General features: G+C 41.2%; 3 protein-coding genes across 3 annotated transcripts; all 3 read right to left on the reverse strand.

The window, feature by feature from the left end:
• Window positions 1-474: 474 nt before the first annotated feature.
• On the reverse strand, window positions 475-10,274 carry LOC125022360 (mucin-2-like). The gene is made up of 10 exons (XM_047608982.1): window positions 10,114-10,274; window positions 2,973-5,963; window positions 2,767-2,889; window positions 2,554-2,663; window positions 2,075-2,413; window positions 1,412-1,540; window positions 1,270-1,312; window positions 1,089-1,126; window positions 621-708; window positions 475-496 (listed from the first exon to the last, which is right to left on the reverse strand). Exons 1-5 carry the CDS (start codon window positions 10,166-10,168, stop codon window positions 2,348-2,350), a joined length of 3,345 nt encoding a protein of 1,114 aa, XP_047464938.1. The 5' UTR covers window positions 10,169-10,274; the 3' UTR covers window positions 475-496; window positions 621-708; window positions 1,089-1,126; window positions 1,270-1,312; window positions 1,412-1,540; window positions 2,075-2,347.
• A 14,337-nt stretch (window positions 10,275-24,611) lies between these two features.
• Window positions 24,612-37,185, reverse strand: LOC125022793 (mucin-2-like). The gene is made up of 13 exons (XM_047609719.1): window positions 37,024-37,185; window positions 31,941-33,202; window positions 29,784-30,105; window positions 29,559-29,681; window positions 29,066-29,175; window positions 28,888-28,946; window positions 28,620-28,780; window positions 28,178-28,306; window positions 28,036-28,078; window positions 27,843-27,880; window positions 27,360-27,447; window positions 26,952-27,207; window positions 24,612-25,308 (listed from the first exon to the last, which is right to left on the reverse strand). Exons 1-13 carry the CDS (start codon window positions 37,076-37,078, stop codon window positions 25,243-25,245), a joined length of 2,712 nt encoding a protein of 903 aa, XP_047465675.1. The 5' UTR covers window positions 37,079-37,185; the 3' UTR covers window positions 24,612-25,242.
• A 25,183-nt stretch (window positions 37,186-62,368) lies between these two features.
• Window positions 62,369-69,075, reverse strand: LOC125022794 (mucin-13-like). Its single transcript, XM_047609720.1, has 12 exons — window positions 69,006-69,075; window positions 67,350-68,168; window positions 67,147-67,269; window positions 66,833-66,942; window positions 66,668-66,726; window positions 66,400-66,560; window positions 65,254-65,379; window positions 65,082-65,124; window positions 64,945-64,982; window positions 64,495-64,582; window positions 64,095-64,374; window positions 62,369-63,275 (listed from the first exon to the last, which is right to left on the reverse strand). Exons 1-11 carry the CDS (start codon window positions 69,073-69,075, stop codon window positions 64,095-64,097), a joined length of 1,917 nt encoding a protein of 638 aa, XP_047465676.1. The 3' UTR covers window positions 62,369-63,275.
• Between the last annotated feature and the right edge of the window lie 2,517 nt (window positions 69,076-71,592).

Genomic DNA, 71,592 nt, shown 5'->3' on the forward strand with positions numbered 1-71,592 from the left:
CATGTGAGTCTCTGACAGGTAACACCCACAGATGTTCTTATATAAACTCCAACTCTCTACCAGCCCTTCAGAACTGAAGACTACAATGAAACATCTTCAAGAAACCCTTGAAGTTCAGCTGCCTGTCTTTAGTGTGATTTGAATAAACCATGACGTGGATGACTGAGAACCTTCCCAAACACATTTTCTTTACACACAGACAGAGGGAATACCCACCTAGTTCCTCCCTGCAGGGACAAGGTTTTGCCAACTGTTGCTTTCACTCATCTCCAGGCTGGTGTTGCTGTTCCAGGTGTTGTTGACCTTTGCCCGTGGAAGTCTAACAACCCCATCCTGCGTATAAGCTGCCAAGCCACTGACTGACCCCTTATCAAAGACTGATCCCTGGCTGTTGACTAAGTGGCCATTAATCAATGGTCCCTTGGGAGCAGACTGGTTGACGAAGAGATTTCCAAAGAATCCAGTAAAGCTTGTCTTCGACTTTTCCTTTGACAGCCTAACAACATTAAATTAAAATACAGTAGTTAACATGCATTCATGGGTAAAGGTGTGTATTAGAGTGTCACGTGAGCGAAGGAGAAACATGATAAAGGCTTGAAAGTGATAGATGAAATACTCACGTGCTATTGACTAACAGCAGAAGAACGAGGGCAGTGATCAGCAGCGCACCGAGCACGGTGCTGACGATCACCAGGACAAGCTGCCATGCTAACAAACAACAATACAGAGGACGTCAATATCAAAGCTTCACAGCAAACAGTAACACGGCCTAATGCAGGTTTTAAGTTGCATACAGCCCTCTGTCGCTCCAAAATATTAGAAATCTGCCTCAGCTGATTGCACTGATTCATCAGTCGCCTCTAGGTGGCGCTGAAATTTGACCCAAGCATCAGGTGGTTTATGTCTCTTTGGAAGAGATGATGTTACTGCCCTGGAGGTCACTTTGCAAATTGACACAAGGTTCATGAGCTAAAGAACAGTCTTGCTCACACTTTGGTATGTGACCCATGCATAATTTTTCAGATGATTGCCATCATGTTTTTGTGCTATTTCTTTCATTCATTGTTAGTGATAAGCAACATACTCACATTCATTGCAGTTAACGCCAGAATAACCAAATGCACAACTGAAAGACAAACAAAGTGACTTTATTATTCAGATAGATAGATAGATAGATAGATAGATAGATAGATAGATAGATAGATAGATAGATAGATAGATAGATAGATAGATAGATAGATAGATAGATAGATAGATAGAAGCACTTACCTGACACACTCAGAATTATCTTTTTGTTGTCCAGGGGGACAAGCTGCAAAAATATAAAATGTTTAAAAGTCAGTTTGTTGTTTGGTCTAAGAAATATTAACAGTCTTCAGACATTTCAAAATCTGAAAATAAATCCTCTCACCAACACACACTCTGCTGCTGAAGTTACTTGGAACGTACTCCTCATCACAGGTGCAGGTGAAAGTTCCATCTCTTGAAGAGCATGTTGTGGTGTCTGCATCACATGGTTTCCTCACACACAGGTTTTCCTCTATAGTTTTAAGGCGGGTGGAATGGGGGGTAGGGTTTGGAATGAGGTGGGGTGATAAGACTCTTTCAACAACTGACTAATCAAGATGCCGTGAAATGAACTGAGTTATAGCAGTCTGTCACTGAGATGATGTTACTGACTGACTGAGTTAATCTTGTGTTAGACATGTGCAAAGACAGATGTGACAATAACAGCATGAAAGTCTTGCAGTGAACACCCAACTGAAGAACTTATCAAAACTAATAAAACATTAACATTGATCTTACAGACCACATGCTTTTCATGGCCTAATAGAACATGCACTCTGCACTCACAGTGCATGTCTGAAACGAATTCCAGTCCAGTTAGAAAAAACGGGTACTGCAATGGCTGTGTGATAGATAGATAGATAGATAGATAGATAGATAGATAGATAGATAGATAGATAGATAGATAGATAGATAGATAGATAGATAGATAGATAGATAGATAGATAGATAGATAGATGCCATTGAAGTAGTTAATGATTAGATTAAATCCAGGTAATTAACTCACCAGTAAAACGTGCACCTGCCATTACACAGTTGGTGCATTCAGTGACCTTCTCCACCTTTGCTACAACATCTGATGCTGTGATTTTGGATTCTGGTGAGTAGATGATATCTACAGTCGCATTGATGCCATCAGACGAAGTTGATGCCCTTGATTGACTGTTGCCAGCTGACCTGTAGGGACAGAAATCACTCTGAATGATGGTAATTATTAAGTGCAGGAGGATCTGAGTGAACTGGTTCAAGATAGATGGATGGTTAATTCTATACTCCAAACTTACCCCAGTTCCAGCACTATAGATCCAACGTAAGTAGTATCATTAGATCCCAAACTCTCATCCAGCTGTGTTTTGTAAGAAAGAAATGTGTCATTTTGTTTACGTCATCATCTGACAACACAGACATATGGTCTGATACCAAACAGTCTTACATTTATTAGAATGAATCAAGATAAAAGACAGAGAGAGTAAATGTATTGTTCACCTCTTTGGTAATAAGGTCTGCAGTCTCTTTGAACTTTTGTGATTTCTTGTCTAACATACTCTTGTCATATTTTATCTTAGGCAGTTGTATTTGTCCAGGGAAAACTTTGGCTAAAACAAGAAAACACAGTAAGACATGTAGAATTGTTTTGTTTTTTTGTTTGTTTGTTTGTTTGAAGAGACTTCACAGCAGTAATAACAAACAAATTCTTACCAGGGTCACAACGATGTGTTTTGTTGTTGTAGTTATTACCAGCCAGACACAAACATACAAAGCCCTTATTGGCTCGAGCCTCACACGTGCTTCCTTGGCCACAAGGGTTTGAAGAACAGGGATCTGGAAAAGAAAAGAAGCATCATGAGAAAACTGGTGTTGTTGCTGAAGAAGCTGTGACCTGGATGATGTTGTTGGGAGAGTACCTGGAACTGCTGTAGTCGTACCAGGAGCTGCTGTAGTAGCCGGAGGAGCTGCTGTAGTACCTGGAGCTGCTGTAGTAGTACCAGGAGTTGGAGTAGTAGTTGGAGTATCTATAATTGGAGTATCAGTTGTTGGAATATTTGTAGTTGGAGTGTCTGTAGTTGGAGTGTCTGTAGTTGGAGTGTCTGTAGTCGGTGTATCTGTAGTTGGAGTATCTGTAGTTGGGGTGTCTGTAGTTGGAGTACTTGTAGTTGGAGTATCTGTAGTTGGGGTATCTGTAGTTGGGGTATCTGTAGTTGGAGTATCAGTAGTTGGGGTATCTGTAGTTGGGGTATCAGTAGTGGCGGTATCTGTAGTTGGAGTATCAGTAGTTGGGGTATCAGTAGTTGGAGTATCTGTAGTTGGGGTATCAGTAGTTGGAGTACTTGTAGTTGGAGTGTCTGTAGTTGGGGTATCAGTAGTTGGAGTACTTGTAGTTGGAGTGTCTGTAGTTGGGGTATCTGTAGTTGGAGTACTTGTAGTTGGAGTGTCTGTAGTTGGTGTATCTGTAGTTGGGGTATCTGTAGTTGCAGTGTCTGTAGTTGGAGTGTCTGTCATTGGTGTATCTGTAGTTGGAGTATCTGTAGTTGGAGTATCAGTAGTTGGGGTATCAGTAATTGGAGTATCTGTAGTTGGGGTATCAGTAGTTGGAGTATCTGTAGTCGGAGTATCAGTAGTTGGAGTATCAGTAGTTGGAGTATCTGTAGTTGGGGTGTCTGTAGTTGGAGTACTTGTAGTTGGAGTATCTGTAGTTGGGGTATCTGTAGTTGGGGTATCTGTAGTTGGAGTATCAGTAGTTGGGGTATCTGTAGTTGGGGTATCAGTAGTGGCGGTATCTGTAGTTGGAGTATCAGTAGTTGGAGTATCAGTAGTTGGGGTGTCTGTCGTTGGAGTATCAGTAGTTGGGGTATCTGTAGTTGGAGTATCTGTAGTCGGAGTATCAGTAGTTGGAGTATCTGTAGTTGGAGTGTCTGTAGTTGGGGTGTCTGTCGTTGGAGTATCTGTAGTTGGAGTGTCTGTAGTTGGAGTATCTGTAGTTGGGGTATCAGTAGTTGGGGTATCTGTAGTTAGGGTTTCTGTAGTTGGGGTGTCTGTAGTTGGAGTATCTGTAGTTGGAGTATCTGTAGTTGGGGTGTTTGTCGTTGGGGTATCTGTAGTTGGAGTGTCTGTAGTTGGGGTATCTGTAGTTGGTGTAGCTGTAGTGGGGGTATCTGTAGTTGGAGTGTCTGTAGTTGGAGTATCAGTAGTTGGAGTGTCTGTCGTTGGAGTACTTGTAGTTGCAGTATCAGTAGTTGGAGTATCTGTAGTTGGGGTATCTGTAGTTGGGGTATCTGTCGTTGGAGTGTCTGTAGTGGGGGTATCTGTAGTTTGGGTATCAGTAGTTGGGGTATCTGTCGTTGGAGTATCTGTAGTTGGGGTATCAGTAGTTGGGGTATCAGTAGTTGGAGTATCTGTAGTTGGGGTGTTTGTCGTTGGGGTATCAGTTGTTGGAGTGTCTGTAGTTGGGGTATCTGTAGTTGGAGTGTCTGTAGTTGGAGTGTCTGTAGTTGGAGTATCTGTAGTTGGGGTATCAGTAGTTGGGGTATCTGTAGTTAGGGTTTCTGTAGTTAGGGTATCTGTAGTTGGAGTATCAGTAGTTGGAGTATCTGTAGTTGGGGTGTTTGTCGTTGGGGTATCTGTAGTTGGAGTGTCTGTAGTTGGGGTATCTGTAGTTGGTGTAGCTGTAGTGGGGGTATCTGTAGTTGGAGTGTCTGTAGTTGGAGTATCAGTAGTTGGAGTATCTGTAGTTGGAGTATCAGTAGTTGGAGTGTCTGTCGTTGGAGTACTTGTAGTTGCAGTATCAGTAGTTGGGGTATCTGTAGTTGGGGTATCTGTAGTTGGGGTATCTGTCGTTGGAGTATCTGTAGTGGGGGTATCTGTAGTTTGGGTATCAGTAGTTGGGGTATCTGTAGTTTGGGTATCAGTAGTTGGGGTATCTGTCGTTGGAGTGTCTGTAGTTGGGGTATCAGTAGTTGGAGTATCAGTAGTTGGAGTATCTGTAGTTGGGGTGTTTGTCGTTGGGGTATCTGTAGTTGGAGTGTCTGTAGTTGGGGTATCTGTAGTTGGTGTAGCTGTAGTGGGGGTATCTGTAGTTGGAGTGTCTGTAGTTGGAGTATCAGTAGTTGGAGTATCTGTAGTTGGAGTATCAGTAGTTGGAGTGTCTGTCGTTGGAGTACTTGTAGTTGCAGTATCAGTAGTTGGGGTATCTGTAGTTGGGGTATCTGTCGTTGGAGTGTCTGTAGTGGGGGTATCTGTAGTGGGGGTATCTGTAGTTTGGGTATCAGTAGTTGGGGTATCTGTCGTTGGAGTATCTGTAGTTGGGGTATCAGTAGTTGGGGTATCAGTAGTTGGAGTATCTGTAGTTGGGGTGTTTGTCGTTGGAGTGTCTGTAGTTGGAGTGTCTGTAGTTGGGGTATCTGTAGTGGGGGTATCTGTAGTTGGAGTGTCTGTAGTTGGAGTATCAGTAGTTGGAGTATCTGTAGTTGGAGTATCAGTAGTTGGAGTGTCTGTCGTTGGAGTACTTGTAGTTGCAGTATCAGTAGTTGGGGTATCTGTAGTTGGGGTATCTGTCGTTGGAGTGTCTGTAGTGGGGGTATCTGTAGTTGGAGTATCAGTAGTTGGGGTGTCTGTCGTTGGAGTGTCTGTAGTGGGGGTATCTGTAGTGGGGGTATCTGTAGTTGGGGTATCTGTAGTTGGAGTATCAGTAGTTGGGGTGTCTGTCGTTGGAGTATCAGTAGTTGGGGTGTTTGTCGTTGGAGTATCAGTAGTTGGGGTATCTGTAGTTGGGGTATCTGTAGTGGGGGTATCTGTAGTTGGAGTGTCTGTAGTTGGAGTATCAGTAGTTGGAGTATCTGTAGTTGGAGTGTCTGTATTCCGGGGGGAAGCAGTCCCTGTTACCCCTTCTGTTGTCACTGCTGTTTGTGCCGATAAAAAAAAGATAAAACTTCATTAAAGTTGAAAGACGTTTTTCTCTCCAGGGAAACACACAGTCATACATGTTTATAATCAGAAAGAAACATTAGAAACATTTGTTCTATTTGAACCATATTTTAAGAAGTAAGAAAACACAAACCCCTAGATAAGAATGGACACTAGTGGTTAATAGACACTGGGAACAACAAGAAATCCACTAATTAGATTCAAAACATTTCATATATAGAAATTTATGATGAGGAAAAGTATAAAATAAGAGATTTAACAGTGTCAAATGGACTTTACATTTTCATTAATAGAAACATTTGTATGTTTGTCTTTAGGAAATAATTTATTTTTATTGCAGAAGATCATTAAATTGCATTTACTAATACTGATAGAAAGCTTGCTCAGTTCAAACCAGAAACATGAGACATTTCTGCATTTATTGAGTCAACCAAAGATGTAAGATCACTGTGAGAAGCCATGAGACTGGTGTCATCAGCAAACAGGATAGGAAGAAGTACTTTATAACCTTAAGATAAGTCATTGATATAGACTGAAATTGTCAAGGTTCCAGGATGAAGTCCTGTGGCACTCCACCAAGAATTCTAATTTTTTTCCCGACAAGCTTAGAAATACATATTGCTCTCTGTTTGCTAAGTAGCTGAATAACCATAAAAGGGCTACATCCCAGACACCTTATCTATTGAGCTTGGAGATTCAGGATTCAAAGATCGACTGTATCAAATTCTTTGGAAAGATCTAAAAACACACCAAGAGCATTTTTTCCTTCATCTAGAGCAATAGACATGTCTATGTGCAGAGTACTTCTTCCTGAAGTCAACATGTTGTTCACAGGTCTTTCTCATTTAAAGATAGGCATTAATTTGGCAATGTTTAAATCTTGAGGAATGACACCAGTTTGGAGAGGTAAGGAAAAAAGTGTTAGTGGCTCAATAATATGATTAATGACTTCTTTCATGACAATGGTTCTAATTCCATAGTGGCCTTCTGCAGAGTTAATTAGGCGCACAGTTACAGTCCTGCTCACCATTATTGGCACCCCTTCATTTTTTTTGCATAACCTCTACAATATCTTCAGAAACAAATGAAAATGTACCAAATTTATACCATCACGACCTTTTAATTGGAGGTCCAAAGTAATTTAACAAAGAAAATTGTTTTTTCAACTTACATATTGTTATTTCAAAGAAGAAACAGGAAAAACAGCATGTGCAGCAACAATGGCACCCCTCTTAAATATTTGGTTGCACACCCTTTGGCAGTGATAACAGCCTCCAAACATATCTTGTACCCATCTATAAGCTTCTTGCTCTTCTCAGCTGGTATTTTCTCCCACTCTTTCTTTGCAAATTGTTCAAGCTCTTGAACGTTTGCATGTTTCTTTTCCCAATGGCAGATTTCAGCTCATACCAAAGATTTTCAATCGGATTGGGATCAGGACTCATTTTAAAACAGTCCATTTTTTTCAGCCATTCCTGCATGCTTTTGGATATGTGCTATTTGTCTTGCTGGAGGACCCATGATCTTCTTGAAACCAAGTTTTGTTACAGTGGGTAGGACATTTCGCTCTTGAAAATTCTTTGATTTCATGAGTCCTGTGATACGGTCAAGGCCTGCAGTACCAGATGCAGCAAAGCAGCCCCACAGCATCATGCATCCTCCACCATGCTTAACTGATGGTAGGGTGATCTTTTCCTTGTAGGCTTCATTGCACCGTCTGTAAACAATCTGTTGGTGTGCAAAAGCTCTATTTTTGTTTCATCTGTCCACAGAACATTTTCCCAGAAGGTACTTTTTGGCAAAGATTAGTTGTTCCTTTTTTATGTCTTTTCCTCAGCAATGGTGTCTTCCTTGGCCCATGAAGCCCTGTTTGGTTTAGTGTTCGACGTATGGTACTTGTTGAAACCATGACCCCAGACTGTTCCAGGTTGGCCTTCAGGATGGTGGATGTTTGAAGTGGTGTTTTTTCCACCATTCGCACCAACCTTCAAAGACTTCTCTCATCAATTTTTAGCTTCCCCCCACGTCCAAGAAGGTTCTTGACAGTTCCATGCTTGGCTAATTTCTTAATAACATTATGCACTGTTGAAACAGGGATACCAAGGTCTTTGGAGACGGCCTTATACCCTTTGGAGGTCTTGTGTTTGCTAATAATCGCACTTCTGATGTCCTCAGACAGTTCTTTTGTCTTCACTATTGTGACAAAGGAACAGGGGATAACAGATGGCTTTTAAAAACACGGAAGTCATCATTCATTTGCTAATTCATGTCACATGGGCACAGACAATTTATCACAGGTGATTCTCATTTGTGATTTACCACAGGGGAGTCACAATGTGTTTTCATACTGATTTACAGCAAAGGGTGCAGTGACACAGCAAGCTTTAAGTTTTTCTATTTTTTCCTCCCATTGTTTGTTTTAAATTGTTGTTTATCATTTGCTCTTTTGTATCAAACACAAGTTCTCTATAGAAAAGAAATGTTTCATATGATTCTTTTTTTTTTTCAGAAAATATTCCACATTATATACTTAAACTTCATGGGTGCCAATAATGGTGAGCAGGACTGTATATCATATAACAGATTTCATGTACACACAACACAGGTAACTTTCTGTTATAACAGTTACAGATACTCACACACAAACACACATTCAGGTGACTCTGGTCATGGGTTTAATTCCCATGTTGACAGAGACGGTACGCCCCAACAGTAGCCCTCCGTGGCCCTTTCAAAATTTCCCAGAGGGAATTTTATAATTATATTCTATAGTTTTTTTATTGTTTTATGTCTTATGCGCTTATTTTATCCATGTACAGCACTTTGTCTCAGTTGTAGCTGTTGTTTAAAGTACTATATAAATAAAGTGAGTTGAGTTGGGAAGACATTTTGTAATCCTAACAGTTAACCATGATATTATCAATGAATATAGCTGAGGTGAGTGCTGTGGTGATTATTCTAGTCAGTTTATGTATCATTCGGTAAGAATGAGTTGAGAAAAGAGAGAAGAGATTAAGAAAATCTGACAAAACTTTTTAATCAGTTTTAGGAGGTTGATATATTGAAGTCTCAGAGTATAAAAAATATATATAAATAAGGTATCAAAATCTAGGGATAAACAAACTGCGTCGACAAACACACATTATTTAAACGTTTCTGAAGATTTGCCAAGATATCATGATACTTAGCTTGGAGGCAACATATGAACGTATCTATGTTCTCCACACTGAGGCTGAGACAGTGAATTCTTAGACTTGACACATGCGATCAGGGAAGTAGAATAAACTTGAACACTTTGAGAAAAATTTTATCTTACACTTTATACAGAAGATCTAAAATATCTAAATGAAGAAAGGTGAAGGCCATTAGTTTCATGTTGTTTTCCTTTTTACATGCACAGATAAGGGGAAGAAACAAAGCAAGGTCTTCCACATCAACAATTTCCCGTAATGAAAGTTCAAAACTAAAGAGTATAATAGTTCCTGCATCTAATAAAGGCTGTATAAATCTCACGTGGGGTTTTTAATCATGTAAAGCATTAACCAGACCAGAGACCAAACTTTCCTTGAGTGGAATGTGACTTGGTATGAACAGGTCAGAGGTAAGGTCAGACTTTCAGCATCAAACTCAAACACTTTTCTAAGACAAGACAGAAAAAAACTGTTGAAAGGCAAAGCTTGTGCCTTTGTTGTCAACTCAACTTTTAAATAATGCACATAATAGTGAGTCTTAACTTTGATTAGAATCAAAACTATAAAATATTAAAGGAATATTACTCATTTTTTGGAGTTATCCCTGGACTACAAATGTCTACAATAATAATAATAGTACTACTACTAATAATAATACTAATAATACTAATACTAGTACTACTACTAATAATAATCTTTCTATCTGTTATCTAAATGCCTTTTAAACACCAGCTGTGGGCTCATTTAATCATGCTAACACCCAGTGCAAATAGAATAATCTGAAATTAAATTAAAGATGCTAAAATAAAAAGACTGGGAACTTTCTCTCAGTTGTAAAGTTTACGTGATGAGGGAGTTTCTGATTGTCTGCTCCTCTTATCATCAACATTAAAGACTTTGCATGTGTAGGATTTAATAAAATCAGGAGACTTACCAGTAACTGCAACAGCTATCCAAAGGACAGAGCAGAATTTGAAGTTTGGAGCCATTTTTAGTAAATGGAAGCACAAAACTCCAGGAAAAGAAAAACAGACACTGAGAGCTATGAGTGGATGAAGCTTCAGTGCTGAACAACCTTGAAGGATGAGCGTTAAGGTGTTTTGGACTGATAGTCTTAATTGTTTGCCACTCCTCTTGGGGCGGTACACTGCAGGCATATACAGAAAAATGGCACTTATCAGTCTCCCACTATAAATTTTCCATTGGCTCTTTTATCTCCCGATCTTACCATGTAAGATAAAGTTTGGTTTTGAATATATATACATATATATATATATACACAATTGAGTGTTCTGCTGGGAAACGTTTGGATCTGGTATTCATTTGTGTTGATGTTAATTAGACATGAAGCACCCACCTAGAGCAAACGAGGCATCTGACCTGACCTTCAAATTCACTGGATCCCAAACTGATCAAGTGTCCATGTCCATTCTCTCTCCATTCACTGTTTTGGAGGCACAAGGGAGACCTACACTACATTATATTAGGAAGGTGGTCATAATGTTATGCCTGACAAGTGTGTGTTAAGAAGAAACAGACTGGTAGCCTGTGTTGTAACTTTGGAAATATGCCAATAGGTCACAGAATGTCAAGGCTGTGGAAATTACATGAAAACAGAAAAAAATCTTTGCTTAAATATTCATCCAAAACATTTGGTTGTCATCACATTGTTCAGTTACTTTTCTCACGCACACATCACAATTTATAAGTTACCTATGAGGTCAATAATAAACATGAGGAACAGAGATTACATGGCTTGACAGCGGTTTTATGCATTTATGACAATTCCACCAAACGGAGACGTATTTTTCAAATATCATCTCCTCGCAAGTGACCCAACTCAACCACAGATGTTCCCTCACACCACCACTCAGAAGTCTGAGTCCATTAACTCCAAGGCAGTCAGTAACAAAAAGAAAACGTATCATATTCACGTTCTTTCAAGTGTGAACTGGACAATTTGGAATATCAGTGTTTCAGTTTTACTGCTTTCTGGCAATCATCTGATAACATCCATAAAATTATATTTTTAGGTAGACCTTGATCAAAGTTGCATAACCAACTTAACAATCAACTGAACTCTTACACAACTTCACTGCCGTCTTTCCCGTCAGTGGAAAATAAAACAGAATGATCAACATGAGTTTAAGATAAAAGGTCATAACTGTAGTTGAAGATTTGGTGTTGCTAAGAAATAAAAAAAAGGGGGATTGAATAGACCAATAAACAACAAAACATTTTAACACTTAACAGTAGGATATTAATATGTCTCTAAATATATGAAGTCCCTGGTTTGGTCAGAATAATTGCTGTTGGAAAATGACATGGAAGACTTTGACTGCAGTTTTTTAAAGAAAGGGAATTCATTTTCCATAACTGCTTGAGGTCAAATGGACAAATAAATGAGTGGAGCCTATCCACTGTCCATCTTATCTTAATCAGAATAACAGCCACTTAACATGACACTGAGACCCAGAACTAAACAGTAGATGACAGCAACGTGGCAAAATTGCACTCAGACATTTCAGGTTCTTCATAAAATGTTTGTAATGTACTTGGTTGTCTTTATTTCGGTTATCGTGCTTTTATGTGACTGTTTGAGACCAGACTGGGCTGCATGTGCCCCTGAACCAGGATTAGTTCAACACCCCTGATCTAAAGGCAAAGGATGGACAGATTTTAAATTAACTTGTATTACAAAATGAAGATATTTTATGTAGAGAGGACCCTGGGGACATAAAATTCCCTAACTTGCTGTGTAGTACAAACAATTAATGCAAAAATGCTGAGCCTGTCTGCAAACTAAGAATGCTTTCAGAAGTATTAATAATGATTGTTTATATTATGCTTATTTTTTTTAATGTTACAGTTCCTTGGTCAGTGCTCCAGGTGTATTTGTCTTGCAGCAGTTACAGTAGATTTTGGTGATAGGCGTATAGGTGTCTATAGGTGTGGAAAGTCTATTTGTCAATCACGCCTCTTCCTGTTTGCTCTTTGTCTTCCTCCCTTTGTCTTTTTGAAACAAGCACTGGCTGTGGTACCCTTGTGTGGACTGAGCGATGGCTTCCAGGCTGATGTTGCTGATCAGGTGTGTGTCTTTGACTGGTGCTGCTGTAGCTGTAACTAGCCGCAGCAGGAGGTTGCAAGGAGCATTACAAGCAGATGGAGGGACAACGGGGACAGCCAATCACATTTTTGCAGGAAACAGCGAAATCCAGTCGGAGTGCAACATTTAGGTTAGAGACGGGACTTCTAACAGAGACCGACTGTTAACTCTTTGTGTGTTGTAATTATTAAATAAACACTACGGACAGCTGTTGTATTGGTAGTAACGACCCAGTAATGACTGGATACTGGTAGGGACGTGTCCCTGTTCTGCCAGTATTTTATAGGCTTGTCCAAAAGTTGTGCAGCAAACTCTAAATGAGCTTTAACATGCTTTTTCTTCAGAAATGCAGTCTTGTGTGGTGAGCGTGCATACAGGCTGTGGCCGTTAAGTGCATTGCTTATTGTTTTTTTTTTAAACTATTGTACCTGCTAATTCCAGGTCTTTCTGAAGCTCTCCACTAGTGGTCCTTGGCTCTTTGACAACTCTTCTGATAATTATTTTCACCCCTCTGTCAGAAATCTTGCGACCTGTTCGTGGCCGGTTTATGGTCCAATGATGTTCTTTCCACTTACAGATTATGGCCCCGACAGTGCTCACGTCAACATTCAGAAGTTTAGAAATCTTTCTGTAACCAATGCCATCTGAATGTTTTACAACAATAAGGTTATGAAGGTCTTGAGAGTGCTCTTTGCTTTTACCCATCATGAGATGTTCCTTGTGACACCTTGGTTATGACATGTCTTTTTATAGGCCATCAGTTTGGACTCAACCAGCTGATATTCATTTATACTGACAAGGGGCAGAATGGCTTTCTGATCACTGATATATTCCAGCTGGTGTGTTCAATACTCTTTCCCTCTGTTATTTTACATTATTACACATAACTTAATTTTTTGAGCTTTGCACTTAACTTGATTTCTGGAATTTGTTTTGGTTTCTTTCTATGTGTGGATTATTTGGGTTGTTACATTCATGTCAGTAGCACCTTTAGAAAAATGTTTACTATATGTTCAATACTTATTTTACCTACTGTATGTGCTGTCCTTTCCCAGTGGTCTCCAGTGGATAAGAAGCTCCACCCATGTACCTTTCTCTGATCTTTGACCTTTGCCCGTGGAAGTCTAACAACCCCACCCTTAGTATAAGCTGCCAAGCCAGTGACTGACCCCTTATCAAAGACTGATCCCTGGCTGTTGACTGAGTGAACATTGATCAATGGTGCCTTGGGAGCAGACTGGTTGACGAAGATATTTCCAAAGAATCCAGTAGTGTTCGTTTTTGACTTTTTCTTTGACAGCCTAACAACAATTAAAGGAAAACATCAATTAAAAAGGTACATAGTTAACATGCCTTGCTAGGTAAAGGTGTGTATTAGTGTGCCATGTGAGCGAAAGAGAAACATGGCAAAGGCTTAACAGAGGCAGTGGTGGAAGTGTATAAGTGAGTGTATAGGTGAAAAACTCACTTGCGAGTGACTAACAGTTGAAGAATGACGGCTATAAGCAGCAGTGCACCGAACACAGTGCCGACAATTACCAGGGATAGCTGCCATGCTAACAAACAACAATACAGAGAATGTTAATATCAAAGTAGTACACAGTAGCCTGGGGTTTAAGTTTTTTTAAAGCCCTCTGAAATTTGCATGAGATGATTTATATTCAGTCGCCTATAGGTGGCGCTCAAATGACACAAGGATCAGGTGGTGTATGTCTCTTTGGAGGAGATAATGTTAATGCCTTGGAGATCAAGTTCTCATAGGTTTTATGATGATGAATACACTTTGCACATTGACACAAGGTTCATAAGCTGAGGACCGTTCTTGCTCAAGGACACTTGAGCATGTGTGATCCACGCATAATTTTCAGATGATTGCTGTAGGTTAGATTCAACTCTATTATCATTCCACATATACAGGTACAGAGAAACAAAATGAAGTGCAGAAGTGCCATAAGCAGTAAGGACATGTTGCATAAATGTAAGTTATATAAGCGGTATGGCGCAGAGTTGTTTTTTTTTTTTTTTATAGCACACAATGAATCTGTAATATATTTACAGATGAAAACCTATGTACAGGTGAGTTATTGTGCTGTTTCTTAATGATGTTCTTCATACTCACATTCACTGCAGTTAAAACCAGAATAACCAAATGGACAACTGACAGACAGACAGACAGACAGACAGATAGATAGATAGATAGATAGATAGATAGATAGATAGATAGATAGATAGATAGATAGATAGATAGATAGATAGATAGATAGATAGATAGATAGATAGATAGATAGATAGATGCACTTTCTTGATACACTCACAATTCTTTTTCAAAACTGTGAAGATACAAAATGCGCTCACAGTGCACGTCTGGAACAAATTCCAGTTCAGTTTCCTTTTAATGTAATCCTAATAAAATCATAGATCTGTTCTTAAACTACCTCATCATCATACCTCATATTAAGTGCAGGAGGATCTGAGTGAACTGGTTCAAGATAGATGGATGGTTAATTCTATACTCCAAACTTACCACAGTTTCAGCACTATAGATCGAATGTAAGTAGGATCAGAACTGAAAATCTCATCCAGCTGAGTCTTGGAAGAAAGAAATGTAATTTTGTTGAAGTCATCATCTGACAACACAGACATATGGTTTGATAGCAAAGTGTCAGAAAACTAAAAGATAGATGGAGAAAATGTATTTTTCACCTCTTTGGTAATACGGTCTGCAGTCCTTTTGAACGCTGGTGATGCCTTGTCTGACATGCTGTTTTCAAATACTATGTCAGGCAGGTGTATGTGTCCAGGGAAAACTTTGGCTAAAAAAAGAAAACATCACGACACATGTTATGATTAGCTCGTCATTTAGATTGGAAACAGTACAATGTGTAGCTAGCCTAAAACCTGCTATTAAGTACTTCAGGAATTCAGTAAGAAAAGAAAACATTCATGGTACGGTTCTATTACATTATTACTTGGCTGTGTAATTTCCCACTGTAGCACCAACCTCATAGTGGTTGGGAGCTGGAGCTGCTGTAGAAGCAAAAACTGTTGTGCTACCATGAGCTGTTGTAGTACCTGTGCCAGTTGTAGTACCAGGAGCTGTTGTCGTATCAGAAGCTGTAGGAGTACATGGACTTGTTGTAGCACCAGAGCTGTTGTACAATTGGAGCTGTTGTAATATCAGGAACTATTGTAGTATCTCGAGCTGTTGTAGTAACTGGAGGCGTTGTAGTACCTGGCGCTGTTGTAGTTTTTCTTTGTACCATATTTTAAAAAAGAAAACACCAACTCAACAGAGTCCATAGAAGTAGAGAAAAGTCAGAGTTCACGCCATAATGAGACACTTTTTAATCTGGACTTTAAAACAGGGAACATATGTTCTTTCTAAGTTCAATTTTCATAACTAGAAATGTTTATATGTGTTACTTGATGAATTTAATGCCCATTGATAAAGATTTTTGGTTGTTTTTTTGTGAAATAAGTTGTTTTTTGGGAGAAGATCATGAAATTGCATTTAGTTTTAGTCATATTTTAGTCATTTAAAACCTTTTAGTGTCTTTTAGTGTAGTTTTCTTTAGAAGTGTCAGTCTTCTATCTACTCCACCATTAGCACGAAGTCCTCTTCTTGAATGGTTAAACTGTGCGTCATGTAGAACTGCTGTGGTCTCCTGGAAACCAACAACACCCGTACACACAAACACACTTCATACATCTTAGGAACAGAAAGGCTGATTGTACACAAATAAAATTTCTTTCAATCATCATTCATTATTTTGTTTCACATTATTGAAAAATTTATTAGTCGTGTTCTATACAGGATAATTTATAGTGAAGTGGTGATTATTAAAAAAGAAAAAAAAAATCTGAATGAGAATGAAAACTTTCACGTGTTGGGAGTTTTTTTTTTTATTTTCCCAAAATCAACAGCCCACTGTACATTATCCCTTACATGTATTTCTGGAGGAGTCTATAAAGTGTGACTAGATGCCACTTCTTCATTTTCATATTTGTTATTCATGAATTGCATTTGTTGCATTTGCCGCAGCATTTATAATTCTGCATAGATCAACCTACTCTTAAAAGCTCTGATTTGATATCTTCCTAACTTGTCCCACAAAAAGTTAGTTCTGATTGGCTCTCTTCTCCAGTTGTCCCTCCCTAACGTTTCTGTCTCGTTTTATTAGTTGACCTAAGTTTCAGTTATATTTTGTCATAGTTTTTGTCATCACATCTGACTTTTTGTTTAGTTTTCATCCATGAAAAAGGTTTGTTGACGAATATTTTTTGTCATAGTCTTCGTCAATGAAATTAACACTTAAGACATAAGATCAATGTGAGAAGCTATGACACTTGTGTCATCAGCACAAGGGTTAGGAAGAAGTATTATACAATCATAAGATCAGTCTTTCTCTTCATTTAGAGCAGTAGACATATCATTGATTAATTGTAATAATGCATGCTCTGTACTTCTTATAGACATATTGGTGGTTATACAACATGTGGTTCACAGTTATAAATGGTTTAAGATTCTTGCGTATACTGGTCTTTCTATGATTATTGAGAAACGGGACAACAGATGTTGGGTGATAATTACCAAATTCTTTAGGGTCACCTGATTTAAATGGAATTATGTAATTCTTGGGGAAAGACACCAGTTTTGGAGAGATAAGGAAAAAATATGAGTTAGTGGCTCAATAATGTCATCATTGACTTCTTTCATGAGAGTGGCTTTCTGCAGAGTTATTTAGACTCACAATTATATCATGGATACATAATAGACTTCTTGTACAGTATTTTTAATCAAAATACATGTTTCCAATTCTTTGGTGATCAGGGTTTGTCAAATGCTTTCTTAGTCTTGGTATAGGTTAAGGGAAAGGAGTTCTCCAAGGAGGAATTAACAAAATAAATAAATGCCTGATAAGCTTCATTGGTATCTTGCAGCCAAGGAACCTCGTTCCATGAATGTCTATCGAATAAATATTTAAAAGCATCCAAACAGCTTCTGAAGCTGACTCTAGCTGAAGTGGTGGTTATTCTAGTCAGTTTATTTATCAGTGGGTAAAAGTGAGTTGAGAAAAGAACATTGAGAAAATCTGATGAAAGAGATGAATCCGTTTTTAGAAGGTTGATGTTGAAGTCTCTGAGAATAAAACAATTAAATATAATTCTTAGACCTGACACATATTAAGAGTGGTGTGATCAAGGGAGTAGAAGAAACATGAGCTTTTTGATGAACACACATTATACAGAAGATCTGAAATATCTAAATGAAGAAAGGTGAAGGCCATTAGTTTCGTGTTGTTTTCCTTTTCATACGCACAAATAACGTGAAGAAACAAAGCAAGGTTTTTCACATCAACAAGTGCCCTTAAAGAACGCCCTAAACCAAAACCAGTTCCTGCAGCTGTAAGAACATAATTCTCTAACTTTGAGTTTGTTTAGAATCAAAACTATGAAATATTAAAGGAAGAACACTCTCATTTTCTGGAATTTTCCCTGGATTAGAAATGTCTACAAAAATCTGTTATCTAAAAGCTTTTTAAGCATGAGCATGGTCTCATTTAATCATGTTAACACCCAATGCAAATGGAATAATCTGAAATTCAATTAAATGTGCTAAAATCAAAAGACATGGATATTTTTCTCAGCGTAAAGGTTATGTGATGACGGAGTTTCTAATCGTCTACTCCTCTTATCATCATCAACTTGAATGTGTAGGATTTAATAAAATCAGGATACTTACCAATAACTGCAACAACTATCCAAAGGACAGAGCAGAATTTGAAGTATTGAGCCATTTTCAGTAAATGGAAGCACACAACTCCAGTAAAAGAAAGTCAGACACTGAGAGCTATGAGTGGATGAAGCTTCAGTGCTGAAAAACCTTGAAGGATGAGACTTCAGGTGTCTTGGATTGATGGTTTTATTTGTTTGCCACTCCTTTTAGGGTGGTTCAGTGCAAGTATGCTTTCCACCCAGAAAAATGGCACTTATCAGTTTTCCATTGGCTAATTTATCTCCTAACTGTCAGTTATCAGATGACGCATCCTCTGATGCCCTTAAAGTCGTTTAAAACCTGTGTTTGTGTTTGCATGACAACAAGTTATGGCTTGCGGCAAAACATATGGGTGTAACTATGGCTGGACAGAACAATTTCACAATATTTTATAGATGGAGATCATACCTGTTCACATACCATGTTTCTATTCATAATTTATACACAAAATATAGTTATTCAAGACAAGACAAACTAAATGATCATACACCAATCAGCCACAACATTAAAACCACTGACAGGGGAAGTAAATAATATTCACCATCTTGTGATACTCCTCTATGAGTTTGATTGCCCTAATGAACCTAGGGGCTATACTGTCCAGAGCATTTCACCCCTGTTAGGGATGTCCCAAGGCAGATTGGTCATGGGCAAAGGGTCCAACAAAAAGTTGCTTGAGGAAGAGATCAAGCACTATCCGATAGATATCGCTTTCGGCCTCACCGCAACACTTAGACAGCTCTGGAACCCAAGTCCTTGTAAGGGGGTTTGTGGTGGAAATAGTCTGTGTAACATATAACAATCTAGGCACATAAATAATCATAGCTTGGACCCTCTTCTTTGCTGGAGTTGCTCCGGGTGAGAGGCGGAAGGCTGGGGTGACTGTCTGCATGTATGTTGGGGTTCTCCCAGGTGGATGAAAGGTTTACTTCCCTGCTCCTTTGGGCTGGAATGAGTCCTGACTGTTGTTTTTGCGCTTGCCCATCCTATTTGGAGGCCCTAAAACAGACACTGTACTGTGCCTCTACTGCGGACTCCATCGTCGTGGGGCACTTAAATGCTCATGTGTGCTATGACAGTGTGACCTGGAGGGGCGTGATAGGGAGGAACGGCCTGCCTGATCCGAACCCAAGCTGTGTTCAGTTACTGGACTGTTGTTCAAGTAAACAGTCTGGCCGTAACACCAAGTTCAAACATAAGGTTGTTCATCGGGATAACCCCTTGCTAAGTCTCTATATCTGGCTGTAAGTCGAGTCCGACTTTCAGTCTTACGCCATAGCAATGACACTCCTTGAAGGCAGCAGCCATTCCCAGAAGGATGACAAAGACACACACAAAAAACTCTTTAGCAACACCTCCAAAAACACGAAGAACAGCACAAAGTGCTGACCTGGCCTCCAAATTCATTACATCCCAAACTGATCAGGTAACTGTGGGATGATCCACAGAGGCCCCTTACGAACAACATCCTGTTACCAAACACCACAGGACGCCCTCAGAAGGCCCATGTCCATTCTCTGATGGGTCATAATGTAACTGTTTTGGAAGCACAATGGAGGTCTACGCTATATTACGAAGGTGCTCTTAGTGTTGTTCCTAATCAGTGTGTAGTTTGGATATTCATCCAAAACATTTGGTTGTCATGGCATTATTCAGCTATTTTTCTCATGCACATATCATAATTTCTAAGTCCATGAGGTCCATAATGAAAAGGTGGAACAAAGATTCTGTGGCTTGGCAGTGGTTTTAATCGATTTATGACAATTGCACGTAAAAAGAGGCCTATTTTTCAAATGTCATCTCCTCACAAGTGACCTAACTCAACCACACATGTCCCCACACCACTACTCAGAAGCCTGTGTAAATTAAGTCCAGCGGAATCACTGAACAACATGTCACAGGATATCAGATGACACAAGTGGGGTGTAAAAGAAAACACATAAAGTAAGTAAAAATAAATAAATAAAAATATAATTAAACATAATTGGATGGTAGTCAGATGATTCTGAGGATTATCTAATTACCATCCATAAAATTATATCTTTAGGTTGCATCAAAGTTGTTAACCAACTTAACAATAAACTGAACTCTTATGCAACTTCTGTGTGGGGACTGTGTGCCTAAGCCTCTCGCCCTATGTTTTCAAAGGCCTTTTGAATTTCCATGACCTGGATGACTGAGAAGCTCCAGAGACATTAACATAAAAACCTTATAACTGTATTTGAGGATTTCATGTTGTTAGCAAGTGGATTTACTCAACTCAGCTTTATTCATACAGCACTGAAAAAACTACAGCTGAACAAAGACATAAAACAAACAACTAAAGCAGTAAAAACAATAAAATAGATAAAAACAATAAAAAAAACAATAAACAAACAATTAAAATTAACCCAGAAGTTCACAAGCAGCCAGTGGAGGAAGGGCAGAATGGGAGACATGTGCTCTCTCTTACATCAGATCAAATCATCATCAAATCAAATCAAACTTTATTTATATGGCACTTTTCATGCAATGAAATGCAACCCAACGTGCTGCACAGAAATAAGAACACAAGCACCGCCCACTCCTCTTTCCTTAAGATCACCCCGACCCGGGCAGAAAAGTGGACTCCACACCTAAGTGTGGAGCATCCAACCACCTAGGCCAAAGGGACCCAGTGGATGGCACCCCTAGGGGCAGACAGGAACAGCCCCAATTGTGGCAAGCCGACATGAGGAAACACTGGAGAACTAAAAGAAAATGGAATATAATTTAAAAATAAATCAATAAATAAAAATGTCATGATCTAAGGCAAAACTCCTTTAGAAGCCCGGTCCAACTGGACAAACAACCAGCAGACCAGTGGTCAGCTACTAACTAACCTAGCCAGCAAAAGTAGGTAACAGAGATGATGGGAATACGACTACACTCAGATCAGACATCTCTTCTTTCTGCCTATGTCAGAAACAACATACAATTAGCCTAGCCACAGAATTAAAACACTAGAAACCACCAGCTAATTTCAAGTGGGCAGCTCCCTTCACCAATGTTTCGTTATGTTAGGCACCTCAAGAAGGCTTAACAGTGAGCTCCGGCGTCCCAGAGTCACCCCCCTCAATGTAACCACCACGCAACCATGTGCCTTTCAAACTACAGATTAGATTAATCTAACTACAACTGCTACCTATTGACAGTACATAGCTAGCCTTACCTTTAGCATGCTCCCTGGTTAGCGTGCTTCTTCCGTAGCCACAACCACTGACAAGCTCACTCCGCTGCCAGTGACATATTCTTTACAGCAACTCTCTGTTCTTTTCCACGACTGCCCAACTCACACAGGAGAGCAATGGCAGATTTTGCAACAAATTCACAGCGGCCAACCTCCACTGGGTGCACCCAGGCGCTATCTGTTGTGGAACACTCAAACCACCATCTAAATTGGTCCTCAGCTCCCAGGCTCCGCCCACACTCTCTGTTTTTTCTCAATTGCAGCTGCTAAGCATTTCAGAACCTGGTTGTGACGCCAGGTGTATCTCCCTTGGGAGAGGCTAACCCTGCAACCTGTCAAAAATGTGGCTAAGCGTACAAACACTGTACACCAGAACAAAGTGGGCAGGCAGCATCCTCCCCTGACCACTGGTTTAGGTTTTGGGGAGATGGCAGCACATCATATATTGCCCCTATCATAGATCTAATCCTACTAGCCTCCAAACTCCACAGCTCTCTCCACGACACCTTCCTTTTCTCTACACTCCAGTTTACCCACTGTCCTTACTTAGCCTGCATCACTGCTTTAGTGCATCACATTGTTTCCTCTTGCCTATGAATTTCCTCAACTGCCTTCTTCCTCTTTTCTGCTGCAGATGCCTTGCTCCACAGAGGTTTCCCTGCACACAGTCCCAGGCCTCAACACCCTTGCTGCACATGCCCTATAATATCCCTAAGCCTTTCCCATACAAAGCTGCACCGCTTAAGCAGCGTGGGACACCAAGCCATCTCCTAATTGATGAGTTAATCATCCTTTCAAGCTTCTCAACCTTTGTCAGTTGCACCTCATATACTGTCAGTGGCCACATTAGTCTGGGCAATAACCCAAATTGCATGCACCATAATCTCAGCTTTCCTGGGAGCCCTGACCGGTCTATGCTTGAAATGCCTTGAATCATTTCTTGTCTCAATCCCTCAAACTGTGCTACATGACTGAGACTTGCGTCATACCACCTGCCGAGACTCTTCACTGATTTCTCTAGCACTGTGGGAATCACCTCCTCATTTATGACAAATTTCTTATCTGCTACCTTTCCTTTAACAACTGAAATACTCTTAGACTCACTCAGCTTCACCTTCATCCTAGCCCACTGCAAGTTGCTGTTTATCTTATTCAGCAGTCTGCTAGTACATGGAGCAGTTGATGCCACAGTCGTCATGTCATCCATGTAGGCCATAATTGGGGGGAGACGAAGCCCTCCATGCAGATTTTCTCCACCTACCACCCATTTCGAGGCCCTAATAATCACCTCCATTGCCATTGTAAAGGCTAGTGGAGAGATTGCACATCCTGCCATGATGCCTACCTCCAGCTGCTGCCATGCTGTGGTAAAGCAGAACTGAAATCTTTCCTTTCTATAATCATAAATTGTATTTCCCATCCTCTCCAACTTATTCTCAACTGTCCCTTTTAGTTTACCTAGCGCACTGGCTAATTAGCCTAGCCACCAGCAGTAGGTAATAGAGATGATGGGAATGCGACTAGACTCGGACAAGACATCTCTTCCTTCTGCCTATGTCAGAAACTAGATACAATTAGCCTAGCCACAGAATTAAAACACTAGAAACCACCAGCTAATTAGCCTAGCCACCAGCAGTAGGTAAGAAATGATGGGAATGCGACTACACTCGAACCACTCATTTCTTCCTTCTGCCTCGGACCAGGCATCTCTTCCTTCTGCCTATGTCAAAATATACTATCACGCACCAGCTAATTAGCCTAACCACCAGCACTAGGTAAGAAATGCGACATGCGACTATGCTTCAAACAACATTCCTCCCCTCTGCCAAGATCAGAAGTTACACACAAGAAAACCAATCAAATTGGTGCAGAAGTTAAGTCCAGTTTGTCTCACCCAAGGCAGCTGGCAAAGGTGAAGTCCTTTCATGCACATCAACACTTTGAGACAGTAATCCATGCCTTCATCACATCTTAACTGGATTACTGTTACACACCTTATTTTGAGGTCAGACGGTCCTCCCTCACATATCTCCAGTTGCTCCAGAGTGCAGCAGCTCGTCTCTTAACTGGAACATGTTGATGCCCTTAAAAGTGTGTTTTAGATATTAAGGCATGATGACAGAGAACGTCCTGAAGCACGGGGCATGGTGTTTTACAGGCAGTCAAAGATGGTACATTTCTCGGCTTTTAAAAAAATGCTGTGTGATATCACATGGGGTGGGTGATACAGAGATTTTTGGTATCGATCCGATACCAAGTAAATACAGGCTTAGTGTTGCTGATACCAATGTTTTTTTGTTTTGTTTTTTTAATCAGAAATGTGACCATTATTGAATAACTGTGTAACAGGTCAAATTCAGTCATATCAACCTGTTCCCATTAACTAATTACAATATAAAACAATTTAACGGTATAAAAAATAAATACTGAATTTGGGTTTCGGCTCCAACCCTAATATATTTATAGTATATTAATGGTTGTACCAGGTTTAAATTTAATTAAAAAATAATAATAATAAAATATTTAATGCCTTCATGTCAGTTGCATGGATTGCAACAACAGAGTAGTGGCTGTTGTTCTATGTAGGTCATCTGATCTGCAGAAACAAGGTCACACTTCCATTGCTCTGCTCACTCAAAAACACGACTCACTACATTTATCTGAACTATTTAAACTATTAGTGCTTTATATGGACTTTTTCTCATAACCTGGAAGGGTGTTTGGTGTGGGGATATTTCTATGGGTTGTTTTTGTTGTGCTTTGCAGACGCCTGGGAAGGTTCACCATTTTTCCATGTTTTCTCCATTTCAGGATAATGGATCTCGCTGTGGCTGTGGAGTCCCAAAGCTTTAGAAATGACTTTATAACCTTTTCCAGACTGATATATCTCAGTTACTTTCTCATTTGTTGCTGAATTTCTTTGGATCTCTGCATGATGTCTAGCTTTTGAGAAACATTTGGCCTACTTTGTTATGTAGGTCCTATTTAAGTGATTTCTTGGCTGAGAACAGGTGTGGCTGTAACCAGGCCTAGGTGTGGTCTGAACTCAGGTGCAATAAACCACAGTTTAGTTATGTTTTAACAGGAGTGGCAATCACTTTTTCCGCACAAGTCTTCTATAAAGGGATATTACGTGAGTAAATACAGATGGATTCGCTAGTTTTTGATTATTCTGAACCAGTCAAACATTTCTAAAGGCTTAAAAAGACACACAAACGTACGTCTGAAAAAAGGTGTAGCAAAGGCCTTCAACACTTCACCCCAACCTACATCATATGGATTATAATAACCTCAGCATGCTTTGATGAACACATGAGCTAAACATGGATGGCTTCAGTAATATGTTGTGAGACTTGTGTTGTGTTCTTCTGAGCTTTACTGGTGTACCATTTGTTGTTTGTAATTCAATGTAGAAACATAAATACCAGATAGAAAACTATTTCTATGTTTCTATGTTTTAGTTGACCTTAAAAACACAAATGAAGGCATCCATAACCAAAAATCATTTTACACTGAACTTACAGATTATGCCGTTCTCAAGTACAAGTGAGGAAATCAGCAGACACAACACACAGGACAGACATGTTTTGAGAACTCCTTGGCTGCCCTCTTGCTCCCAATATAAACTCACTTGCTGCTTCTGCTCTACGCCACTAGATGGCGGTGATTGTCATCAAACTCAAAATCAATGCACTAGTCTTAAAGACACATTTACCAAACATGCTGACAAAACAAAACTGACAGAAAGAACGTATAGAATATATATTTGCATAAAAGGAGAAAACAATAACTCGCAAAATATGATAGCCTTAATAAACAGAAATAAATAAAGTAAATGTCCAGTGATTGCACATTTTAACACAGAAGTATTCATTAACAGCAACAGAAATAAATGAGATAAATTTGTAAAGAGATATCATATCCCAAACTTCATGGTGGGAAAAAAATTAGATCACTTTCGGTCTTTGAGAAGTTAATTCTCATTGTCTCGCGTGTAGTAAGGGTTGTTGTAGCCCCTGCTCTGGTCACTGATGTTGTTCTGGGATCAAGCCTGAGTGGATGTGTCACTGGCACCGTGGTTGTTATTCAGTCACTGAAGAAGAAAACAAAAGATTGTCCATCATAGGCCAAGGAAGCACAGAGCTAGATGACAACACAGTTAATTGCAAGACTGAGCTTCCTTCAATATTATTTTATTCACATTCATTTAAAACACTAAAGAAAGGCAACTAGACTTTCAGGATTTCTTCAAGATGTTTGGTCATAGTCAGTGGTTCTAAAGGACTGTAGGGATATTGGGGAACTAGGACTAGAACATTGGTGAGTGTTACCCATCAAAAACTCACATGACTAGAGTGTGTTAGCAGCCAGATACAGTCGTTGGTGGAGACTGTTTGACCATGTGCCCTTTGTTGTAGACAGTGTTGGACAAGTAATTAGTTACATTATAATATTGCTTTTTGAATTGTAAGTCATTCCATTGCTTTTGCATTACTTTTAGTAGATGTTATTGAATTCAGTGTAACAGCTGTAACAACAGCACAGTATAATGGCTGCAGTTATGGCTCATGGCGCAATATATATTGTGATAGAGATACTGTAAATTTACGTGGATTGTGAGAATTATTTTGAATATGTATACTCTCTCTGCAATCTTTCCCCCATTGTCTTCACACCTTTACACAATAATGTTGATGTACCTGCCTGTCACATTCTAATTTTGTCACTGGACAGCCAGTCAGACTGTGTCATTGTCGAAGCTCCAGGGCTGTGGAGATGTCAGATTTTGTCACTGACATCTTTATGAAATCTTTCAATATGGAATGGTGAGATTTTAAAGTAATTGAGCAGCTCAAGAACAGAGCAAAGTGTTGGTCTACTCCCATAACACCACTCTGTGAAGGGCAGAGACATATGTCCATTTTTTTCAATCAAACAAATCAAGTTGCTGCAAACAATTGATAATGGAGGCGCATAGGTGAATTAAATAATATGTTAACGTTCTTTGTATCATTTTCTCTGAAAATAATGAGCATATCTGGTGAATGTAGAGTCCTACTCTGCGGTTAATATTTGTTTTTTTTCTCCTCTGCTAAACTCAAATTTGTATAAAAACACATAACTTAGTTTAATTAATAATTTAATTAATTTTGGATTTCAAAATCCATTGCAACATGTGTTACTGACATTTGTAGCGAGTACAATTATATTACAGTTATTTTTTGTAATGTCTTGTATTACCGCGCTACAGCAAACAGTAATTGCGTTACTTTTGTAATGCATTACTCCCAACACTGGTTGTAGATTGATGTTAGTTTACATCTCAGTCCACTTCCCCATGTTCAGGATGGGTTCTCCAATTTGATAGAGATGTCACACCTTTTGTCTTCTCTGGCTAAAATGTGGAATAGTCTTCAAAGGAGCATCCTTTGTTCTTCACTTGCAGGTGGATTCAGCTGAGTGATGAGTTTCTGGTGAGTAACACCCACAGATGTTCCTATTTAAATCCCAACTCCCTTCCAGCCCTTGAGAACTGAAGACTATGATGAAACATCTTCAAGATACCCTAAAAGTCCAACTGCCTTTCTTTAATGTGATTTGAATAAACCATGACCTGGATGACTGAGGACCTTCCCAGACACATTTTCTTTACACACAGACAGAGGGAATACCCACCTAGTTCCTCCCTGCAGGGACAAGGTTTTGCCGATTGTGGCTGGCAGTCATCTCCAGGTTGGTGTTGCTGTTCCAAGTGTCATCGACCTTTGCCCGTGGAAGTCTAACAACCCCACTCTGGGTATAAGCTGCCAAGCCAGTGGCTGACCCCTGGCTGTGGACTGCGTGGACATTGCTCAATGGTGCCTTGGAAGTAGGCTGGTTGACGAAGACATTTCCAAAGAATCCAGTCGTGTTTGTCTTCGACTTTTTCTTCGAAGACCTAACAACATTAAATTAAAATACAGTAGTTAACATGCCTTGATAGGTAAAGGTGTGTATTAGTGTGTCACGTGAGTGAAAGAGAAACATGACAAAGACTTGACAGAGGCAGCTTTGAAAGTGAGTGGATGAGTGAATGAGTGAAAAACTCACATGTGACTGACTAACAGCAGAAGAACGAGGGCTATGAGCAGAATTGCACCGAGCACGGAGCCGACGATCACCAGGGTGAACTGCCATGCTAACAAACAACAACGTACAGGACGTTAATATCAAAGCTTCACAGCAAACAGTAACACGGCCTAATGCAGGTTTTAAGTTGCATACAGCCCTCTGTCGCTCCAAAATATTAGAAATCTGCCTCAGCTGATTGCACTGATTCATCAGTCGCCTCTAGGTGGCGCTGAAATTTGACCCAAGCATCAGGTGGTTTATGTCTCTTTGGAAGAGATGATGTTACTGCCCTGGAGGTCAAATGCATGAATGCACTTTGCAAATTGACACAAGGTTCATGAGCTGAGGAACAGTCTTGCTCACATTTTGGTATGTGATCCATGCATAATTTTTCAGATATTTTGCCATCATGTTTTTGTGCTATTTCTTTCATTCATTGTTAGTGATGTGCTGCATACTCACTTTCATTGCAGTTAAGACCAGAATGACCAAATGGACAACTGAAAGACAAACAAAGTGACTTAGATAGATAGATAGATAGATAGATAGATAGATAGATAGATAGATAGATAGATAGATAGATAGATAGATAGATAGATAGATAGATAGATAGATAGATAGATAGATAGATAGATAGATAGATAGAAGCACTTACCTGACACACTTAGAATTATCTGCTTTTTGTCCAGGGGGACAAGCTGCAAAAATATAAAATGTTTAAAAGTCAGCTTGTTGTTTGGTCAAAGAAATATTAACACTCTTGAGACATTTCAAAATCTGAAATTAAATCTCCTTACCATCACATTTTCTGTTACTGTACATGCTCGGAACGTAGTCAGCTGTACAGGTGCAGTTGAAAACACCATCTTCTGACGAGCATTTTGTGGTTGCTCCTTCACATGGATCATTGTCACACACGTTTACCGCTATAATTTTAGATGAAGGTGGTAGAGGTGATGAGACTCGTTCAAACAACTGACTAATCAAGGCGCCATGAAATGAACTGGAGGTGAATGTACAGTGTCATAGTAATCAGTAAGATGTTATTACTGATTGACTGAATGATACTTGGTACACAAAGTGCATATGAAACGAATGCCTGTTCAGTTTTCCTGTTGATCTAATCCTAATAAAATCACACAATAAACACTTACTGCACATCACAAAAAATGTTTTTTTTTTTGCCATTACTTTTTTCAAAAAGCAGTTAAAGATCGGACTAAATCCAGGTTAACTCACGAGCATAACTTGACCCTGCCAGTGGACCGCTGGGGCGTTCGCCAGCCTTCTCCAAAACGCTTTCAACCCCTGTTGTTGTGATGTTGGATTCTGGTGAGTAGATGATCTCTATTGACGCATTGATGCCAACCAACTCCCTAAATTGCCTGTTGTCAGCTGGCCTGTAGGGACGGAAATCACTCTTAATGATGGTAATGATTAAGTGCAGGAGGATCTGAGTGCACTAGTCCAAGGTAGATGGATGTTTAATTTTATACTCCAAACTTACCACAGTTTCAGAACTATAGATCGAATGTAAGTAGTATCAAATCTGAAAATGTCATCCAGCTGTGTTTTGGAAGAAAGAAATGTAATTTTGTATAGGTCATCATCTGACAACACAGACATATGGTTTGATACCAAAGTGTCAGTATAACTAAAAGATAGAAAGGAAATGTATTTTTCACCTCTTGGGTAATATTGTCTGCAGTCCTTTTGAACACTGGTGATGTCTTGTTTAACATGCCCTTCTCAAATGCTATTGCAGGCAGGTTTATGTGTCCAGGGAAAACTTTGGCTAAAACAAGAAAACACCACAAAAAGACAGATGTTCTTTTTCTCCTTTTTTATGAGAAGTGAGTTGGTTCATGTCTAGTGCTTAAGTCTGTGCCTCCACCGTTAACCTTCACATGCATTTATTGAAATATTAGAAACTCCATGTTTAAAATGGAGAATGTGACATTCAGGAAAAGGAAAAGAAAACACATGAGGTTAAAATTAGCTTAGCATTTAGACTGGAAACAGGAGAATGTGTAGCTAGCCTAAAACCTACCAAGAGCTTCAGGAATTCAGTAAGAAAAGAAAAGTTTCCTGTTTTACATGGTGGTTGTTAATATTGCACTTGAGTCATTTCCTCATGCAGCACAGACCTCGTAGTGGTATTAACAAACATATTCTTACCACTCTCACAACGGCGGGTTTTGTTGTTGTAGTTATCACCAGCCAGACACAAGCATATGAAGCCTTGATTAGCTCGAGCCTCACACGTGCTTCCTTTACCACAAGGGTTTGAAGCACATGGATCTGGAAAAGAAAAGAAGCATCATGAAAAAAAACTGGTGTTGTTGTTGAAGAAGCTGTGACCTGGATGATGTGAGAGAGAGAGAGAGTATGTTGGGAGAGTACCTGGAACTGTTGTTGTAGTACCTGGAGCTGTTGTAGTACCTGGAAGACTTGTTGTTGGAGTCACTGTTGTGGGTGTAGTCGTCACTGTTGTGGTTGGAGTGATCACTGTGTCAGTTGGAGTGGTCACTGCTGTGGTTGGAGTCGTCACTGTTTCGGTTGGAGTCATCACTGTTGTAGTTGGAGTCGTCACTGTTTCAGTTGGAGTGGTCACTGTTTCGGTTGGAGTCGTCACTGTTTCGGTTGGAGTGGTAACTGTTGTTGTTGGAGTCGTCACTGTTTCGTTTGGAGTGGTCACTGTTGCAGTTGGAGTGGTCACTGTTGTGGTTGGAGTGGTCACTGTTTCGGTTGGAGTGGTTACTGTTGTGGTTGGAGTGGTCACTGTTTCAGTTGGAGTGGTAACTGTTGTGGTTGGAGTGATCACTGTTGTGGTTGGAGTGGTCACTGTTTCGGTTGGAGTGGTAACTGTTTCAGTTGGAGTGGTCACTGTTTCGGTTGGAGTTGTCACTGTTGTGGTTGGAGTGGTCACTGTTTCGGTTGGAGTGGTCACTGTTGCGGTTGGAGTGGTCACTGTTTCGGTTGGAGTGGTCACTGTTGTGGTTGGAGTCGTCACTGTTTCGGTTGGAGTCGTCACTGTTGTGGTTGGAGTCGTCACTGTTTCGGTTGGAGTGGTTACTGTTGTGGTTGGAGTGGTCACTGTTTCAGTTGGAGTGGTAACTGTTGTGGTTGGAGTGATCACTGTTGTGGTTGGAGTGGTCACTGTTTCGGTTGGAGTGGTAACTGTTTCGGTTGGAGTGGTCACTGTTTCGGTTGGAGTGGTCACTGTTGTGGTTGGAGTGGTCACTGTTTCGGTTGGAGTGGTCACTGTTGTGGTTGGAGTGGTCACTGTTTCGGTTGGAGTGGTCACTGTTGTGGTTGGAGTCGTCACTGTTTCGGTTGGAGTCGTCACTGTTGTGGTTGGAGTCGTCACTGTTTCGGTTGGAGTGGTCACTGTTGTGGTTGGAGTTGTCACTGTTGTGGTTGGAGTGGTCACTGTTTCGGTTGGAGTGGTAACTGTTGTGGTTGGAGTGGTCACTGTTGTGGATGGAGTGGTCACTGTTTCGGTTGGAGTGGTCACTGTTGTAGTTGGAGTGGTCACTGTTGTGGTTGGAGTGGTCACTGTTTCGGTTGGAGTGGTTACTGTTGTGGTTGGAGTGGTCACTGTTTCAGTTGGAGCGGTAACTGTTGTGGTTGGAGTGATCACTGTTGTGGTTGGAGTGGTCACTGTTTCGGTTGGAGTTGTCACTGTTGTGGTTGGAGTGGTCACCGTTTCGGTTGGAGTGGTCATTGTTGTGGCTGGAGTCGTCACTGTTTCGGTTGGAGTGGTCACTGTTGTGGTTGGAGTGGTCACTGTTTTGGTTGGAGTGGTCACTGTTGTGGTTGGAGTGGTCACTGTTTCGGTTGGAGTGGTAACTGTTGTGGTTGGAGTGGTCACTGTTGTGGTTGGAGTGGTCACTGTTTCGGTTGGATTGGTAACTGTTTGGTTGTCGTCACTGTTGTGGTTGGAGTGGTCACTGTTTCGGTTGGAGTGATAACTGTTGTGGTTGGAGTCGTCACTGTTTCGGTTGGAGTGGTCACTGTTGTGGTTGTAGTGGTCACTGTTTCGGTTGGAGTGGTAACTGTTGTGGTTGGAGTGGTCACTGTTTCGGTTGGAGTGGTAACTGTTGTGGTTGGAGTGGTCACTGTTTCGGTTGGAGTGGTAACTGTTGTGGGTGGAGTCGTCACTGTTTCAGTTGGAGTGGTAACTGTTGTGGTTGGAGTCGTCACTGTTTCGGTTGGAGTCGTCACTGTTTTGGTTGGAGTGGTCACTGTTGTGGCTGGAGTGGTCACTGTTTTGGTTGGAGTGGTCACTGTTGCGGTTGGAGTGGTAACTGTTTTGGTTGGAGTCGTCACTGTTTCGGTTGGAGTGGTCACTGTTGTGGTTGGAGTCGTCACTGTTTCGGTTGGAGTCGTCACTGTTTCGGTTGGAGTGGTCACTGTTGTGGTTGGAGTGGTCACTGTTTCGGTTGGAGTGGTCACTGTTTCGGTTGGAGTGGTAACTGTTTCGGTTGGAGTCGTCACTGTTTCGGTTGGAGTGGTAACTGTTGTGGTTGGAGTCGTCACTGTTTCGGTTGGAGTGGTCACTGTTGTGGTTGGAGTGGTCACTGTTTCGGTTGGAGTGGTCACTGTTGTGGTTGGAGTTGTCACTGTTGTGGTTGGAGTGGTCACTGTTGTGGTTGGAGGTGTCACTGTTGTGGTTGGAGTGGTCACTGTTTCGGTTGGAGTGGTCACTGTTTCGGTTGGAGTGGTCACTGTTGTGGTTGGAGTGGTCACTGTTTCGGTTGGAGTGATAACTGTTGTGGTTGGAGTGGTCACTGTTTCGGTTGGAGTGGTCACTGTTGTGGTTGGAGTGGTCACTGTTTCGGTTGGACTGGTCACTGTTGTGGTTGGAGTGGTCACTGTTTCGGTTGGAGTGGTCACTGTTGTGGTTGGAGTCGTCACTGTTTCGGTTGGAGTGGTAACTGTTGTGGTTGGAGGAGTCACTGTTTCGGTTGGAGTGGTAACTGTTGTGATTGGAGTGGTCACTGCTGTGGTTGGAGTGGTAACTGTTGTGGTTGGAGTGGTCACTGTTTCGGTTGGAGTGGTCACTGTTTCGGTTGGAGTGGTAACTGTTGTGGTTGGAGTCATCACTGTTGTGGTTGGAGTCGTCACTGTTTCGGTTGGAGTGGTCACTGTTGTGGTTGGAGTCGTCACTGTTGTGGTTGGAGTCGTCACTGTTTCGGTTGGAGTGGTAACTGTTGTGGTTGGAGTGGTCAGTGTTTCGGTTGGAGTCATCACTGTTGTAGTTGGAGTGGTTACTGTTGTGGTTGGAGTGGTCAATGTTTCGGTTGGAGTGGTAACTGTTGCGGTTGGAGTTGTAACTGCTGTGGTTGGAGTCGTCACTGTCGTGGTTGGAGTTGTCACTGTTGTGGTTGGAGTCGTCACTGTTTCGGTTGGAGTTGTAGCTGTTGTGGTTGGAGTGGTCATTGTTGTGGTTGGAGTCACTGTTGTGGTTGTAGTCACTGTTATGGTTGGAGTCACGGTTGTGGTTGGAGTCACTGTTGCGGTTGGAGTCTCTGTTGCGGTTGGAGTCACGGTTGTGGTTGGAGTCTCTGTTACAGTTGGAGTCTCCGTTGCTGTTGGAGTCAAGGTTGTGGTTGGAGTCTCTGTTGCGGTTGGAGTCACGGTCGTGGTTGGAGTCTCGGTTATGGTTGGAGTTATCTCTGCTGTAGTTGGAATTAACGTTGCGGTGAATGTTTGCGTCAATGTTGCAGTTACTACTTCGGTGTGAGTCACCGTTGCAGTTACTATTTCGGTGTGAGTCACTGTTACGGTTTGAGCCAATGTTGTCGTTGGAGTCACTGCTGTGGGAGAGAAGATAAAACGTAATTATTCCTGAAGAAAATTCTTTTGCCAGAGAAAAACTAAATGTGTTTCCTCTACATTCACTTAATAGTGGCGGGCCACCACTTCTAAATCCTAGCCGAGCTCCTTCAAATTTCTTTTCTTTTTTTTTTTTTTTGCCGCAAATACACCACCGCCGCATGTGTCCACCTTCCCATCAGAGTCCTTTGTGTCGGGAACTCGCGAGTACTAAGGTAAAAAACAGATAACTATCTTGCTCAGTATCTACTCTTTGGGAGGGCGGGGTTGGGAGTCGGTATATCACAGCATACAGCGACAAACTTCACTCTATGTGAAAGGGTCGACCCGGGTCAACGACTCGGCAACCCCGGATTGTATCCGCTTCGATGTAAACAGGAGTGCCGCGTCGACACGAGTTTTTCGCGCTGATGTTGATGCATGATGTTGTTCACTTTTTTCAATCAAACAATTCAAATGGGTTGTTACACGATCGTTAATGGTTAATGGTTATCAGGCTCCGTGCAGGACCTGGTGATTTATTGTAATATCAGCAACCTTTTGAAGGAGTGGAGGTTTGACCGGTACATTCTTCAGGTCATCAACAAACTGCAATATTACCTGAAATGTAAGCGATGACGTATGAGGCACGCAGCTCTCACAGCGGGAGGTCCGACCCTGCACTTTTACCGATGTGAAAGCACCAAAGATCATTCTATGGCTCTTCTGTAGCTCTTCTGTAAAACCCGAGAAAAATTCATTGTTCTGAGATTGAGTGCAAACTATGCCACTGATTCTACAGCCCCATCAAGAAATTATTATTTATTGTTTTATTGTTTTGTTATTTCATTTTATTGATTTATTTAGTTTTATTTAAAAAGCCATTTTTTAACTGGCCATTCAATGAATAGGTCGTAAAAATAAAATCTGCAGTTAAGTGTAATTTGTTCCCGCCGCCACAGCTCCGTGGAGAGCCTGCCCCCACTGAAAAAAATCGTAGAGGAAACACTGTACATGTTCATTTAAGTTGATCTAACACCCAGTCCTAGAGTATTTTTTTTTTTTTTAATTGTTGTAGCAAAGCAGGCTGAGGGTGAGGGTGTGTTGCTAAAGCATCACATTGTACTGTAGTAATAAGTGATAAGCTAAAAACAATAAAATAAATAAACAATTTGAAATCTTGGGAAAAACAAGTGTGTTTATGAACACAAAGTATTTAAAACTTTCTGAGGATTAACCAAGATGATCTAGTTTTTAAATTACTAGATTTAAAAAAATACTTCAAATTAGCCTGTTGTTTGATCAAGGTCTTTTTTTAAATTTATTTTCAAATGTAACAAACAATAAACAGCAACAGACACATGAGACCGTTTAGTTCCTGTCCATCCGTACCAGCCTCCCAATGCCCCTCACCCACATGTACTGATATATATACGGATATAAATAAAATAATAAGGGGAAGAAACAAAAAAAGGTCTTCCACATCAACCACTTATCCTAATGAACGCCCTAAACTAAAACCAGTTCCTGTATCTGTCTAGTACAGCTTGTATAAATCTCATGCACAGTTTTAAGCTTGTAAAACATTAACCGGACCAGAGACCAAACCTTTCTTGAGTGGTGATTTTCCAAAGAAAAGTAGGACATAAATAGATCATAGGTAAGGTCAGACTTTCAACATCAAACTCAAACACTTTTCTGAGACCTGACAGGCAAAAATTGCGCCTTTGTTGTCAACTCAACTTTTAACCTTTGAGTTTATTTAGAACAGAAACTGGGTAATATTAAAGGAAGAACTTTGCATGTGTTAAATTTACAGTTTTTCTCCATCCCTCATTTCTTTAAACAGAAACTACATTCTCAAAACTCTAAGATCATTTGTCAACAGTCTTACAGTTTAGCACAACACTATAGTTCACTTGCAAAAGCTAATATCTCTTCCGAAACTGTTGACTCAAGCTTCAAAACTAATTTTTTTTTTCATATAAAGAGTCAGTGTCACAAATGCAATTGTCCTTCTCGATTCTCAACGTACAGAAAGGGCCAGAGCCGCCTCTATTTTCTGAAGTGGTTGAGGTCTTTAACATCTGCAGGACAATGCTCAGGATGTTCTACGAGTCTGTGGTAGCCAGTGCCATCTTCTATGTTGTTGCATGCTGGGGCAGCAGGCTGAGGGTTGCTGACGCCAACAGACTGAACAGACTGATACACGAGGCCAGTGACGTTGTGGGAGTGAAGCTGGACCCTCTGACAGTGGTGTCAGACCGGAGAAAGCTTCGCAAGGTGAAAGCCATCTTGGACAAAGAGTCGAACCCACTCCATGACGTGCTCGTCAGACACAGGAGTTCTTTCAGCACCAGACTGATCACACCACAATTTATACTGATAATGTATAATAACTCATGTTCAATTTATTTTCATACACTTGTGCATATTTCCTTATATAGTATTGGACTCTGGAGTCACCATGTGAGTAATTTCTAGCTGTGCAATACCCCATATTCAATGTTATTATAAAGCAACAACTCAGGGAACACAGGTTTACTCATGCTTGTACATATTGTTATGTACATATTGTTATGTATCCTTATATCTTTTACATTGATGTGTGTGTTTTTACTATATTGGTCTACGTACTCGTACTTATTCTTATTGCCTACATTGCTCTTTCTTCTGAAAGAAGTCATTCTGATCCTGATACTGAATTACTTTGGCAACTTTTTGAAACACACTGGACAATTTCAACGATCTCTTGGTGCTTTTGCCAAAATAACCTAGATGGTTCGGCACAACCCCGTGGTTTACTTGCAAATGCTCTCCCAAAACAGCTCATTCATGAATCAAAGCCAATTTCCTTTCTCATATAAATAGTGAGTGCCCCCAAAATGCATCACCTCTCTGGCATTGTGTGAGCACTGCAATGGCAGAGGACCATTGAAGTAACCCTCATAGCCACCTCTCAGTCATAGGCCAGTCCTTTATTGACAATAGTTACTGTACTATTTTTTGCCTAGCTAACAGAATATTATTGTGTGTAAAACTGAAAAACATAAATAAATACGGTAAGAGTAGCCTCCAAGTTTTGACATCACACATTGCAGTCATATTGCTAAGGAAATTGTAACCATTTTCATTCACACACATAAAGTAACTTCCATACATCTGACTAAAAATAAAATGTATACAGCATAATATACTGTAATATAAACATATAAACAAGTATATGTAGCCTGCAGTGTTGTAAATAAAGCTAGTTTCCCAACTAAAACTTCAGTGGTCACTGTCCTCAGTCTGTGTGGACACAGATTCTCGTCCACATCACAGCGTATATTCTCCCCTAGACTGATCTTCTGTGATACCTTCACATGCAGCGTCCATTGTACAGAGCAGTGGCCTCTGAATTCATTAGTCAAGTTCTAGTTTCACCTGACAGTCAATTAATCAATTTATCAAGTGTTTTAAGGGCTTCATATATGGTATTCATGGTATTATGTTCTTAATGACGTATACAATGAAATGCTGATGGGTTTTGAAGAGAACAACTACTGGACTGAGAATCAACAATCAGTTTATATAAACAAGATCTGTTTACTTGGAACTTGTGCTAAATCTAGGCTACATGTACTTAATAATTTGCAAAGATGTACTGAGACATGTACTAAGACATTTCCAATTTGATGAAATGAATGAGAAATTCAGTTCTGTTGTGAACAGCTGCCAAGTAGTTTGGAGGTTTGTCCATGTTGTTTTGAGATTGAAATTTCTTTTTTGAGAAATGAGCCAAAGCAATGTATAAAAACAGTAATAAAATCGGGAGACTTACCAATAATTGCAACAACTATCCATAGGACAGAGCAGAATTTGATGTTTGGAGCCATTTTCAGTAAAGGGAAGGACAAAACTCCAGTAACAGACAGGCAGACACTGAGAGCTGTGAGTGGACGAAGCTTCAGTGCTGAACACCCTTGAATCTTGAGGATGAGAGTTCAGGTGTCTTGGACTCACAGTTTTAATTGTTAGCCACTCCTTTTAGCGTGGTGTGGTGCAAGTATTTCCAGTTATCATATTACACAATATCCTGTGATATTTAAGCCATTTACATGCCTGCCTGTGTTTGAATGACAAACATCCATAAGACAAGATACGATAACTGTAATAATACTTTATTGACTCACATTGGGGAAACTCAAATAGTCATACCCTTCCTCCCACACACACCAACAATACTCAAGTAATAATACATTTCTTATTTCTATATTTCACACAGCTTTCACTACTCCTTCTTCTATGTCTACTAATATGTTTAGTGCTGTGAGTTGTGAAGAACTGGGGTTTGATCTGACCTCTAAATTCACTACATCCCAAACTCATCAAGTATCTGTGTGATGATCCACAGAGGACCCTCCACTCAGTGGCCCCCCACTGACAACATCCTGTTTCCAGACAATGCAGGACACCCTCAGAAGGTCCACATCCATTCTCTGATGAGTCACAACTGTTTTGGTGGCATTAGGCAGACCTACATAATATTAGGAAGGTGGTCATAATGTTATGCCTGATCAGTGTGTGTTAGGAAACAGACTGATAGCCTGTGTTGTGACATTGGAAATGTGCCAATAGGTCAAAACATACCAAGCTTGTGTTCTTTGAGTCTGGTATCAAAGCTGGAAATTACTTGAAAAAAAAGGGAAAAAAATTCTTTGCTTAAATATTCATCCAAAATATTTGGTTGTCATGGCATTGTTCAAATGCCTTTCTCACACCAACCTACACATGAGGTCAATAAAGAAAGGTGGAACAAAGATGACATGTCTTGGCAGCGATTTTCTGGATTTATGACAATTCCACCAGAGATCTAATTTTCAAATATCATCTTGTTGCAGGCGGCCCAACTCAACCACAGATGTGTCCTCACACCACTACTCAGAAATCTGTGTCCATTAAGTCCAATGCAATCACTAACAAAAAGAAAATCTATCTTCACTTTGTTCGAAGCATTAACGAGAACTAGAGGTGGAACAACAGGTCACAGGATAACATAAGCAGGGTGTAAAAGAATCAAATGTAAAGTTATAGAGCTGATAAAGGAAATCAATTACAACTGTGAACTGGACTATGAATGTTTCAGTTTTACTACTTTCTGACAACCATGTGATCATCAAAGTTGAATAACCAACTTAATGATCAACTGAACTCTTACACAACTTCACCATCATCTTGCCCGTCAGTGGAAATAAAACAGAATGATCAACATGAGTGTAAGATAAAAAAGTTATAACTGTACTTGAAGGTTTCGTGTTGCCAAGAAACGAAAGAAAAAGTGGATTGAATAAACCAATAAACTACAAAACATTTTAACACTTAACACTAGGATATTAATATGTCTCCAAATATATGAAGTCCCTGGTTTTGTCAGAATAATTGCTGTTGGAAAATGACATGGAAGACTTTGACTGTGGTTTTTCAATAAAGGTAACTCATCCATTCATTCATTTTCCATAACTGCTTGAGCTTGAGTGGACAAATAAATGAGTGGAGCCTATCCCCACTGTCATTGGGCAAGAACTAACTATCCCAGTTTGTCCATTTTAGTCAGAGCAGCCACATAACATGACACTGAGACCTGGAACTAAACAGTAGATGACAGCAACATGGCATAATTCTTGTCCCTTGTTGTGGAGGTTGTCACATGGGAGATTGAGGAACAGGTTATGCAAGGTGAATGAAACAATCCTGTTTGTAGGGGGCTGTCTCCCAAACAGGTTATTGGTGCCTCCCACTGTTCGGTCACAGGTCATCCACTGGGCACATGGCTCCCAATTTTCCTGTCATCCGGGGTTAAAGAGTACTTTGTTCATTGCCAGCCATGGAGAAGGAGATTTGGGAATATATAGTAGTCTGACCAACATGTTCCAGGAGTAAGTCCTCCTCTTGTCGTCCTGCTGGATTTCTCAATCCTCTGCCAGTCCCTCAGCGTCCCTGGTCTGACATCTCGTGGGACTTCGTCACAGGTACGCCTACCTCTGAAGGTAACACCACTGTCCTCTCTGTGGTCGACAGAATTTCCAAGATGGTTCATTTTAAAATCTTACCCAAGTTACCCTCGACAAAAGAAACAGCTGAGGCAGTGTTGTTGCATGTGTTCAGTTTACATGTTTTCTCCAGGGATGTGGTGTCAGACAGAGGCCCACAGTTTGTTTCGAGTTCTGGAAATCTTTCTGTAGTCTCATCAGAGCCACTGTCAGCCTGTCATCAGGTTACCATCCCCAGTCCAATGGGGGACGGACCAGGAGTTAGGGAAAGGTCTTCCCTTGCTTCGCCCTGCTCTTCTACTTGGAGTAAGAATCTGATCGGGCTGAATATACACATACCTTGCTTTCCTCTGATTCTGGTCTCACTCCTTTTCAGTGTGTGTATGGTTATCAACCTCTTCTGTTTCCTGCATTTGAGACTGAAGTAGCTACTCCATCTGCTCAAGTCCTCATCCGCTGGTTCTGTCAGATCTGGAACAAGGCCAGATGTGCTTTGATAAACAGATGAAACAAAGGAACTGTGATATATTCTGAACCCAGTCAAACTTTCATTTCACTTTCTGAATACAAAACTAAAGGTCAAGAAAGACCCACGAACCTACAGCTAAAGAGAGCTGTAGCAAAGGCCTGCAAGACTTCACCCCCAGCCTACAGCATATGCATTATCCAGCATCCTTTGGTGACCAACTCCAAAAATACAAATCATGCCAGTGGAGCAATATCAAAGATTGAATTTCTTTATTTTTAGACAAAATCTGTTGTAATATGAAAATGTAGTATTCCAAAAAGGAGAAAACAATACCCCACAAAATATGACTAATAAATAATAAATTATTAATTAATAAATAGAAAGAAATAGAAATTTACACTCAGTGGACTCTTTGTTAAAGGGTCACACTGATCCGTTTCTACCTCACCAGCTGTGGTGAGTAAATGTCCAGTGATTACATAGATTAATGCTTAAGTATTTATTAATTAATTAGAAACGGATACAGAAAAGTGTCTTTGTTTCATACAGATGGATGAATATTCATATTTACATAAAGAAAAATCATGTATTTGGCCTGAGAAAGTCAAATATATTTAAAACAAAAAAAAAAATAGCAAGAAGGCCTGTAAACATTTTTATGAATTAAATACTCTATGATATGTGTGGAAATATTAAATCTGTATTTCACTAATTGATTTAATTAGTCACTAAACACATACAAAACCATATCAGCGTAGTATGAACACACCTGACAGGCCCCATTTGGCAGATTAAGACACTGTTAATTTTATATACATTTTTATGCAAAAAAACAAAACAAACTAAACAATTACTGGTAAATTAACAGATTAACAGATTCGCTTTGAGTCTTGGAGAAGTTGATTTTCATTGTCTTGCATGTAGTAAAGGTTGCTGTAGCCCCCACTCTGATCACTGGGGTTGTTCTGGGATTGAGACTGAGTTGATGTGTCATTGCCATCATAGTTGTTGTTCAGCCACTGCAGTAGAAAACAAAAGATTCTCCATCAGAGACATTTGTGCAAATAGACCAAGGAAGCACAGAGCTAGGTGACAACACAGTTATTTGCAAGACTGAGCTTCATTAAATGTTACTTTCTTTTTGTTAAAAATGCGAAAGAAAGGCAATTGGACTTTTACTCCAACTGGATGTTTCTTGAAGATGTTTGGTCATAGTCTTTGGTTCTAAAGAACTGATGGGGAGGTTGGGTTTAAATAGGAACATCTATGGGTGTTATCCTTTGGATCAATTTCTGCAGAATTCCAACATTCAAAATGTAGACAACTGTCCCCAAATGACTAAAGCACAATATAGTCCTTGTGTCATTGTTTATAGTAGGTAGATATTTGGATGAAACACGGTTTCCTTCAACTGAATCAGGAGAAAGCAGAGTTAATGGCACCGAGGTCAAACAGACTGCTGTTAAACTCTTAAACTTTGTGTACTGATAGAATCAGAGCGGACCTTCAGCAGTCATATTAAATCGATCACTAAAACAGCGTTCTATCAACTTAAGAACATATCCACAGTGAAGGGTTTTAAGTCCCTAACAGACCAGGAGAAGCTCATCCATGCTTTCATCTCCTGTAGACTCAACTACTGCAATGGTCTTATGACAAGACTTTCCCCAAAGAGCATAAAACAACTGCAGCTCAAGTGTTGACCCGAACGAAGAGATCAGAGTACATTACTCCAGTTCTCAAGTCTCTACACTGGCTCCCAGTCAGCTGCAAAATAGATTTCAAAGTTCTGCTACGACAAATCATTCAATGGGCTACTGCTAGAACACATCAGCAGTGCTTTGAGATCTAGGGACTCAGGTCAGATAGCGGAGCCCAGAGTTCAGACTAAACAGGGTGAAGCAGCCTTTAGCTGTTATGCTGCACACAGATGGAACAAACTACCAACAGAAATGAAACCAGCTTCAAGTATAAATGTTTTTAAATCAAAACATAGAACATTTTCTTTGCAAGTGCTTATGGATGAACTCTTTTAACGCACTTCAGCATTTTCATTTGTTTTTACCTGCATGTCTTTATCTGTTTTAATGTAAAGCACATTGAGTTGCTCTGTGTATGAAATGTGCTATATAAATAAAGCCGCCTTGCCCATTAGAAACTCACATGACTAGAGTCTGTTAATGATCAGATACTTGTTGTTAGCGGAGACTCTTTAACTCTGTCCCCTTTATTGTAGATTGATGTTAGATTATAACTCAGTCCATTTCCCCATGTTCAGAGAAGTATTCTCCAATTTGACATAGATGTCTTTGTTTACTCCTCTTTCTAACCTTTTGTCTTCTCTGACTAAAATGTGGATGTTGTTGTCTTGAAAGGAGTGTCCTTTTTCCTTCAGTTGTAGTTGGATTCAGCTAAATCATTTCCTGAAAAGCCGGCCGACTCTAGTCATGTGAGTTTCTGATGGGTAACACCCATAGATGTTCCTATTTAAATCCCAACTCCCTTCCAGCCCTTCAGAACTGAAGACTATGATGAAACATGTTCAAGAAGCCCTTAAAGTCCAGCTGCCTGTCTTTAGTTTGATTTGAATAAACCATGCCCTGGATGACTGAGGACCTTCCCAAACACATTTTCTTTACACAAAGGCAGAGGGAATACCCACCTAGTTCCTCCCTGCAGGAAACACGTTTTGCTGACTGTTACTGGCAGTCATCTCTTGGTTGGTGCTGCTGTTCCAGGTGTTGTCGACTGTTGCTCGTGGAAATCTAACAACCCCACTCTGGGTATAAGCTGCCAAGCCAATGACTGACCCCTTATCCGAGCCTGATCCCTGGCTGTTGACTGAGTGGCCATTAATCAATGGTGCCTTGGGAGCAGACTGGTTGACGAAGATATTTCCAAAGAATCCAGTTTTTGACTTTTTCCTTGACAGCCTAACAACATTAAAGGAAAACAACAATTAAATAGGTACATACAGTAGTTAACATGCCTTGAATGTGTCATGCGAGCAAAAGAGAAACATGACAAAGGATTGACAGAGGCAGCGGTGAAGGTGTGAAAGTGAGTGTATAGGTGAAACACTCACTTGACACACAGCAGAAGAATGACGGCTATAAGCAGCAGCGCGCCGAACACGGAGCAGATGATCACCAGAGTAAGCTGCCATGCTAACAAACAACAATGTACAGGGTGTTAATATCAAAGTAGTACATAGTAACCTGGGGTTTATGCCCTCTGCCACTCCAACATATTGGAAATCTGCATGAGCTGATTCATCTTCAGTCGCCAATAGGTGGCGCTGAAATGACCCTATTATCAAGTGGTATATGTCTCTTTGGAGGAGATAATGTTAATACCTTGTAGTAGGTTTTGATGAATACACTTTACACATTGACACAAGGTACATGAGCTGAGGAACAGTCTTGCTCAAGGACACACTGACAATTTTTCAGATGATTGCTGTAGGTTAGATTCAACTCTATTATCATTCCACATTTACAGGTACAGAGAAACAAACTTCAGTTTAGCATCAAACCAGCACACAATTATGGTAGCACACAATGAATCTGTAATATATTTACAAATGAAAACCTATGTACAGGTGAGTAATGGTGCTGTTGTGCTGGTTCTTAATGGTGTGCTGCATACTCACATTCACTGCAGTTAAAACCAGAATAACCAAATGGACAACTGAAAGACAAAGAAAGTGACTTCATTATTCAGATAGATAGATAGATAGATAGATAGATAGATAGATAGATAGATAGATAGATAGATAGATAGATAGATAGATAGATAGATAGATAGATAGATAGATAGAACCACTTACTTGATGCACACATAATCCACTGCTTTTTGTCCAGTGGGACAAACTGCAAAAATACAAAATGTTTAAAAGTCTGTTTGTTCTTTGGTCAAAGAAATATTAAGACTCTGCAGACATTTCAAAATCTGAAACAAAATCCTCTCACCACAACACATTCTGTTGTTGTAACTCGGAACGTAGCCGTCCAGGCATTTGCACTGGAAATTTCCATCTTTTGAAGAGCAGGTTGTGGTGAATACATGACATGGGTTCCTCTTACACAGATCTTCCTCTATAATTTTAAAGGGGCGGGAAGGGGTGTTAAGGCTTGTTCAGACTAATCAAGATACCATTAAATGAAATGGGTCTGAATGTACAGCATACACGCTGTTCCAGGACATGTGCCATGTGCAATGACAGATGTGACAATAACAGGATAAAAGTCTTGCAGTGAATACCCAACTGAAGAACTTATCAAAACTAGTAAAACATTAACATTGATCTTACAGACAACATGCTTCTCATGGCTTAATGGAAGTAGTTAATGATTGGACTAAACCCAGGTAATTAACTCACCAATAAAAATTGCCTGTGACAGTGAACAGTTGGTGCAATTGGTGGCAATTTCCAACTGTTTTTTAACTTTTGCTGCTGTGATGTTGGATTCTGGTGAGTAGATGATCTCTATAGACGCATTGGTGGCAATCTCCACTCTTAATAGCCTGTTGCCAGCTGACCTGTAGGGACAGAAATCACTCTTAATGATGGTAATTATTAAGTGCAGGAGGATCTGAGTGAACTGTTTCAAGATAGATGGATGTTTAATTCTATACTCCAAACTTACCACAGTTTCAGCACTATAGATCGAATGTAAGTAGTATCATTGGATCCCAAACTCTCATCCAGCTGTGTTTTGGAAAAAAGAAATGTAATTTTGGTTAAGTCATCACCAGACAACACAGACATATGGTTTGATACCAGTAATGTATTTTTCACCTCTTGCGTGATAAGGTCTGCAGTCCTTTTGAATGCTGGTGATGCCTTGTCTGACATATTGTTTTCAAATATTACGTCAGGTAGGTGAATGTGTACAGGGAAAACTTTGGCTAAAACAAGGAAACATGACAGTAAATCACATGTTCAGCTTTTTTTTTTGTTTTTGTTTTTTGTTTCATGTTTCATTCTGTGATTTCACCGTTCACCTTTACACACATTTATGTAAGTATTAGAAACTCCGAGTCACATTTATTATGAAAACCAGGCACTGTGATATTATTTACATGACATCAATTCAGAAATAAAGACTATTAGGTCAAAATTAGCTCAGCAGTAGAGTGTGTAGCCAGCGTAAAACCTGCCATTAATAACTTCAGGAATTCAGTAAGAAAAGAAAAGTTTCCTGACTTACAGTGTTATTTTACTATCAATTAGTTATGCAATTTCCTCATGCAGCATCTCATGCATACCTCGAAGTGATACTACTAAACAAATTCTTACCCCTCTGACAGCGGTGAGATTTGTAGTTGTACACATCACCAGCCAGACACAAGCATACAAAATCTTGATTGGCTCGAGCCTCACATGTGCTTCCTTTGCCACAAGGGTTTGTAGCACAGGGACCTGGAAAAGAAAAACAGCGTCATGAGAAAACTGGTTTTGTTCTTGAAGAAGCTGTGACCTGTGGATGATATTGTTGGGAGAGTACCTGGAGCTCCTGTAGTAACAGGAACTGGTGTAGTTACTGTTGCCGTTGGAGTCAATGTTGTAGTTGGAGTCACTGTTGTAGTTGGAGTCACTGTTGTGGTTGGAGTCTCTGTTGTAGTTGGAGTCACTGTTGTAGTTGGAGTCACTGTTGTGGTTGGAGCTTCTGTTGTAGTTGGAGTCACTGTTGTAGTTGGAGTCAATGTTGTAGTTGGAGTCAATGTTGTGGTTGGAGTCTCTGTTATGGTTGGAGTCACGGTTGTGTTTGGAGTCTCTGTTATGGTTGGAGTCACTGTAGTGGTTGGAGTCACGGTTGTGATTGGAGTCTCTGTTATGGTTGGAGTCACGGTTGTGGTTGGAGTCACGGTTGTGATTGGAGTCTCTGTTATGGTTGGAGTCACGGTTGTGGTTGGAGTCACTGTTGTGGTTGGAGCCTCGGTTACAGTTGGAGTCACGGTTGTGGTTGGAGTCTCTGTTATGGTTGGAGTCACGGTTGTGGTTGGAGTCTCTGTTATGGTTGGAGTCACGGTTGTGGTTGGAGTCTCTGTGATGGTTGGAGTCACTGTTGTGGTTGGAGTCACTGTTGTGGTTGGAGCCTCGGTTACAGTTGGAGTCACGGTTGTGGTTGGAGTCTCTGTTATGGTTGGAGTCACGGTTGTGGTTGGAGTCTCTGTTATGGTTGGAGTCACGGTTGTGGTTGGAGTCACGGTTGTGATTGGAATCACGGTTGTGGTTGGAGTCACTGTTGTGGTTGGAGTCTCTGTTATAGTTAGAGTCACGGTTGTGGTTGGAGTCACGGTTGTGGTTGGAGTCTCTGTTATGGTTGGAGTCACGGTTGTAGTTGGAGTCACCGTTGTGGTTGGAGTCACGGTTGTGATTGGAATCACGGTTGTGGTTGGAGTCACTGTTGTGGTTGGAGTCTCTGTTATAGTTAGAGTCACGGTTGTGGTTGGAGTCACGGTTGTGGTTGGAGTCTCTGTTATGGTTGGAGTCACGGTTGTAGTTGGAGTCACAGTTGTGGTTGGAGTCTCTGTAATGGTTGGAGTCACGGTTGTGGTTGGAGTCTCTGTTATGGTTGAAGTCATGGTTGTGGTTGGAGTCACTGTTGTGGTTGGAGTCTCTGTTATGGTTGCGGTCACGGTTGTGGTTGGAGTCTCTGTTATGGTTGGAGTCACTGTTGTGGTTGGAGTCACGGTTGTGGTTGGAGTCTCTGTTATGGATGGAGTCACGGTTGTGGTTGGAGTCTCTGTTATGGTTGCAGTCACTGTTGTGGTTGGAGTCTCTGTTATGGCTGGAGTCACTGTTGTGGTTGGAGTCACGGTTGTGGTTGGAGTCACTGTTGTGGTTGGAGTCACGGTTGTGGTTGGAGTCTCTGTTATGCTTGGAGTCACGGTTATGGTTGGAGTCACGGTTGTGGTTGGAGTCTCTGTTATGGTTGGAGTCACTGTTGTGGTTGGAGTCACAGTTGTAGTTGGAGTCTCTGTTATGGTTGGAGTCTCTGTTGTGGTTGGAGTCACGGTTGTGGTTGGAGTCTCTGTTATGGTTGGAGTCACGGTTGTGGTTGGAGTCTCTGTTATGGTTGGAGTCACTGTTGTGGTTGGAGTCACGGTTGTGGTTGGAGTCTCTGTTATGGTTGGAGTCACGGTTGTGGTTGGAGTCTCTGTTATGGTTGGAGTCACGGTTGTGGTTGGAGTCACGGTTGTGATTGGAGTCTCTGTTATGGTTGGAGTCACGGTTGTGGTTGGAGTCACTATTGTGGTTGGAGTCTCTGTTATGCATGGAATCACGGTTGTGATTGGAGTCTCTGTTATGGTTGGAGTCACAGTTGTGGTTGGAGTCTCTGTTATGGTTGGAGTCACTGTTGTGGTTGGAGTCACGGTTGTGGTTGGAGTCTCTGTTATGGTTGGAGTCACTGTTGTGGTTGGAGTCACGGTTGTGGTTGGAGTCTCTGTTATGGTTGGAGTCACTGTTGTGGTTGGAGTCACGGTTGTAGTTGGAGTCTCTGTTATGGTTGGAGTCACAGTTGTGGTTGGAGTCACGGTTGTGGTTGGAGTCTCTGTTGTGGTTGGAGTCTCTGTTATGGTTGCGGTCACGGTTGTGGTTGGAGTCTCTGTTATGGTTGGAGTCACTGTTGTGGTTGGAGTCTCTGTTATGGTTGGAGTCACGGTTGTGGTTGGAGTCTCTGTTATGATTGGAGTCACGGTTGTGATTGGAGTCACGGTTGTGGTTGGAGTCACTGTTGTGGTTGGAGTCACGGTTGTGGTTGGAGTCTCTGTTATGGTTGGAGTCACGGTTGTGGTTGGAGTCTCTGTTATGGTTGGAGTCACTGTTGTGGTTGGAGTCACAGTTGTAGTTGGAGTCTCTGTTATGGTTGGAGTCTCTGTTGTGGTTGGAGTCACGGTTGTGGTTGGAGTCTCTGTTATGGTTGGAGTCACGGTTGTGGTTGGAGTCTCTGTTATGGTTGGATTCACTGTTGTGGTTGGAGTCACGGTTGTGGTTGGAGTCTCTGTTATGGTTGGAGTCACGGTTGTGGTTGGAGTCTCTGTTATGGTTGGAGTCACTGTTGTGGTTGGAGTCACGGTTGTGATTGGAGTCTCTGTTATGGTTGGAGTCACGGTTGTGGTTGGAGTCACTGTTGTGGTTGGAGTCTCTGTTATGGATGGAGTCACGGTTGTGGTTGGAGTCTCTGTTATGGTTGGAGTCACGGTTGTGGTTGGAGTCTCTGTTATGGTTGGAGTCACTGTTGTGGTTGGAGTCACAGTTGTAGTTGGAGTCTCTGTTATGTTGAGTCACTGTTGTGGTTGGAGTCACTGTTGTGGTTGAGTCTCTGTATGGATGGAGTCACGGTTGTGGTTGGAGTCTCTGTTATGGTTGGAGTCACGGTTGTGGTTGGAGTCTCTGTTATGGTTGGAGTCACTGTTGTGGTTGGAGTCACAGTTGTAGTTGGAGTCTCTGTTATGGTTGGAGTCACGGTTGTGGTTGGAGTCTCTGTTATGGTTGGAGTCACGATTGTAGTTGGAGTCTCTGTTATGGTTGGAGTCACGGTTGTGGTTGGAGTCTCTGTTATGGTTGCAGTCACGGTTGTAGTTGAAGTCTCTGTTATGATTGGAGTCACGGTTGTGATTGGAGTCACCGTTATGGTTGGAGTCACGGTTGTGATTGGAGTCTCTGTTATGGTTGGAGTCACGGTTGTAGTTGGAGTCTGTGTTATGGCTGGAGTCATCACTGTTGTGGTTGGAGTCGTCACTGTTTCGGTTGGAGTGGCCACTGTTGTGGGTGGGATCGGTGTTGCAGTTGTAGTGATTGTTTGCGTCACTGTTACTGTCTGGGTGACAGTCACTGTTACAGCTTCAGTCAATGCTGTCTTTGGATCCACTATTGTGGTTGTAGCCAGTCATGTGGAAGAGAAGATAAAACTTCATTAGTCCTGATGAAATTCTTTTGCGAGATAAACATAAGATGATTTTTATTTTTTTATTTTTTTTAATTGTTGTAGCAAAGCGGGCTGAGGTTGTGCGGCTTAAGCATCACATTATACTGTACTAATAAGTGACAAGCTGCAGTGAAAGAGTTCAACCTCAGATGGCTTTACAACTTCAATAATCCCAAATCTCTGAAAAAAAAACTGGGTTTATGAACACAAATTATTTAAACCTTTCTAATGATTTACCAAGATTATCGAGTAAGGACAAACAGATACAAATTAGCCTGTTGTTTGATCAAGGTCTTTTTTCATTTCAAATGTAACAAGCAAAAGACAACAACTGACACATCAGATCATCTAGATCTTGTCCATTCCTCCCAATGCCCAACATGTACTGAACCCTCACTAAGTTTCCATACATTCAGAGATTCACACAATGATATAAAAAAATACAAAAATATAAATTAAAAATAAAACACACACACAAATACATCTGCTACAGCACAAGTCCTTAGGAAGAGCTATATAGAGTGTACTGACTTTGACAGGGATGCCCTCTTAGAAATGCTCTTTTCCACAGTTGATTTCACCATCAACTATAATTCAATATGTTGTTATATCTGGTTAGCAAGAGAAAAATTGACGACGAATGTCGGGTCAAACCAGTTCGGGGCATAAATACAGACTAAAATAACTGGTACTTATACAGCAACAATACAGAGCAATAAATATACAATGCCACCACATACAATATACAACAGTCAAACAACCATTTCAACACCACAAACAGGCGAATAACTCCGTGGGGGAACACACGTGAAGTTGTGCCCCCCACACACACCAACACACATATTGCCAGGTACTATTACACAGATTCCACTATAAATCAAACAATGTGTAAACTATAGTCAAGAAGAAAAAGAGGAAGCAATGAACTGACTCCACCACAAAGTCCTTATCAGACTCTCCTTCTGAGGATGTTTCATTTTCCTGCATTCCTTTTGGAATTACAGGCCACGTGTTTCCATTCTGACCCTTTTCCACAGAGCAGAACATATTGATATTGGTTGTCAAAAGAATGAAAAGACCAGACAACCAAGCTCCAAACCATTTGTGACAGGACTGCAGCCAGGTGCATAAACTCCCTAACTGTTGGATTTTCTCCATGGTAAAGTGTAGTGAGAGAAGGAGTCCATGTTTTTATTTTCTTGAAAAAATAGAGCAACACTAATTTTGCAGAATAATTTTACTGTGCCATGGCAGAGAGATGAAAAAATGGAAGTCAAATGGACATTTTTGTCCACAAAGGTCACAAGAGGGTAGTCGATTTTAAATGTGATGCTACACAAAAACTAGTCAATATTTTAGATAAACCTGATCATACCCAAGGCTGATTTGGGAAAAAATGCCCCAGTTACCCAACATTAGTTTTATGGAAAATAGCTAATTTGTTTAGTTTTTTCAAAAATGATAGATTTTTTTGCCAACTATTTCAATCGGTAGCATTATCCTCACGTACAGTAATTAGTACTTACTATTGTTACACGCAGACATGCACAAGTACACACACACGCACGCACGCACATGGAGGCAATTTCATTATCACTATTATCAAGCAACTTCTAAGGCATGGGATGCGTGAGGAGGAGGGAACAGTTACTGTTATCAACTATAATGACAGTAATAATTTTAGTGCTCTGCACACACACCCACAAATATAGATAAAGATGTTGCATGTGCTCTGGGTTGTGCGCGGGGTGGGGTATGACCGGGGATGTTGGGGGCTGCAGGCCGACCCCTCGTGGGTCCGGTGTGACTCGGGGCACCTCCGTATTTACTTCAAGTTAATATACCCCCTCTTCCATCCTCTTCCTCTTCCTCCTCCTCACATCTTCCCTTTCTATTAGGGGTGTGGTTACGGAATCGATTTCAAGTCACTGAATCGTTTCGAATCGTATTGTTCTAAATGAACCAAAATCATCTTTGAATCATATTGGCAACCACGAATCGTGAATCGAATCGAAATGTTGTTAAAGCGAATCATTACACCCCTACATCCACTAAGGTTTCAAGAGGGTAGTAAATTAAACAGATGCCTGAGGGATAAGGGTCTTTATGTCATTTCTACATTCTACATACTTGTTACTTGTTACTTGTTACTTATCCAAGGTTTTAGAAAGAGCGGTATATAATCAACTCAGGTCTTTTTTATCCCAGCACATTTATGGAAAGTTTCAGTCTGGCTTCAAACCTAGACGCAGTACTGAAACTGCCCTGCTGCGAGTCTTCAATGACTTGATTTCAGTTGCAGATTCAGGTACCCTGTTTTCCTGGTACTTTTAGATACAGTTGATACAGTTGACCACACGATCGTGCTACACCGTCTCAAGCAGTCTGTAGGCGGTACAAGCTCCGCCCTCAGCTGGTGCACGTCCTGTTTGACAGATCTGACTTTCTCAGTGCAGGTCACTTTTCCTCCCCTTCAGCCCCACTGACCTGTCGTGTCCCGCAAGGATCTATCCTGGGCCGTGTCCTTTTCCTGTTATATATGCTGCCCATAGGCGATATTCTCAGGAAGCATAAGATCTCTTTTCACTGTTTTGCTGACGATATCCAGGTCTACTTGCCACTCAGGTCCTTAAGTAAGGACGTGCTGCAGCCTCTACTCAACTCTCTAAGCGTTGTCATGTCTTGGATGAGCTCAAATTTCTTAAATCTCAATGAGTCCAAGACGGAGGTGATCATGCTTGGAGGCAATACGCCCTCAGACAGCTCCCTAGATTAGAGTCCTTTTAACTCCAAAATTCAATCCTCCATTAAAAACCTTGGTGTGGTTTTCGACAGCCAGTTCAAATTAGCCAAACAAGTCTTGTTTCTCTGCCACAGACTTCGAAAGGGTGATTCACAACCTTCATAACCACTAGACCAAATTATTGCAATTCCCTTTACATTGGTCTGGATCAGGCTTCTATCAACTGTCTGCAGCTTGTCCAAAACGCCGCCGCCCGCCTTCTCACTGGCAAGAGAAAACGTGACCACATTACGCCAGTCCTAGCATCCCTCCACTGGCTCCCGGTCTGTTTCCGTATTGACTATAAACTTCTCTTAATTGTTGTTAAAGCCCTTAACGGTCTGGCCCCACTGTACCTTTCCAAGCTCCTCGTACATCACACCCCAGCCAGAACCTTAAGGTCATCTGACCCGCTACTCCTGGTGGTGCCAAAAACTAGACTCGGGGTGACAGAGCCTTTGTAGCGGCCGCCCCAAGGCTCTGGGATAGCCTCCCCCTCCACATTCGGTCCTCACAGTCCCTGGAGACTTTTAAATCTTTCTTAAAAACCCATCTCTTCCACCTGGCGTATGATTTAGCCTGATTTTATCCGGACTTTATATCTCCCTCTGACTTTTAACTTTTTATCTTTTTCATGACTGCCTACACTGTTTGCTCTGAGTTTGTTCTTGTTTTTATTTATTTTATTAGGCTATTTATTATTGATGTTTTATCAAACTATTATTGCGGCTGCTGCATTAACTGATTCTTATTATGGTTGATTTATTTAACTGTCTATCCTTCCCATGTGCAGCACTTTGGTCGACTGCTGTCATTTTAAATGTGCTATATAAATAAACGCTGTCTTGACTTGACGCTGACTTGTTATCTATAATATTTGGTATTTGGTCATCCCATTAAATTAAGAAAAGTAATTAAATGCTAAACAAAACAAATCGTAAAATTTAGAGACATTAAACAGATAATAGGAGAGTTAATCATGTTAACACCCAATACAAACTGGAATAATATGAAATTCACTTAAAGGTGCTGAAATCAAAAGACAGTTTATGTAATGAGGGTGTTCTTGATCGTCTGCTCCTCTTATCATCAACATTAAACACTTTGTAGGATTTAATAAAATCAGGATACTTACCAATAATTGCAGCAACTATCCAAAGGACAGAGCAGAATTTGAGGTATTGAGCCATTTTCAGTAAAGGGAGCCACAAAACTCCAGTAACAGACAGACAGACACTGAGAGCCGTGAGTGGAAGAAGCTTCAGCACTGACCAGCTTTGAAGGACGAGAGTTTGCTACTCCATTTATCAGTTTTCCATTAGCTGGTTTCCAACCAGTTATCAGCACTAAATATGGCCTTGAAGCCATTTGTCTGTGTTTGACTAATAAACATTCATACTCATTTATATTTAGAGTTATGGCTTCCTGTAAAACACATGGGTGTGACTATACCTGGACAGAACAGTTTTCACAATATACTATAGCTAGAGATCATACCTGTTTCTTACTCATAAGAAAGTAAATAAGAAGTAAATATTATTCACCATCTAGTGAAACTCCTCTTCCTCCGGTTGTGAAGGATTTTGATTGACTTAATGACCCTAGGGGCTACGCTGTCTGAGGCATTTTGCTCTGATAGGGTCTCCTAAGGCAGATTGGTCATAGGCGAAGGGTCAGACAAGGCCTGAGCGTTATACATGGGCTATGCAGATTGGCCAGCAGACCAAGGCAGGGGCCTTGGCGGTTTGATCCTTGGCGATGGATGCTGACTCCTGGAACATGAAATGTCACCTCTCTGGTGGGGAATGAGCTGGAGCTTGTGAAGGAGGCCGACAAGATATCGTCATCCGTGGGATGATTGTTATGGCATTGTTCAGCTACTTTCCTCACACACATATCCCAATTAATAATTTACACGTGAGGTCCAAAATGAAAGGGTGGAACAAAGATTAGTTTAGTTTTATGGATCTATGACACTTATACATTGTGTGCGTCATGTCCTTGTAGGTGACCCAACTCAACCACTTGACTTTTGATATACTATATGCTGTCCTGCTGTTTGACCCATCCATTTGTTCACACACAGTAATGTGTACAGTTGGTGGGTGCGGTGCTTGATCAGGGCATCACAGCCATGGATAGGGCAGGAGGCGAACCTGTGACCCTTCGAACCCCAAGCTGTGCCTCTCACCACTGCGCCACAGCCCGAAAAAGAAAAACATATCTAAGAGATCTAGCAGTTGAGCAACATGTAACGTATCAGATGACATAAGCAGGGTGTAATAAATAAAAATATAAATTATTTTATGGATGGGTGTCAGATGATTCCCATCCATAAAATTTTATCAATAGGTTGCATCAGAACCAACTTACGATCAACTGAAGTCTTACACAGCGTCACCGTTGTCTTGACTGTTGGTGGAACCAACATGACCTTAAGATAAGGGTAAATTATGTTAAATATGTTAGGTCCAAACTTCCACGCACAATTGGGAGTTTATGCAGTAAGCAGTCATAGTTACTAGTTACTTCTCCCAAAAAGTAACTGAGTTAGTAACTGAATTACTCCACTATAAAAGTAACTAGTGTAGTATATGGTCCTCTTCTTTTATTCTTAGTGTCTCTTTTCTGTTTTTGGGGATGTGTACAAAGTTTAAAGGTTAAAAGGTCATGTACCAGTTGTCAGCTCGTGAAACTGATAGAGTAAGGAGATGAGTTGGCAACCATATAAGTCTGTAGGAGCTGAATGGGAGAGAGGATTCGACAATTGGCTGGAAGCTCCCTCAGATTCAGCAAGAGTTTGACACTGATCTCTCTTGTAACAAACCTTTTTGAATGCAAGAGAAGACTTGTAAGCGGTGATCACTTCTTTCTTCAGCACATCAATATACAACACTAGTTACCAGGGAAAGTAACTATTGCGTTACTCTTCTTTTTTTTTTAAGTTTAAATATGTCTAATAATTTGGATGTTTTTTCTTAGCAGGTTTCACAAGCCAGTTGCATAGAGTAGAAATGCATAGACACGTACTTACACAGAACTTTTAATATTTATTGCACCTCAGACCCCAACTGGTAGACATATACTGCTTTCACATTGAAAACCCAGGGTCAACCCGGGCCGACTCGCCTTTGGTGCTTTCACACCAGTAAAAGTCCCGGGTCGGACCTCCTGCTGTGAGAGCTGCGTGCCTGTTCTTTCTCCCTCATATGTCATCGCATACATTGCAGATAAGTTGCAATTTGTTGATGACCTGAAGAATGGACCCGTTTTACAAATAGCTTTAAGAATATAAAACATGCTAGATCTATCTATCTATCAAATTCAATCAATACAATTGTTAATATTATTTTAAATTTATTTTAAATCTTCTCAATACCCTCACCCCCTGCATGTCGCTGCTCCTGCAGCTTGCCGCCCTCACTCGCTGTTCTGTCTTCTGTCTCTTCCACTCATTACTTTAGTGTTCCTAAGTCTCTTAAAATAAAGGGGACTGCGTGTGTGCATTTCTGTTCGTGTGGATTGACTCAACATTAGCCGTTAGTGTGGAGAAACAGAAGTTATGAGAGCGTATCCCTGGCTTAACCGTGAGGAGGAAGCAGAGAACTCTCAGAGAACTCGCTGCCATGATCGTTAAAAAGTAAGGGAGATCCCTATATAATCTGTATATAAACACAGTCGCCATTCACCTATGCACTTCCATTAACGATCCTGTGACATTTCACATTTGATTTGTTTGATTGGAATAAAAATCTCTGCCCTTCAGAGATCAGTCTTCATGGGAATAGATCAGAACTAGTTTTTGAGCTTCTACAATGATCCAGTCTGTCAGAATGTAACAGGCAGATATATCAGTGTCAGAGCGAAAAACCCGGGTCGACCCGGCCCAACCAGTGACAGTTCGTTCACTCAAAAGATAAGTTCATGTGAACAAATCATTCATGAACGACCCAACACTAGCACAGAGCCCGATACCTACCGCCAAATCCCCCCTTTCCTAGGATGCAGAGCGCTGCCATGATTGTTAAAAAGTGTGGGAGATCGCTATATAATCAGCTTTAGTTTGTACAGTTGTAGTTTGTGTCCGGCCCATGTAATTTTTAGTAACGGTAACAGCGTTATAAGGATGGACATAGTAATTAGTTAGACAACTCGTTACTGAAAATAGTAACACCATTAGTAATTCTGTTTATTTTAACACCATTATTCTAACCACTGCATATGTGTATGTATGAATGTATGTATGAATATATGGAGGTGGGTATATATATAGATGCTTATATGCCAGTTTTGAGTCTCATCAAGACCGTGTGTAAAATATAGTGACAACTGTTCAATTTAAATGATTCAGAGTCAAGAGAATCGAAAGCCATGCCCAAATGTACTGTAGCAACCACCAATGACGATCCATTAGAAGCCATTAGCAGAGGTTTTTGCACCGGGAATATAACGGCAAAGGAAAGACATACTTTATAATTTTATGAAAGCTATTTGCGCATCTCTTTGGCTTCTAGCTCACAGAGTTTTTGTCGAACAGTGAAGAGACAGACATCTTTATAATCAGCAGGCTCTCTGTTTTGCATCATGTTTGTGTGGCTGTCTTTAAGTGGTGAGGTTAGCGGAGGCAGTAAATGCGACGTTCGCCATATTCATGTTTTCATCATGTTCTGTACAATTGCTTGGGGTTTTATTTGTGTTTTGTTTAGGTCACAATGCCTGATAGAGGTTTTAGTGTATGTTGTCCTGCGTTTAGATCATTATCTCGCTTGGGTCGAGTGTCTTTTTTTTCCTTTTTTCTGTACATTTGTGATTGCGTGAAGATTTTTGACGCTGACCAAAATAAACTACATTCATTCATTCATAAAACCAAAAGAGATTTAAGAAGGGGCAACTGGACTTGTGGAGTTTCTTGGAAACATTTAGCTGCTCATACAAGTAGCTCCTTCAGGTCTGAAAACTGGTGAGTGTTACATTTTCTGTTTCTTCTGCCATTTTAGGAGGGAAAAATCAACACCATCTCTTCTTTTGTTCTTTTATTCCCAACTCTTTTTTTAGCCACAGTCAAGAACTCACATGGCAGAAAAAGGAGGCTCATAATAATAACACAACACAACCTAACACGCATAACACACAACGAGAAGTTGAGGTTTAAATACGAAGACTCTGTGGGCAAAACCCATGAGAAACTTGCTTGACTTGTGTGGTGTGGAGTGAATAGAATAAGGAAGCCAGACGTACCGTTGAGTAACTTTACTAAACACTCGGTAGCAGGGTACATGTGCCACTCAAAAACACAACTCTTGACTCTTCTTTGTGATTGATCTCGGGGTCAAAAACGAAACCGCTACAGCCAATCAAAGTGCTGTAAATGGCTAAAATAAGAACATAAGACATGAAATAAACAATAAAAAAACAATAAAACAAGTAAAGCAATAAAAAAGATAAAAGCAATAAAATAGGCTTGAGGCTTCAAAGCCTCAAGCCTCAAAGTCAGACCCTACCAGTGACATCTAGTGTCCTTCTGCAATTATAGCAGCCACTTCAACATTTTGAAATGTCAGTTGACTTATTACTTGAAAGTTGATTCAGATATCAGATATCAGATATCTTTGCTAAGAAGCGAGATTTGAGATTTCAACTTCAGTAGATATGACTGATATAGTGACTGGAAGTTTCAATGGAAACCACTTGCAATGGTAATATATATATATATATGTTTGTGTGTGTGTGTGTGTGTGTGTGTGTGTGTGTGTGTGTGTATATATATATATATATATACACATATATATAATGTGGGATGTTGGGATGTGTTTGTGGTTTTGAGTTAAGAACAAGATCTGCTCAATGGCATATTACTTCATTATTTCTCTCGGTACGCTATTAAGCAACTTCTGGTGTTTATTGTGATGTATGAAGCTTCGGACGTCATCAGTCATGTGACCACATGAACCAATCTCCTTCAATAGAGTGAAATAGGCTTTGGAGCCTCAGTGTTGAACGTCTCATCTCCATTAAAAAAAAAAAACAAAGAACAAGTTTAAAACCTTGGAGTTGAAAGATTCAGATGTGACCTTCGGCAGTCATATTAAAGTGATCACTAAAACAGCTTTCTATAAACTTAAGAACACATCCAGAGTGAAGAGTTTTATGTCCAGACCAGGAGAAGCTCATCCATGCTTTCAACACCAGTAGACTCGACTACTGTAATGATCTTCTGACCGGACCCAAAACAACACAAAACAGCTGCAGCTCATTCAAAAGTGTAGACCTGAACAAAGAGATTGTTAGAGAGCTAACGGCTCCCTCTGGTGGAAAATCACAGATATATATACCAGGTATGCATGACGTGGTCTTATGATGAGGGGCTGGCAGTGAGTGAATACAGTCCGACTCTGTCTGTTATTGCTGCACCTACACCCGTAAAATTCTGTCAGAAGTTCTACAAGAACCTGAGTGATTCTTGCATTGCCTCTCACTGGAGCTGTGTGCATTTATTTGTTTTGTTAGCCTTTGTTATCAGTATCAGTTAGCTTGTTAGCGTTAGCATCAAATCTTGATAATGTCTTCCAACATTCCACCACACGGTGCCCATGAAAATAACTGGGGATCTTCACAGCAACTCCTTTTGAGGAGAGTTTGAGGATTACTTGCTTGTGACTTGCATCGACAAGGCAGAGAAACCGGTGCAGGCAGCAACGCTCAGGAGGCTGATGGGGAGTGAGTGCTGCCTTGTTTACAAGCACACATGGACAGATGTCACGTGTCCCTGGCAGCTGGTTAGCATGGACCTGTTCAGTTATGCAAGGCAGGACTTTGTATTCATACTACTCTGACTTCTGGGAGATCGTTCTTCCCCCAGACTTGTCAGCAGAAACAACCATTCGAAGTTTCAAGGCACAGTTTGCATGATACGGCATCCCTGTTGAAGTCAGTCAGCCGTTGATTATAGAGAGTTTTGAGTGTTTGCAAGAGAGTGGGGCTTCGACCATGTCATGTCCTCATCAAGACACCCAAAAGCTAATGGCAAAGCAGAGTCAGCAGTGAAGATTGTGAAAAGCCCATGCAGGACAGAGAAACACACCCACTGAAGGAATGCAGTGCAGCCCAGTGCAACGACTGATCACGATGACTCAAGACTCTTCTCCCTGCGGCCGATCAGCTGCTTGCACCTCAGGCCATCATAGGGTTTACCAACAAGCTGAGAGTGAAGCCACAGGCAGTGAAGCTGATATATGACAGATCGACAAGGATCTGCCAGAGCTGTGCGTTGGCCAGCCCATCAGGATGAGACCACTACCAGGTGACAGGACAGGCCAATGGAGGAAAGGTGTATGCCTGCAACAGGTCAGACCACGGACCTATCTCAGCAAAGATTCAACCAAGACTCTAATCCGGCTCTTGCTTGCAATCCAATTCAACTCACCCGATTGCATGAGCTCCAGCCTCTGCTGAAAAGCGCTCTTATTCCCACCACTCTTAAAAAGCTGCGGTGGAGGCAATCTCAGGTTCTGCCTTTCTGCCACTGCCTCGGCATCTACGCAAGCGTGTGGAGAGCAGGGTCCCTGAAGGTTCTGTGGGTTTTTTCTTTGCACCGGCTTACTTAGAATTTGACTTCTATCTATTAGCCTAACGAACATGTCTGTGGATGTGGGAGGAAACCGGAGAAAACCTACGCAGACACAGGGAGAACATACAAACTCCACCCCGAGAGGCCAGGACCCTCTTGCTGGGAGGCATCAGTGCTAACCATGAGCTGCTGTGCCGCCGTTCACAAATGGTTGAAAAAGTTGTCATAATATGTCAAGCACATTTCTATACATTGCTATTAGACTTTTTTTTCTTAAGATAGTTGGATATATATATAGATGCTTTATTCATCTCAAATGGGGAAATTTCACAGTTGCAACAGCAATGTACAGAAACTCAACACCATACAAAAGACGGAAAAAGTAATACTGATTGAGGCAGTAAAGATCTCCTGTAGAGTTCTTTGAGACACTGCTTATACACCCCGCAATTGCAGAGTCATCAGAAAATTTCTGGATGTGATATGACTCTGGGTTGTAAACATTTATTCCTAACCACACCTCCCTCGTGTTCTTCTACTTCTACTTCTTCTACTGGAGTTTGGCCTCCAGTTTGCAGCCTACAAGAACTGTGTTCAAGTGTACCTAGAACAGATAAAGGTTTGTATTGGACATCCTGTCCTTTCAAGGCTACTAACACTGGTTGGGGCTCAGCAGTGGTGTCCTAGCTCCCCTCCCATTATCACTGCATCACCATCACACATTCTGCAGCACTGACCATCAGTTAAGAGTCAAGACTAAATCCGTTCATCTTGACGGTGTATATACAGCCGTGTGAAAAAGTTTTGCCCACCCTTCATGATTTAATTTTTCTTTTCTTTCTTTCTTTCTTTTTTTTTTTTTTGCATATTTGTCACACCTAAATGTTTCTCCGTAATCTTATCTGTTCCAGAATGCAAGTCAATGGACAAACACATTTCCTCTTACAGCTGGGATTATTCATCCCTCTTACTCTCTAGGTGGAGCAAGAATCTTTTTCATGGACCACAAGGACAAGTCTGTCTGGCCTTGCATTGACTTTTGTGGACTGAATCATACATGAATCACAAACAGGTAGCCCCTCCCACTTATCTCATCTGGTTTTGACCAGATGGACATCACGAGTATGTAGTGGTGCCTTTTGGATTAACCAATGCCCCAGCTGTCTTTCAGGTGATAGTAAACAATGGTAAACGAGACTTATTTCTTTTTGTATACTTGAATGATATTTAGAATTTTTATTCTGACCTTAAAACTTATGTTCAGCATGTTCAGCAAGTCTGGCAGAAACCGTTGGATAATCAGATCTTCTTGAAGGCTGAGAAGTGTGAGTTCCATGTCAGCCAGTCTCCTTCCTGGGTTTCATAGTCTGACAGGGTCACATTCAAATGGACTCATCCAAGGTTAGTGCTGGATGGGATTGGGCCATTCTCATCTCTAGGAAACAGTTGCAATGTTTCTTGGGATTTTCTAACTTCTACAAACGGTTCATTGCGGAGTTTGTGGTTGAGATGTATGCCTAATGTGGGAGTGTGAGCTGTCCTTTCGCAATGTTCTCCAGTGGATAGCACTGGATAGTGTGCGCTCACACACACACACACACCCCAAGACTTTCAAAATGTCAGCTTTTATTTCCTAGTATTTACATCTAAATGTGTTAAACAATTTAGGATATATCAGCATATATCGTAAAGTAAATAATTTAATATTTGGTGGCATAGCCCTTGCTTGCGATGACTGCCTCAAGAACTGCAACCCATCGACATCACCAAACTGTTGCATTCTTCATTTGTGATACTATTCCAGGCTTTTACTGCAGCTTCTTCCAGTTCTTGTTTGTCTCGGGGGGTTTCTCCCTTCAGTCTCCTCTTCAGGAGGTGAAATGCTGCTCAGTTGGGTTAAGGTGAGTTGATTGCCTCGGCCAGTCTAAAACCTTCCCCTTTTTCTCCCTGATGAGGTCCTTTGTTTTGTTGGCAGTGTGCTTTGGGTCATTGTCCTGCTGCATGATAAAATTCCTCCCAATTAGTTTGGATGCATTTCTCTGTAAATTGGCAGACAAAATGTTTCTGTACACTTCAGAATTCATTCTGCTGTTACCATCATCAGTTACATCATCAATAAATACTAATGAGCCTGTTCCAGAAGCATCCAAGCCATGACATTACCTCCACCATGCTTCACAGATGAGCTCGTATGCTTCGGTTTATAAGCGGTTCCTTTCTTTCTCCACACTTTTCTTTCCATCACTTTGGTAGAGATTAATCTTGGTTTCATCAGTTCATAAGATTGTGTTCCAGAACGTTTGTGGCTCATCTCTGTACTTCTTTGCAAATTTCAATCTGGCCTTCTCATTCCTACTACTGATGAGTGGTTTGCATCTTTTGGTATGGCCTCTATATTTCTGCCCTCAGATTCTTCTTAGAACAGTGGATTGTGATACCTTCACCCCTGCACTGTGGAGGTCGTTGGTGATTGATGTTTTGGGGTTTTTCTTCACAGCTCTCGCAATATTTCTGTCATCAACTACCGTCGCTTTCCTTGGCCGACCTGTTCGACATCTGTTGCTCAGTACAGCAGTAGTTTCAAATTCATTACATTCCAAATTGTTGTGCTTACACTTTGTGTCCTGCTGGAAGAAATTATGATATGGGCAACGGGGAGCTGATTGCAGCCAAAGTGGGTTGGAGGGGGCAGAACAACAGTTTCTCATTTGGACAGACCACAAGAACCTTGAAAACATCCACTCTGCAAAGAGGTCCAACTCACAACAGGCAAGATGGGTGGTTTTCTTTACTTTGTTCAATTTCATTCTGTCGTACCGTCCAGGGTAGAAACATCAAACCCGTGGTCTGTGGTCGACAGAATTTCCAAGATTAAGTTATTTTTGTAGCCTTTCCAAAGTTACCCTTGACAAAAGAAACAGCTGAGGCAGTATTGTTGCATGTGTTCAGTTTACACGGCTTCTTCAGGGATGTGGGGTCAGACAGAGGCCCACAGTTTGTTTCCAAGTTCTGGAAAGATTTCTGTAGCCTCATCGTGGCCACTGTCAGCCTGTCATCAGGTTACCATCCCCAGTCCAATGGGGGACGGGACCAGGAGTTGGGGAAAGGTCTTCGCTTGCTTCGCCCTGCTCCTCTACTTGGAGTAAGAATCTGATCAGGTTGAATATACACTTACTTTGCCTTCCTCTGCTTCAGTGTGTGTATGGTTATTAACAAAACTAAAGGTCAAAAAAGACCCATGAACATGCAGCTGAAGAGAGCTGTAGCAAAGCCCAGCAACAGTTCACCCCCAGCCTGCAGCATATGCATTATACATCTGTAACCTCAGCATCCTTTGGTGACCAGCTCCAAAAATAAAAATTGTGCCAGTGGATCAATATCAAAGATTGAATTTCTTTATTTTTAGACAGATTCTGTTGTAAATGTACTATTCCACAAAAGGAGGAAACAATAACCCACAAAATATGATAGACTTAATAAATAGAAATAAATAGAAAATTACACTTAGTGGAATCTTTGTTAAAGGGTCACACTGATCCGTTTCTAACTCTCCAGCTGTGAAGAGTAAATGTCCAGTGATTACACAGATTAATACATAAGTATTCATTAACAACAATAGAAACGGATACAGAAAGATACATCCGTTCATACAGATGCATGAATATTCATATTTATATAAAGAAAAATCATGTATTCTGTCAAATATATTTAAAACAAAAAAATAGCAAGATTATTTGACTATTGTTTTTGTTTATGACAGAAAATCTTGTAATGTAGGCCTGTAAACATTTTTATGAATTATATACTCTAAGATCTGTGTGGAAATATTAAATCTCTATTTCACTCAACAGTTTAATTAGTCATTAAACATATACACCATATCAACGTTGTCAATGTCTTCAAATTAATTGTGACAAAATATATGAACACACCTGACAAGCCCCATTTGGCAGATTAAGACATTTTTAATTTTATCTGAAGAACAAATATTTATGCAAATAAAAATATTTAAAAAATAAAATAAAAACAACAACAACAACAACAACAACAAACAATTACTGGTAAATTAACAGATAAAAGTTTTTGTGCAATAGGCTGACAACTCTTGGCTTCAAAATTAGTGAACAGCACTAAGATGGGGTGACAAGATCACTTTGAGTCTTTGAGAAGTTAATTTCTCACATACAGTAAGGGTGTTGTAACCCTGTCTCTGATCTGATCACTGGGGTTGTTCTGAGATCAAGTCTGAGGGATGTGTTACTGGCACCACGGTTGTTGTTCAGCCACTGCAGTAGAAAACAAAAGATTCTCAATCAGACACATTTATGCAAACAGGCCTTTTTATTTAAAATGTGAAAGAAAGGCAACTGGACTTTTGCGGCAATTGGACGTTTCTTGAAGATAAATAAATAAAATATAATAAAGAACTGATGGGGAGTTTGGGTTTAAATAGGAACATCTATGGGTGAGATCAGAGTACATTACTCCAGTTCTCAAGTCTCTACACTGGCTCCCAGTCAGCTGTAGAATAGATTTCAAAGTTCTGCTGCAAGTCTTCAAGTCACTGAATGGGTTACATCATTGTAATACATACAGCGGAACTTTGAGATTTTTGGACACAGGCCAGATTGTGGAGCCCAGAGTTCAGACAAAACAGAGTCAAGTAGCACTTAGCTGTTATGCTGCACATAACATACCTCAGTCCATTACTCCATGTTCAGAGAAGTATTCTCCAATTTGACACAGATGTCTTTCTTTACTCCTCTTTCAAACCTTTTGTCTTCTCTGACTAAAATGTGGATGTTGTTGTCCTCAAATGAGCATCCTTTGTCCTTCAGTTGTAGTTGGATTCAGCTAAATCATTTCCTGAAAAGCCGGCCGACTCTACTCATGTGAGTTTATGATGGGTAACACCCATAGATGTTCCTATTTAAATCCCAACTCCCTTCCAGCCCTTCAGAACTGAAGACTATGACGAAACATCTTCAAGAAGCCCTTAAAGTCCAGCTGCCTGTCTTTAGTGTGATTTGAATAAACCATGACCTGGATGACTGAGGACCTTTCCAAACACATTTTCTTTACACACAGACAGAGGGAATACCCACCTAGTTCCTCCCTGCAGGGACAAGGTTTTGCCGACTGTTGCTTTCACTCATCTCCAGGCTGGTGTTGCTGTTCCAGGTGTTGTTGACCTTTGCCCGTGGAAGTCTAACAATCCCACCCTCGGTATAGGCTGCCAAGCCACTGGCTACCCCCTTATCAAAGACTGATCCCTGGCTGTTGACTGAGTGGCCATTAATCAATGGTCCCTTGGGAGCAGACTGGTTGACGAAGACATTTCCAACGAATTCAGTATTGTCCGTCTTCGACTTTTTCTTTGACCACCTAACAACATTAAAAGAAAATATCAATTAAAAGTGACCATAGTTAACATGCATGTAAAATTGTGTATTGGTGTTTCACATCAGCGAAAGAGAAATGTAAGTGTACAGGTGAAACACTCACCTGCGAATGACAAACGGTTGAAGAATGACGGCTATGAGCAGCAGCGCGCTGAACACGGAGCAGATGATCACCAGGGTGAGCTGCCATGCTAACAAACAACAATATAGAGGACGTTAATGTCAAAGTAGTAAACAGTGCCTCTGCCACTCCAAAATATTAGAAAACTGCATCAGTGACACTGAAATTTGACCCAAGAATCAGATTGTATGCATCTCTTTGGAGAAGATAATGTTAATGTCTTGGAGGTCAGTGGTTTGCAATGATAAATACACTTTGCACAGTACATGAGCTTGGGTACTTTGGCATGTGATCCATGCATAATTGTTCAAATGATTGCTGTAGGTTGGAGTTTTTTATAGCATACAATAAATCTGAAAATGTATTTACAGATGAAAACCTATGTACAGGTGAGTAATTGTGCTGTTTCTTAATGATGTGCTGCATACTCACATTCATTGCAGTTAAAACCAGAATAACCAAATGGACAGCTGTAAGAAAAAGAAAGTGACGTCATTATTCAGATGGATGGATGGATGGATGGATGGATGGATGGATGGATGGATGGATGGATGGATGGATGGACTTACTTGACACACTCAGAATTCTTTGCTTTTTGTCCAGTGGGACAAACTGAAAAAATACAAAATGTTTAAAGGTCATATAAATATCAAATATAATATATATAAAATATATAAAACATATATAAAATCAAATATTAACACTGCAGACATTTCAAAATCTGAAACTAAATCCTCTCACCACGACACATTCTGTTGTTGTAACTCGGAATATAGCCGTCCATACAGGTGCACTTGAAATTTCCATCTCCTGAAGAGCATCTTGTGGTGAATACATCACATGGGTTCCTCTTACACAGGTCTTCCTCTGTAATGGGGCAGGGGATAACACTTGTCAGACACTTCAGAACAGCTGACTAATCAAGGTGCCATGAAATGAAATGGGTCTGAATGCTATTCAAGAACTTTACTCTCAGAGGGCATGTCTGACACTGTCATGGTTCTGTGACTGTCTTTTACTTTTACTCATGTTTTGAGTTTCCTGTTTTATTTTGCCAAGTTTCTTCGTTTCCTATGTGTCGTGTCTCATGGTGTTTCACATTTGTCTCACCTCGTCTGGATAAAAGTACACATAGCATTCACAGGAAGGGGAAAAGGCACTGTTTAACAATAAAGCATCGACTGTATGTGCATTTTGAAATGCTTGATTTATATTCTTTCAATAAAATATTGTTACGCTTGTGTGGTTGTGCCTTCATATGATACTGTAAGTTTTAGATATATGCTTTTAGGTGATTGATAGAAATACAAAATAACAAAACTGGAATGCTCTTGCAACTAGGGACTGTGGTGACAATAGTTTTATGAAATGCTTGTTTCTCTGTATGTGTGTATATTTGTAGATGTGCATTTATGTAGGTATGTAACTCAATGCCTATATGCCAATGTATGTATGCAAGCTAATCGAAATTGATGACGTACGCAAAACTCTCCTCTCAAAAACCTCCTGTGGAACTGTGGCCTGAACCCTCTTGTCGTGATACTTTGGAAGCTCAACACTGTGTCAAGCACCTAGCTTCTTGCATAACATCTTTAGCGCCATCTGTTTGATTTTTGCTTATTATTAAAAGAATAACCGTTTTCTGGAATCCCCTGCACCTGGGTCCTCTCCCTAAACTTACACTTTACTGACAGAAACAAAGTTCAGTTTTCTTTTTAATGTAATCCTAGTATAAACACTTCAGCATAAGCTTTTCTCTTCAATACAAAACTATTGATGGAACTTTTATTATATTCAACAATCGATAGATGGCAAAAATTCAAAGAAGTGAGTTTTTTCCCCATTGTACTAGTTAATGATTGGACTAAATCCAGGTAATTAACTCACCAACAAAAATTGCCCCGGCCAGTGAACAGTTGGAGCAATCGGTGGCATTCTCCATCTGTTGTTCGACTTGTGATGCTGTGATTGCAGAGTTTGGTGAGTAGATGATCTCTATAGACGCATTGGTGGCAATCTCCACTCTTAATAGCCTGTTGCCAGCTGACCTGTAGGGACAGAAATCACTCTTAATGATGGTAATTATTAAGTGCAGGAGGATCTGAGTGGACTGGTTCAAGATAGATGGATGGTTAATTCTATACTCCAAACTTACCACAGTTTCAGCACTATAGATCGAACGTAAGTAGGATCAGAACTGAAAATCTCATCCAGCTGTGTTTTGGAAGAAAGAAATGTAATTTTGTTGAAGTCATCATCTGACAACACAGACATATGGTTTGATACCAAAGTGTCAGTAAAACTCAAATGTATTTTTCACCTCTTTGGTAATACGGTCTGCAGTCCTTTTGAACGCTGGTGATGCCTTGTCTGACATGCTGTTTTCAAATACTATGTCAGGCAGGTGTATGTGTACAGGGAAAACTTTGGCTAAAAAAAGAAAACATCACAACACATATTATGTTATGATTAGCTCGTCATTTAGATTGGAAACAGTACAATGTGTAGCTAGCCTAAAATCTGCTATTAAGTGCTTCAGGAGTTAATGGTACGGTGCTATTACACTATTACTTGGCTTTGTGATGTCCTCTTGTAGCACCGACCGAGTAGTGGTAGTACCAAACAAATTCTTACCCTTCTCACAACGATGTGTTTTGTTGTTGTAGTTATCACCAGCCAGACAGAAGCATACAAAGCCCTTATTACCTCGAGCCTCACACGTGCTTCCTTGGCCACAAGGGTTTGAAGCACAGGGATCTGGAAAAGAAAAGAAGCATCATGAGAAAACTGGTGTTGTTGTTGAAGAAGCTGTGACCTGAATGTTGTTGGGAGAGTACCTGGAACTGCTGTAGTCGTTGCTTCTGGAGACACTGTTGTTGTCCCTACTGGGGCACCTGTTGTTGTGGCTACTGGGGCAACTGTTGTTGTTGCTTCTGGGGCAACTGTTGTTGTCACTCCTGGGGCAACTGTTGTTATCGTCTCGACTGGAGATGCTGTGGTGGATGTTGCTTCTGGGGCAACTGTTGTTGTGGCTACTGGGGCAATTATTGTTGTTGTCACTCCTGGGGCAACTGTTGTTGTCACTCCTGGGGCAACTGTTGTTGTTGTGGCTTCTGGAGACACTGTTGTTGTCACTTCTGGGGCAACTGTTGTTGTCACTCCTGGGGCAACTGTTGTTATCGTCTCAACTGGAGATGCTGAGGTGGATGTGGCTTCTGGGGCAACTGTTGTTGTGGCTACTGGGACAACTGTTGTTGTGACTACTGGGGCAACTATTGTTGTTGTGGTTTCTGGAGACACTGTTGTTGTTGCTTCTGGGGTAACTGTTGTTGTGGCTACTGGGGCAACTGTTGTTGTTGTGGCTTCTGGAGACACTGTAGTTGTCACTCCTGGGGCAACTGTTGTTATCGTCTCAACTGGAGATGCTGTTGTGGATGTGGCTACTGGGGCAACTGTTGTTGTTGCTTCTGGGGCAACTGTTGTTGTCACTTCTGGGGCAACTGTTGTTGTTGTGGCTTCTGGAGACACTGTTGTTGTGGCTACTGGAGCAACTGTTGTTGTTGTCACTCCTGGGGCAACTGTTGTTGTTGTCTCGACTGGAGATGCTGTTGTGGATGTGGCTTCTGGGGAAACGGTTGTTGTTGCTTCTGGGTCAACTGTTGTTGTGGCTTACTGGCGCAACTGTTGTTGTCACTCTGGGCAACTGTTGTTATCGCTCGACTGGAGATGCTGTTGTGGTGTGGCTTCTGGGGCAACTGTTGTTGTGGCTTACGGGCAATATGTTGTTGTCACTTCTGGGGCAACTGTTATTGTCACTCCTGGGGCAACTGTTGTTATCGTCTCGACTGGAGATGCTGTTGTGGATGTGGCTACTGGGGCAACTGTTGTTGTCACTCCTGGGGCAACTGTTGTTATCGTCTCGACTGGAGATGCTGTTGTGGATGTGGCTACTGGGGCAACTGTTGTTGTCCCTACTGGGGCAACTAGTGTTGTTGTGGCTTCTGGAGATACTGTTGTTGTCACTTCTGGGGCAACTGTTGTTGTCACTTCTGGGGCAACTGTTGTTATCGTCTCGACTGGAGATGCTGTTGTGGATGTGGCCTCTGGGGAAACTGTTGTTGTTGCTTCTGGAGCAACTGTTGTTGTCACTCCTGGGGCAACTGTTGTTGTTGTGGCTTCTGGAGACACTGTTGTTGTTGATTCTGGGGCAACTGTTGTTGTCACTCCTGGGGCAACTGTTGTTGTCGTCTCGACTGGAGATGCTGTTGTGGATGTGGCTTCTGGGGAAACGGTTGTTGTTGCTTCTGGGGAACTGTTGTTGTGGCTACTGGGGCAACTGTTGTTGTCACTCCTGGGGCAACTGTTGTTATCGTCTCGACTGGAGATGCTGTTGTGGATGTGCTACTGGAACTTTGTTGTTGTGGGCAACTGTTGTTGTGACTACTGGGGCAACTGTTGTTGTTGTGGCTTCTGGAGACACTGTTGTTGTGCACTGGGCAACTGTTGTGTTGTCACTCCTGGGGCAAATGTTGTTCGCTTGACTGGGATGCTGTTGTTGTGCATTCCTGGGGCAACTGTTGTTGTTGCTACTGGTAGCAATGTTGTTTGATGTGCTACTGGGGCAAACGGTTGTTGTTGCTTCTGGAGACACTGTTGTTGTGGCTACTGGCGCAACTGTTGTTGTCACTCCTGGGGCAACTGTTGTTATCGTCTCGACTGGAGATGCTGTTGTGGATGTGGCTTCTGGGGCAACTGTTGTTGTGGCTACTGGGGCAACTATTGTTGTTGTGGCTTCTGGAGATACTGTCGTTGTCAGTAATGGGGCAACTGTTGTTATGCGTCTCGAACGGAGATGTTGTTGTGGATTGGGGCAACTGTTGTTGTCACTCCTGGGGCAATTGTTGTTATAGTTTCAACTGGAGATGCTGTTGTGGATGTGGCTTCTGGGGAAACTGTTGTTGTGGCTACTGGGGCAACTATTGTTGTTGTGGCATCTGGAGATACTGTTGTTGTCACTTCTGGGGCAACTGTTGTTGTCTCCTCGATGGAAGACTGTTGTTATGCCTCTAACTGTGTGTTGCTGTTGGAGCTGTGGCTCTGGGGCAACTGTTGTTGTGGCTTCTGGAGACACTGTTGTTGTTACTTCTGGGGCAACTGTTTGTTACGTCCGACTGGAGATGCTGTTGTGGTTGCTTCTGGGGAACTGTTGTTGTGCTTACTGGAGCAACTGTTGTTGTGGCTCTGGGGCAACTGTTGTTGTGGCTACTGGCGCAACTGTTGTTGTGGCTACTGGGGCAAATGTTGTTGTTGTAGCTTCTGGGGCAACTGTTGTTATCGTCTCGACTGGAGATGCTGTTGTGGATGTGGCTTCTGGGGCCACTGTTGTTTGCTTAGTGTGCCCACCTGGGACAACTATTTTTGTTGTTTGGGCTTTGTGGAGCGAAACGGTTGTTGTTGCTACTGGGGCAACTGTTGTTGTGGCTAATGGGGCAACTGTTGTTATCGTCTCGACTGGAGATGCTGTTGTTGATGTGCCTTCTGGGGAAACTGTTGTTGTGGCTACTGGGGCAACTATTGTTGTTGTGGCTTCTGGGGCAACTATTGTTGTTGTGGCTTCTGGAGATACTGTTGTTGTCACTTCTGGGGCAACTGTTGATGTTGTCTCGACTTGCGATGCTGTTGTGGATGTGGCTTCTGGGGAAACGTTGTTGTTGCTTCTGTGCAACTGTTGTTGTGGCTTCTGGGGCAACTGTTGATGTTGTAGCTTCTGGAGACACTGTTGTTGTGCTCTGGGGCAAGTGTTGTTATCACTCCTGGGAACTTTGTTGATGTGGCATCTGGGGAAACTGTTGTTGTGGCTACTGGGGCAACTATTGTTGTTGTGGCTTCTGGAGATACTGTCGTTGTCAGTAGTGGGGCAACTGTTGTTGTGGCTTCTGGAGACACTGTTGTTGTTACTTCTGGGGCAACTGTTGTTGTCACTCCTGGGGCAATTGTTGTTATAGTTTCAACTGGAGATGCTGTTGTGGATTGTGGACGTTTTGCTGGAGAACTGTTGTTGTGGCTACTGGGGCAACTGTTGTTGTTGTGGCATCTGGAGATACTGTTGTTGTGCTACTCTGGGGCAACTGTTGTGTTGTCACTCCTGGGGCAACTGTTGTTGTTGCTCTGCAACTGTGATGTGGCTATGGGAATGTGATGTGGCTACTGGGGCAATGTTGTTGTTGCTTCTGGGATACTGTTGTTGTCACTTCTGGGGCAACTGTTGTTGTACGTCCGATGGGAACTGTTTGTATGTCTCGATGGGAATGCTGTTGTGGATGTGGCTTCTGGGGCAACTGTTTGTGTGGCTACTGGGACAATTATTGTGTGGGCTTCTGGAGATACTGTTGTTGTCACTTCTGGGGCAACTGTTGCGATGTTGTCACTCGACTGGGCGATTGTTGTTGTTGGCTTCTGGGGCCACTGTTGTTGTGGCTACTGGCGCAACTGTTGTTGTGGCTACTGGGGCAAATGTTGTTGTTGTAGCTTCTGGAGATACTGTTGTTGTCACTTCTGGGGCAACTGTTGTTGTCACTTCTGGGGCAACTGTTGTTATCGTCTCGACTGGAGATGCTGTTGTGGATGTGGCTTCTGGGGCAACTGTTGTTGTGGCTACTGGGACAACTATTGTGGTGGCTTCTGGAGATACTGTTGTTGTCACTTCTGGGGCAACTGTTGATGTTGTCTCGACTGGCGATGCTGTTGTGGATGTGGCTTCTGGGGAAACGGTTGTTGTTGCTTCTGGGGCAACTGTTGTTGTGGCTTCTGGGGCAACTGTTGTTGTTGTAGATTCTGGGGCAACTGTTGTTGTCACTTCTGGGGCAACTGTTGTTATCGTCCCGACTGGAGATGCTGTTGTGGATGTGGCTTCTGGGGAAACTGTTGTTGTTGCTTCTGGAGCAACTGTTGTTGTGGCTACTGGGGCAACTGTTGTTGTTGTTGTGGCTTCTGGAGACACTGTTGTTGTGGCTACTGGGGCAACTGTTGCTGTTGTCACTCCTGGGGCAATTGTTGTTGTTGCTTCTGGGGCAACTGTTG

This window comes from Mugil cephalus, chromosome 16, assembly GCF_022458985.1.
Source record: "Mugil cephalus isolate CIBA_MC_2020 chromosome 16, CIBA_Mcephalus_1.1, whole genome shotgun sequence".
Taxonomy (NCBI): Eukaryota; Metazoa; Chordata; class Actinopteri; order Mugiliformes; family Mugilidae; genus Mugil; species Mugil cephalus.

Excerpts from the sequence above, each read along its gene's own strand:
- LOC125022360 (XM_047608982.1), bottom strand. The coding sequence starts at position 10,168 with ATGGCTCCAAACTTCAAATTCTGCTCTGTCCTTTGGATAGCTGTTGCA. Across the intron at positions 2,890-2,972 it reads TACGACTACAGCAGTTCCAG|ATCCCTGTTCTTCAAACCCT; the intron begins GTACTCTCCCAA and ends TTTCTTTTCCAG. Across the intron at positions 2,414-2,553 it reads CAGACCTTATTACCAAAGAG|CTGGATGAGAGTTTGGGATC; the intron begins GTGAACAATACA and ends TACAAAACACAG.
- LOC125022793 (XM_047609719.1), bottom strand. The coding sequence starts at position 37,078 with ATGGCTCCAAACATCAAATTCTGCTCTGTCCTATGGATAGTTGTTGCA. Across the intron at positions 29,682-29,783 it reads TACTACAACAACAGTTCCAG|ATCCATGTGCTTCAAACCCT; the intron begins GTACTCTCCCAA and ends TTTCTTTTCCAG. Across the intron at positions 27,448-27,842 it reads TGGTCTTAACTGCAATGAAA|CATGGCAGTTCACCCTGGTG; the intron begins GTGAGTATGCAG and ends GTTGTTTGTTAG.
- LOC125022794 (XM_047609720.1), bottom strand. The coding sequence starts at position 69,075 with ATGCACAACAACAGCATCCCAGTCAAGCGAACAACATTTGCCCCAGGA. Across the intron at positions 68,169-69,005 it reads GACAACACAACAGTTGCCCA|TTGACCCAGAAGCAACAACA; the intron begins GTGCACAACAAC and ends CCACAACAACAG. Across the intron at positions 66,943-67,146 it reads AACACATCGTTGTGAGAAGG|CCAAAGTTTTCCCTGTACAC; the intron begins GTAAGAATTTGT and ends TTCTTTTTTTAG.